This window comes from Myotis daubentonii, chromosome 4 (assembly GCF_963259705.1).
Source record: "Myotis daubentonii chromosome 4, mMyoDau2.1, whole genome shotgun sequence".
NCBI classification, from domain to species: domain Eukaryota; kingdom Metazoa; phylum Chordata; class Mammalia; order Chiroptera; family Vespertilionidae; genus Myotis; species Myotis daubentonii.
Window position 1 is genome coordinate 26,443,192 of NC_081843.1, and position 72,089 is coordinate 26,515,280.

Here is a 72,089-nt window from a genome sequence, read left to right on the forward strand (position 1 = left end):
GAAAGACTTTGGTAGTTCATTTTCTAACAAAATTTAGATGTTACCACCTGTGAGATCCAGTGAAAATACCTCTCTGAGCCTGCTTTCTCATCCATAGAAAGGAGGTAATTGTAGTACCTGTTTGGCTTGTAGTATAAATGAAAGAAGATGATGTCTATAAATCACTTATGTTGACAAATAGTAGGTACTCTGTGGATCAAAGTTATCTATACTAATAAAAGGGTAATATACTAATTAGACTGGATAGACCAGACATCCTTTGGGACAGAGCCACAGTGGCTGCGAGGACCAAGGAGGGCTGGCTGCTGGCTGCTGGCAGTGGCAGCAGCAGCAGGGTGTGGAGGCGGCACCCTCCCCTGATCGGCCCGGTCGCCTCCCACAGAGGGAGGCCATACTGTGGCCATCAGTAGGACATCCCCTGAGTGTTCCTAGACTGTAAGAGGGGGCAGGCTGGGCTAAGGGACACCCCCCACCCCAGAGCATGAATTTTTGTGCACCGGGCCTCTAGTTTATTATAATTGCTATGGTTGCATTACAATTGATTACAGGGTGCATATTTCTTAAAGTTCAGTCTTTTTTACTCCCATAGGACTTATACCCTAGGAATAACCACCTTATTGTGGACTCTCCTTTCTTGAAGGGACTGCCATTCTAGCTTGACCCAAAATTCAGATAAACAGCAGCCTGCCTCTTCAAAGGTCCTTGTGAGCCACAATGGGTGTGAACTGGAGGGCTGGCACTCAGACTGGCAGCATTAGTTTTGATGTTGCAGCCTGACCATTCGGTAGCCAGAGGTGGGTGGTTGTTTGGCCCTTTCATCTTTACATTTGGATAGTGATTTTCGAGAGAATCAAACTGGGGCCCCATGGAGAAAATCACCCACAGGTTTGTGTGGTTTGCACCTGGAAGTGTCCCTGATTTTCAAATATGTTTTTTTTTAATTTTTTTATAACTGATCTTTTAGAGAAAGAGGAGGGGAGAAGGAGAGAGAGATAGCAATGTCTATGACAGAGGAACACCAATCTGCTGCCTCTTGCAGGCTCCCCACTGGAGATCGAGCCCACAACCTGGGCATGTGCCCTGACTGGCAATCAAACTAATGACCTCTCAGTGCACACGACAATGCCCAACTGAGTCACACTGGCCGGCTGGAAGTGTCCCTATTTTCCAGTTAGTCACCAGCACCAAGTAAAAGTCAGGCCTCATTTATTACCTAGATTTCTGACTCCTCTGGAACAACTGAGCACATACTGGCATTTCCGCAGGGCTCGGCCAGCTGGAGCTAAAAGGTAGATGCCCCTTCCGAAGGGATGTGCCTCCTTGGTTCTCCCAGTCTCTACCCTGTTCCTGACTTACTCATGTTACCCGTCTGGTGTCTTGATGCACTTGAGTTTATAATCCCCAAGGTAAGCCTCTGCGACCACAGGAATGCGTTGCTCACAGTAGAAGAGACATTGATAGGCTTTCTTGGTGTCCCTAGAATAATCCTACTCTATGAGGCCAAGTTCAGGGATTAAGGTATTTTGACTGGATGTACACAGGAACAGGAAACCAGCGAGGACTGGAAACTCTGGCTCAAAACCCTCTTCTAGGGAGCCTGAAGGGAGGAGATGAAGCTTCTAGAACAGAGAAGGTGCACTACATCATCTCTCCAAGTTTAATACGATGTCATGATTGAATCAAACTCCTAAGGGACAGTGTCAGAGAATCTGCATTACGCTCTCTCTTCCTTAACTAGGTCACAGGAGGGACAACCCCACAGCCGCACATTCTGCTCCAATCTCACATCAGGCCTCTGAGCCCCTCTCCTCCTTCTAGTCCAGACGTTGATCAGCTCACGTTTGAAATTCTCTAATAGAAGCACAAATGAGGTTTATGAACCATTAACCTTAGGTCAGTTTTCCAAAGTCTCAGAAAGCATTTTAAAACACTTAATTACTTTGCTTCAGTGGAAACAGATTGTAGATCAGTGCAATTAGGCAGATGCTTGAGGTGAAACATTTTGCTAAGATGGACAATATGCTCCCACCCCAGAACTTTCGGGGGAAGGGGACACTTACCTAGATTTCTGATACAGGCCCCCCACCCCGACCTTGGCAATGTCATGACCATTTATGTCTAAGCAGGATCTTTTTGCATTTTCCAAGCCCTTTCTCCTTACGGTTTTGAAATATAACCTTGATTTTTCACTGTACTTGGGGGAAGGACAGTTCTGAGTAAATGAATTTGTAGGTTAAAGGAAGAGCCTCTTAAATTCATTTGGTTCTGTGATGAACAAAATAGATCCAGAGACATAGAGCCAGGGAATAGGCTGACAGATTTCAGATGGAAGGAGGGGGTGGGAGGGTGGGGGCCAGAGATTAACCAGGAGATTTACATGCACATATGCAAAGCCCATGGACACAGCCAATAGTGTAGTGAGGGCTTGGGAGGGGCAGGGGTGGGGTGGAGGGGGTCAATGGGGGAAAAAGAAACAAACAAAAAAACCCACAAAGGGACATCTATAATACTTTAAACAATAAAGATAAATTTCAAAATTAATTAAATTGGTTCTACTGGAAATTTCTTTTAGAAAAAGAAATTATTTTGCATTAGAAGAGTTAGGAAAGAGCTGATTAATAAGACAACCACCACACTGAGCCCAGGGACCAGGTGGGCTGAGACCTTGGACCCCTCTTGTAATTTCTCTGGGCTCTTGGAGCAGAAGGCAAAGGCCAGGGGCCAGTGTCGGGGGTGAGTGGCTTCCTTCTTTGTCCCCCCTCTGCCACCTCCATGCTGTAGAGGCTTGGGGAGTCAGTTCCCTTATAGGAGCCTTACCCATCATCTATAAAAAGATTGGATTGTCCTGGGTCTCAGCTTTCCTTTCTAGCCCTGACAGTCTATGATTCCTTATAAAGCGTATTCTGTCAACACAAAAGGCATAAGAAACCAGGCTACTACTCTCCGTTCAAGATGGCTCATCGAGCACATCCCGGCAGAAGACATAAAAGCGGGAGAATAAATCTACGGCCGTGCTGGAAGCTGGGGAGTGTTGCCATCGGCAGGCCAGAAATGTTGAGAAATGTGTGGAAGAGATAAAATGTATGGCATCAGATTAATGGTGAGTCCTTAACAGCCTTCAGGAAACTATAACCCCAAGTAGATAAAAGAGGAGACAATTGTAAAACCCAGTCTTTCCAACAGAACTCTGGAGAAAAATCAAAATCCGAGACAGCCGTCTGGGAGAAGCAGTGGTCTACGGGTAATAAATTACGGAACAACAGAGAGATTACACAAATTCCTCAGTCAAAACACAGGCTGGCTGCAGCACTCACACCAGGTTTTCTGTGAAGTCAGTGCTCTGTCTGAAGCTAGGAAGGGAGTTTAGGAGAGAAATGGGTCACTGCCCTGAGTAACCTGAGCTGAACAACTGAGCTGGAGCGCCCGCAACCAGAGATCAAGCTTCCCCCCCCCCCCCCCCCCCGTGGACACACCTCCTCCCTCCAAGCAGCCACTTTCTCTGCCTGGCTCACAGTGACTGTCACATGTCCGGAGGAAAGCCATGTTAGCTGCCAAAATTGTCCATCTGGCCCAGCACTGCACAGTAGAACAGTCCGTGGTCATACAAACGCTCTAAAAAACCTGTGCTGCCCAGTCCCATAGCCTGTGGCCACACATGGCTACTGAGCACTTGAAATGTGACTAGTGCAACTGAGGACCTGAATTCCAATTTCTTTTTAATCCATTTAAATAGAAGTTTAAATAGCCACAGGTGACTAGTGGCTACCACATATGGCTATTTAACCAGCTGCCATGTTGGCCCTGGCCAGGTGGGTCAGTTGGTTGTTCCATACACCAAAAAGTGTGGGTTCAATTCTCAGTCAGGGTACATACCTAGGTGGCAGGTTTGATCATGGGATGCATACAGGAAGCAACCAGTCGATATTTCTCTCTCACATCAATGTTTCTCTCTCTCTGAAAATCAATAAAAATATATCCTCAGGTAAGGATTAAAAAAAAAATAGCTGCCATGTTGGACAGCACATAGTCCTTTATCGATATAAACAGCCAAATACGTGAGAGAACTAAGTGGCATAAAAGAGAAACATAAAGCTGAGCATCCTGAGATCCTGAATCTCAACCAAAGTTAATACAGGCAACAGACGATGACTTCAAAGAGTGCTAATTAGTACCCTCAGATCTGGGAAGATGTACCATCCATACAGAAACTGGGGATTACTCATAAGAATACTGTAATAATATAAAATAAGGCTTGAAAATTAAAATATGACTAGGAATACTAAAAACTAAACAGAAGGGCTGAATGGCAGAATTAAAAATTAGATAAAAGGATTGACTTAGTAATCTGGAACATCTAGCCAAAGTACTCTCCCAACCCACAGAGCAATGACATAAAAATTACAACAGAAAAGTTAACATGTGAAAGCTGGATCCAAAAGACCAAATATTCAGCAAAGAAAGACAAGCACCATATGATTTCACTCATATGTGGAATTTAATGAATAAACTGAACTACCAAGCACAATAGGGACAGATTCATAGATGGAGAGCAGGCAGACAGCTTTAGTGGTGGTGGTGGTGGTGGTGGTGGTGGGGTGTGGGGGGGGGGTGAGAGGGGATGGGGGGTGTTGAGTATTGGGGAGGTGGAGGAATTGAGCAAAAAGAGAACTCACCATGGACATGGACAGCAGTGTGGTGATTGTGGGGGAGGGGAGGTAGAAGAGGGCATAGAGGGGATAAATGGTGATGGAAAAATAAAATAATCTAATCTAATAAAAGAGAAACATGCAAATTGACTGTAACTTCGCTATGCCCCAAGCCACACCCACTAGCCAATCAGAGCAACTATATGCAAATTAACCCAACCAAGATGGCGGTCGGCAGCCATGGAGCTGGAGCAAGCAGGAGGCTTGGTTGCCCCAGCGATGGAGGAAGCCAAGCTTCCCGTCCGCCCTGACCAGCTGTGGCCTCCGCTAAAGGCAACAAAGTTTCAATTATAGAAGAAAAATAAATCCCAGATACCTGCTTCTAGCCAGCCTCCACTGGGAGCTTGCCGGCTGGGGGCCGTGGCCAGCCTGCAAACAGCCATCAGCCCCTCACCCAAACTGGCCAGGCACCCCAGCAGGACCCCCCCACACACTGAAGGGGGTGTGGCCAGTCTGAAAACGGCCCTCAGCCCCTCACTCAGGCTGGTCAGGCACCTTAGTGGGACCCCCACCCTGATCCGGGACACCCTTCAGGGCAAACCAGCCGGCCCCCACCCATGCACCAGGCCTCTAGCCTATATAATAAAAGGGTAATATGCAAATTGACCCTAACAGCAGAGCGACTAGGAATCACTGGTCACTATGACACACACTGACCACCAGGGGGCAGACGCTCAATGCAGGAGCTGCCCCCTGGTGGTCAGTGTGCTCCCACAGGGGGAGCTCTGCTCAGCCACAAGCCAGGCTGACGGCTGCCAGTACAGCAGTGGTGGTGGGAGCTTCTCCTGCCTCCTCAGCAGCACTAAGGATGTCCGACTGCAGCTAGGCCTGTTCCCCACTGGCAAGTGGACATCCCCCGAGGTCTCCCAGGCTGCCAGGGGGATGTCTGACTGCCAGCTTAGGCCCGATCCCCTGGGGAGTGGGCCTAAGCCAGCAGGTGGTCACCCCCCGAGGGCTCCCAGATTGCGAGAGGGCACAGGCTGGGTTGAGGGACCTTCCCGAGTGCACAAATTTTTGTGCACCACGCCTCTAGTATAAAATAAAAAAGAAAGAGGGAGCAGTCATGTTGGAAGGAAGGAAGGAACTAAAGAAATCATTGTGGGAAAAATCTAAATAATTGTTGCTAATTCAGAGGTAAAATATCAATATGATTGTAAAATAGTCATTAATAAATTGAAGAGACATGCCATAGAATTAAATATATAAACCATCCCCCCATGCATGTCTACAACAAAATATTAATCTTACACCCAATCTCTACAACATAAGGCCATGGAAGTAGAGTGGAGGGGAGAAATGAAGGTATGCGACAAGGATTGTCCTTTCAGAGAGAAGATTTTAGACTACTGATTACTTTTTGACATTGCTAAGGAAATAGGATTTGAAATATATGTGTGTGTGGGAAAAATGCATATAAATTAAAATACAAGTATAAAAAAAAGAAAGCAGACTTCTATTTCACTGGAGAAATAAAAGCAAGAAATAATGTTTGCTCAATTAGCTAGAGTCTGGAAAGGGGAACATTTAGGGAAAGATGAAATGTAAACACCATAAATTAAGATGACAGAAATAAAATCAAACATACAGTGATTACAATAAATATTAATAATTTAATTTCTCCTATTAAAAGACAAACACTATTAGAATTTTTCAGGGGAATTTAACCATATGTTGCTGAGGAAATCTGAAGACAAAGAATGAAAAAGGTTAGAAGTAAAGGTTAAGGAAAACTATAAATATTGAGTTAAGTTGGCAATTATTTTTCCTAAGGGAAGATTTTCTTTATTTAAAGAGTATATGTCCCACTGTTTTTTATTTTGCTCTGTTAATATGCTTGTATTTTATGAAATGTTAACCTTAGGTCAGTTGCTGAATTATTTTGAAAATTTTAACTCTTGTAAAAAAAAATCTCAGACTGGCCTCAGGGATATTTGAGTTCGAATAAGAAATCAAGCTTCTGTCAAGAATTAAAAAAATATAATAAAACCTGCTAATTCCAGATTATGTTCCAGGGCCACAATTACATGTTACCTAATTTCTCTTTGTATCTTTTTTGTTTTGTTTTGTATTACAAAATGTCAAACTTGGTAGCTGGAAAAAATTCAAATGATTCAAGGTATGTAAAACACATAATTCCTAACACACACACACACACACACACACACACACACACACACACCAGTTAGCTCTTCAGTTACTGCAGTGGTGTGGAGAGCCAGTTCTTCTTTGAACACCTTAGATGCTCATTTCCATTTCTCAAAGCCTTCTTGATGCATCTGCTCGAATCCATCTACTTGTCCTAATGGCCCGGGTTCAGCCTGTCTCTTACAAAGATCCATGTTTAAAACATTAATACAGTAAAATACCCTAAAAGGCCAAAGCTAAAATGCCCACTTCATCTAATGGCCTCCTGGATGAGGAAACCTAGATCCAGGGAGCTAGATCCAGTGTGTGTCGGAGCTGGGACTAGAAACTCAGTGCATAACTCTTCTGGTTTGTTTCATGTGATTGAAAACCCAGCCCAAACTGTCTTTGATTCCCATAAGTGAGAAGCTGAGGCTCAGAACTGGACCAGGTGAAACCTGACCCCACTGTGGAATTGTATGACACCGGAATGACGTTTCCTGGTCAGATGGCTTTCTTCCATGCTGGCTTCATTCTCAGGCTCTACGTGGTGGCAACATGACTGCTAACATCACCAAGTTTGAATCCAAATTCCTGTCTAGCTGTAAAGAGCCTGGACCCCTAATTTTTTTACCATCAAAGGATCTTTGTGTCTCACTGGATCAACCAGGATCATGTGACCATCCCTGAACCAATCAGTATAACCACAGCAATGCTTGTTCTGATGAATCTGGTCTGAGCCATGTGACCATCCCTAGAACGGGAAATGCATTCAACTCCACCCAAAGCACATGAGCTACAAGTCAGAGAGGAGCGTTCCCTGGAGGAAATGCTGGGCACTCTAGAAAAAAGATGCATGAGGGCTGCGTGGCCAAGCCAAGTCTCCTTCCTCCTGGCCCAGTAAGTTCACACTGCACAATCATCCAAACTCGTTCATGCCTCCACTCAAGGAAGCAACTCTTACTAGTCATCCTGTTCCAAGGGCAGGAACAACCAGGCAGGAGAATTTGGGCTCATTTTTTTTTTTTCTGGAGTGCTGGCTGAGGGGCGATAGTGAAGGATGACAATAGCAGCGCCCTTGTTCATTGTTCTGTCATCATCTGTTGCAAATTCCAAACCAGCAAAAGCATTAGCTGCCTGGAGTGACAAATCCTGTGATAAATTGAAGGCTTCCTGGTTGCTAAGCACTGACCTTGTTCCAATTATTGATTGTGAAAAATCAATGGAGAATATGGAACCTGAGCTAATAATCTTCTCAACTCCATATGCTTTCAAAACTGGCTAGCCAGAGTATCGAATTCAGACAGTCGCCAGTCCTACAGGTGCTGCTTATGGTATCCTTTCTGTCGTGGGTGTGCACTTCAGGAAGATGTAGAGGAGGGGTTGTGGCAGGCATCCCAGCTGCTCTTGGACTTGGGATAGTATTGGAGGGCCTCTAACTTGTGACTGCTCAAAACCAACAGTCTCCTTGGGAGAAAAGGGAGAAAACATGCTTTCCCATCACCTTCCTTAGACATGTTATTTCTCCCTGATTACAACCCTGCATTTTGCGTGGGAAAAGCAGAGCATCTTGCCTACAGGACATGTATAACCCAGGACGGAACAATCAATATTTCTATTCCTCCTGGTTACAGCGGTGGGGCCCACGGTTGAACTAATCAGAAACCTATCTTAGATTTTTTTGTAGAGAAAGCTGATAGAAAAAGTTATCATTTTTTCCTTCGATTTGAGGTTGTGACTATCTGAGCCCATAGCTGTTGGTGATGGTAGGGAGCAGGGTTTAGAACAGCTGTGTGCAGGGAGGGAGAGGGGGCATGAGAAGAAGAAAAAATGGCCTGTAACACTTCTAATGAGACATTTGCATACACATTTTCAGTTTTTCATCCATAAGCGTCCATAGCTGGAGTCTCCCACTGATTGTGACAACAGGTTTCCACTAAGTCCTTGTGGAGTAGAATGGCCAAACCAGACTTTCTCCTTCTTTAACCAGAGAAGCTGCCAGCTGCTCTCCGTTCTGGTGGGGACAGAAGGTCATTTTAGAACAGATGTGTGTGCTCTCTTTTTAACATGCAGATATATGCAAGCAGACCGAGATTTGAGAACTAATGATGAGGCCTTTGGTCTGACTTAGAGAAGCTACCTGTGCACTCCTGTTTGGTTGCGAAGAGAAGGCCACTTTGCATATGGAGGCCAGGAGTTGTCGGGGAGGAGAGACACTAACCTCCCCACAATATTTGTCCTGATTATTTTACTCAGGGAGCTGTACTGGAGGAGACTGGAATGGACCTGGCCAAGAGTCAGTGAAACAGAAGCCCAATAGGGCCATTAATGAAAGTAACCATGAGCTTAGAGAGATACCGGACCAATGGTCTCTTTCCCTCACCGACTCAGAAAAGACTAGCAGAGATCCCGGCCAGGGCTAGGCAGGGCCTGTCCTCTCCTCCATTCACCTCAAAGCCAAAAAGGAGAACCAAGATGGCGGCATAGGTTAATGCCGGAGTTTGCTGCTTTGAACAACTACTTCAAAAGTGAAACCAAAAAACGGAAGGGACATCACCCAGAACCACAGGAACGCTGGCTGAGTGGAAGTCCTACAACTAGGAGGAAAGAGAAACGCACACGGACACTCAGAGGAGGCGCAGTGCTGAAGTCAAATTCTGAGGTGCGGAGTGCGCGGAGCGGGCTGGCGGCGGAGGGCGCGGTTGGCGTTTTCAATCGGGAGGGAGTCGCAGACTCTGAGCTCCAGATCCGGGCGAGTCTTTAGGGACCCAGACTCAAACGGGAGAAGCGGGACTGTCTGGCTTCGGTCAGAGCGAGTGCAGCTTTCTCTCTGAGCTTTGCAGCGGGTACTGGGACTCAGAGAGGCAGAGCCCCTGGGGACAGGACTGAGAGCCGCCATAACTGCTCTCTCCGGCCCACCCTGTTGATCCTGTGCGACCCGCCCCACCCAAGCCCTGCACAGAGGCATTTGCCAGATAGCCTCAGGCAAAGGCTAGATTAGCACCTCCCTAGAGGACAGAAGTTCTCTCACTGCTGACACAGCTGATTCTCATAGCCACTTGGCCTGGAGGTCAAACCCTCCCTGGAATTAGCTACAACAATCAAGATTTAACTATAAGACTGCGAACAAAGACCACTAGGGGGTGCACCAAGGAAGCATAACAAAATGCGGAGACAAAGAAACAGGACAAAATTGTCAATGGAAGATATAGAGTTCAGAACCACACTTTTAAGGTCTCTCAAGAACTGTTTAGAAGCTGCCGATAAACTTAATGAGATCTACACGAAAACTAATAAGACCCTCGATCTTATATTGGGGAACCAACTAGAAATTAAGCATACACGGACTGAAATAACGAATATTATACAGACGCCCGACAGCAGACCAGAGGAGCGCAAGAATCAAGTCAATGATTTGAAATGCGAGGAAGCAGAAAACATCCAACCGGAAAAGCAAAATGAAAAAAAGAATCCAAAAATGCGAGGATAGTGTAAGGAGCCTCTGGGACAGCTTCAAGCGTACCAACATCAGAATTATAGGGGTGCCAGAAGATGAGAGAGAGCAAGATATTGAAAACCTATTTGAAGAAATAATGACAGAAAACTTCCCCCACCTGGTGAAAGAAATGGACTTTCAGGTCCAAGAAGCACGGAGAACCCCAAACAAAAGGAATCCAAAGAGGACCACACCAAGACACATCATAATTAAAATGCCAAGAGCAAAAGACAAAGAGAGAATCTTAAAAACAGCAAGAGAAAGAAACTCAGTTACCTACAAGGGAATACCCATACGACTGTCAGCTGATTTCTCAACAGAAACTTTGCAGGCCAGAAGGGAGTGGCAAGAAATATTCAAAGTGATGAATACCAAGAACCTACAACCAAGATTACTTTATCCAGCAAAGCTATCATTCAGAATTGAAGGTCAGATAAAGAGCTTCACAGATAAGGAAAAGCTAAAGGAGTTCATTACCACCAAACCAGGATTATATGAAATGCTGAAAGGTATCCTTTAAGAAGAGGAAGAGGAAGAAAAAGGTAAAGATACAAATTATGAACAACAAATATGCATCTATCAACAAGTGAATCTAAGAATTAAGTGAATAAATAATCTGATGAACAGAATGAACTGTTGATTATAATAGAATCAGGGACATAGAAAGGGAATGGACTGACTATTCTTGGGGGGGAAAGGGGTGTGGGAGATGTGGGAAGAGACTGGACAAAAATCGTGCACCTATGGATGAGGACAGTGGGTGGGGAGTGAGGGCGGAGGGTGGGGCGGGAACTGGGAGGAGGGGAGTTATGGGGGGGAAGAAAAGAGGAACAAATGTAATAATCTGAACAATAAAGATTTAATTAAAAAAAAAAAAGAAAGAAAAGACTAGCAAACGTGTGTCTGGGGATCCGAGATAAATACATCTTAGGGAGGCTTCTGATCTGTGCTAGGACATTTAGCTTGTGTCAGAAAGCTGCTGGGTGTTAGGTGTTGCTAAGGGTCAAAGCATCTCAGTTTTCCGTCTGTGAGAAGGTTTTAGAGATGTGGGTAGGGCCATCTCCCTGCATCCTGTTCTCTGCCTTTCTCATTTCTGGTGCTGATAGACCTTATTGCAGACAATGCTAGCTGTTCAAGGTGCATTCCATTAATATGACTTAAGAGTGTTTGGTGCACTTTTGTAATCCATAGAACATGCAGTAGGATAAGTTGGTGCTAGGGATTTGGCGCTCATGGCTACTGAACTGATTGTTGTGTCTAGAAGTTTTCAGGATTAAGTCGTAATAAAATATCTCATGGATTCATGTTGATACTTAGGCTTCTCTTATTTAACCTCTTCCCGTACATCAATATGTCCTCTCTTCCATTCCAAGAATCCTGGTGTTGAAGGGCACAGGAGTGATAAAATTAGAATAATTTCTCATCTGTTTCATCCAATTTTAAACACAAAACAGCCTCAGAATAATAATACTAACACCACCTCCACTGTGATTCTTGAAAACGTTAAAACATTTTGATATATGCTCTCATCCTCCTCCTTTTTTTTTTCAAGCTGAATACATACAACCTACATACAGCAAAGGTTACCCGTTTCAGGTACACAGGTCTATAAGTTTTGACAAACGTTTAGATAATTCTTTATTTGTTGTTAATCCTCACCTGAGGATATTTTTCCACTTTTTTTTTTCTTTTTAGAGTGGAAGGGAGGAAGGGGAGAGAGAGAGAGAGAGAGAGAGAGAGAGAGAGAGAGAGAGAGAGAGGAGAGAAGAGAAGAGAGACACATGGATCAGTTGCCTCCCGCATGCACCTGGGGCCAGGAATCGAACCTGTAACCCAGGTATGTGCCCTTAACTGGGAATTGAACCCACAACCCTTTGCTCTGATGCTCTAATCACTGAGCAACACTGGCCAGGGCAGACCCTCCCCCCCATTCTTAATAATTGTGCTGAATCTGCATTGCCAGAGCACATGTGACAATTTCATAATCTACTCCTCCCTATGTTTTTTCATTTTGCCTTAACTCTATGTATCTTGGTAGCTATTAATTTAATGCTCACCAGCAGTCATTATGTCACCAGCCCTTTAGTTATGCTGGTTGTCTAAAACTCATTCCATAGGAGGGTACTCAGAAAGGGCTGAAGAAACAAAAATTCATAGGGTTGTCTGTGTCCATTGTACTTAAGAATCAATTTTGCTACATATAAGATCCTTGGTACTTTTTTCCTTGAACATCTCAAATATATTAATTTTCTTCTGACATCAAGCCTGGTTTTCAGTGCCTTAATAATAATCTAATTTTCCCTTAAAAGTCACATACTCTACTCTGCTGGATGCAGAAGGGTTTTTTTAATGTCCCAGATCTTACTGGAATATGTCTTGATGTTGAGCATTTTGGTTCAGTGTTTTCATGTATGCATTGTGCTCTTGCAAAATGTAATTTTCAATTGTTATTTTTTAATTTCAGGAATGTTTTTTTCAAATATAGTTTTTAGTATTTCTCCTGTTCCATTGCTTTGGTTTTAATCTTCAGAGATTCCTACTATCCATGTGTTCAGTCTTCTTTGCCTATTTTTAGTGCTGGCCATCCTCTTGATCTCTTTTTCTGTCATTCCTTGTTTTGAAATTTATTTTTATTTATTTTTTAAATTGTGGTAAAATATCCATAACATAAATTTTAACATTTTAAGCATTTTTTAGTATACAGTTTAGTGTACTAGTTAAGTACATTCACGTTATTGTACAACCATCACCACCATCAATCTCTAGAACTATTTTTCATCTTGCAAAACAAACTCTACGCATTAAAGAGTAACTTCCCACTTGCTCCTCCCCCTGGAAGCCGCCATTCTACTTTTTATCTCTATGATTTTGACTACTCTAAGTACTTCATATGAGTAGAATCACAATATTTGTCATTTTTTCACTGCCTTATGTCACTTAACATAATGTTTTCAAGTTTCATTTATGTTACACCATGTGTCAGAATTTCCTTCTTTTTTTATGGCTAATATTCAGTTGTATGATTCTACCACATTTTGTTTATCCAATCATTCATCATTGGACCTTTGAATCATTTCCACTTTGGGCTAATGTGAACATGGGTATACAAATATCATGTTCTTCATTTCTTACCGACTTTCCCTGACTTCCTACCTTCTGTTTCTTTTGTTTCCCTATGAGTTACCGTGTGTAATCCTCAAAACAACTGTGAGGGTTACTATTACCCCATTTTACAGGGGTGAAAACCGAGGCCACGCGACTGATGGTTCCCGCCTCATTCCTCGCCTCCGCATGTGTTTTCCTACTGTTAAGCGGAGATCATAACCGGCACCTACTTCCTCCTGTAGTGAGACTAATGGGCATGTGTTCTGTCATCAGCGTGGTCTTACAACCCAGTGGGCCAGGCGGGGCCCTTCTGTTTCTTTAAGGCATTGTTTCTGTTGTGCTTTCCAGCTGCCCACAGCGGGCTTTCCTCTTTTCCTGGAGTCCTCAGTTTCTGCCCCCTACACCTCCTTCCTAGTCCTCCCTCACAGACATCCGGTCCATGCAGGTCTCCATCTCTTCGTGGTCTGTCCCCACCCTGTTGCATTTTGGAGTTAGTGGGGGTTTCTTGCTCCCGAGGTTTGTTTTTAAATGTTGTCCATGAGTTTCCACTTTTTCTATCTAGTTGCTCTGTTTTTGTGGGGATTGAAGGAGATTGAAAAACTGTTGCCACTGCTACCATCTTTTAAGGGTCTTCCCTACTTCTTTCTCTCCTTACTTTCTGTTTTATTTCCTGTGTGCTTAGACATTTATTACTGCGTGCTGCTCATTTGTCTTGGAAATTTATTTGTGGCAGTTCCCTAAGGATTGGGGAAGCTGTGTTCCTCCAGAGAGCATCTTCATTTGCTTCTGCCGGACCCCTGGGGCGCAGTCTATGAATGTGTCCGTGGCCTAGAGGTCTTTGGACACTGTGGGTGGTTCAATTTAGGCTGAGGCCCTGTGATTATGGCTGCGTAGAGAAGGTGTTTTTCTCCCTGCGCTGCTCAGCACGGAAGAAATTTTCTTGCAGACTCGGTGTTGGGGCCTGTCTAGGTGCAGTGGTTTTCCTCTGGTTCATCCTTACACTGATTCTGTAGCGTTTGCGGTGCCGTATTTTGTAGAGTCTTACTTTTCAGTTTCCACTTTGGGAAGGTCCTAGGCCCGACATTTAGTCCCTTGTGCCCCATGAGGTTATAAAACCTAAAGCCTAAATTCATTAGGTTTGGGAAATGCTTTCAGCACAAAACAATGGTTCAACACTATGCTTCCCATCCTGGCTTTCTACCTTCCCTTAGATTTTGGCCAGGTAATTCGTCACCTTCAGCCTTTGTTGTTGTTTTCAGTGAGATGCTTGGACTTCCATTCGATCAGAAACAACAGTTTAAAATGATCTTCTCCTATGTGGGATTTTGTAGAAATATTGTCCCTCAGTGCAGTCATAGAAATCTCTCTCTTTTTCTTTCAGCCAGCTATTAGGATCTATGCTAGGTGAAGTCGGGGTGTCCAGACCAAGTATGGGCACCCAAGAAACTCCAACAAGGCTCCAGAAGGCCAGATCCGCCCTAACCGGTTTTGCTCAGTGGATAGAGCATCAGCCTGCAGACTGAAGGGTCCCAGGTTCGATTCCAGTCAAGGGCATGTACCTTGGTTGCGGGCACATCCCCAGTAGGGGTGTGCAGGAGGCAGCTGATCGATGTTTCTCTCTCATCGATGTTTCTAACTCTGTATCCCTCTCCCTTCCTCTCTGTAAAAAAATCGATAAAATATGTTTTTTAAAAAAAGAAGGCCAGATCCAATCCTAGAACCCAGATCACATCTGCACACAAGGAAAGGCATGTTGGATCTGACCTTCCCTCCCTTTTTCTCCTGCAGTTTGGGCCCTGGCTACAGAAGACCCACCTTTACTTCTGAGCTGGCGCAGGCGTGTTTTTCTTAGTTATCATCAAGGACAGGACATGTGTTCTCGAGTCAGACGGCCTGGCTCCATAATGACAGTGTCATGACCTTGAACATGAAATTTAATCTCTCAAATCCACTTTCCTCATTTTCAAAGGGAATGAAAAAGTATATGCCTCAATTGGGATGTTCTGAGAACTGCATCTGATCAAGTGTTTAACACGATGCCAGGCACAATTAAAAGCCCTCAGCAAAAATTATCTGTACTTTTAATATCCCCAAAGTGCATTTTTTTCTTTATTTTCACTTTCCACTTTGGGAAGGTCCTTTCCTCCTCTATCCCCTCACACTTCATCCAGAGTGAGATCTCTTTGCTCATCACCGTTACTCTTTGCCGTAACAGAAATGCTGAAGCAGAGTTTTAGGGGCTGAAATGGGAAAAGAAGGGTGAGAAATTTCTGAGTGAATGGAGAAGGTCTGGTGGAGCAAACGAAGCTGCACTGCAGAGCCCAGGTCCTGCTGGATCCATAGAAATGACGGTGCTCAAGAGGGAGGAAAAGGATATGACCAAAGCGAGGGGCGGAGGAGCAAGACGGAAGTGGAAGAGTCCTATGCCTGGGGAGACGGGGTCAGTAACGGTGGAATGTTTGGGTGATGGAGTCTCACGTTTACTGCGCTATTGATTGCAAGAACTCTGCAAACAGTAGGGTTGAGTGGACGACAGGGAACTGCCCTTTGTGTTTCATCTGGGTTTGCAGAGTGGCAGAGTTTGCTTCTGGCTGCTCTCTGTTCTTTTTAACTTGACACCTGAGCTCTTACCATCAAGAGACCCAGAGCCCTTTTGGTAGCCCTGCTTCGACTGTCCCGGGTGACCACAAGCTTTTCTAAACTCCTTCTCCTACATCCCATCAAAACTCGTCTCTCTGGTAATCAAATGTTGGTGAGTTTTCTCTGCCTTGCTCATGTGACAAACAGATCCATCCTAAATCGTGGTGTGCGGGTGGGTTCATTTCTTCTCCATTCTGGGGATGTTCTAATGAGGGTTTTCTGGAAAGCTGGTTGCCTCAGGCCAAGGATGGCATGTTGATTCTGTCATGCATGACAGCTCCAGTCCCGTGCTGGGGAGAGTGTGGAGAAACAGGATCACCCATACTGGCTGCTGGGGCTGTAAAAGGAGGCAGCCACTCTGGAAGACAGTTTGGCAGTTTCCTGAAAAACTGATCAAGTGACCCAGCAATTGCACTCCTGGGTATTGACCCCAGGGAAATGAAACTTATGTTGACACCTAAGTACACAAATGTTTATAGCACTTTTATTCATAATAACCCCAAATTGCAAACAAGCCACAAGTCCTCCGACAGACAGGTGGTTAAACTGTGGTGCATCTGTACCAGGGAATACTACTCAGCAATAAAAAGAAACGCAAAATTGATTGATGCCACAACCCGTGAACTCCAGAAAATTATGCTGAGTGAAAAACACGAATCTCAAAAGGTTACATACATACTGTGTGATGCATTTACATAACATTCTTTAAATGGCAGGCTTATAAAACTGGAGAACAGATGAGTGGTAGCAGGGTCAGGGAGGGGCGGGGGCAGGAGGGAAGTGGGCGCACTATGAAAGGGCAACTTGACGGATTCTTTCAGTGACAGAAATGCCCAGTATCTTGACTGTAATAATGTTAATTTCCTTGTTATACTCTCCTATAGTTTCGCAAAGCATTCCCACTGGGGGAAATTGGGTAAAGGGCACATGTGATTTCTGCATTATTTCTTACAACTGTCTGTGAATCTACAGTTATCTAAAAATAAACTTTCATTTTTTAAAAAATGCTAATGTACATCAAGTACTCAGAACAGTGACTAGTGCAAGGCCAGAGCCACGTAGTAAGCATTTGCTGTTATTAGTAGCGATTGTATATTAATTTGCCAGCTGTGTTGGATCCCAATCCCAGAGATGATCGGAAGTGAAATAGTCTCCACCCGTGTGGGATGGAGAGAAGAAAGTAGTGAGTCCAGTCAGCATCCGTGGAGGTACTTAGAAGAAGCCTCTCTAACATCCTGGCTTCAGGAGAGCTCCTTCCTTCTGTGCAGCTCCTTCTTGGCCTCCAGAGGGCCTAGCATGACAGGACAGACCAATGGTGTCCTTCCCAGAAGGTCACACATCTCCAACACTGCAGGACTTCCAGCCTTTGGGAGACATCTGCCCAGTTCTTTGTAGAAGCATTTAAGCGGAGCCCAAGGCCCCTTTGCTTCCATCAGCATGTAGATGGTGCAAATAACGTAGACCTGTGTGTGGCGGAGAAAGACGTCTAATTCAGGTCTGCTCCCAGGATCCAACACAGTTCTCTCCTCCTTAGGAATGTCACATTCTGGGAGCCTCCCTCAATGTCCTCCCTCTCTAGAATGCTATTATGACCCATGTTCCCAGAATCCCTTTGGCCCTCTCTCTGAAGGCGTTCAAGCCTCAGTCATGCTTGTATGTGGGCTGTGGTTCTGAAGGAGGGCTGATACCGTTCTCTCGAGAGTGGGGCACTTGGACACAGAGCCAGATTTTTGGTTGTTTGCCTGGCACACAGTACACAGTGCTTTCCTCCTCCCTTTCCTTGGCATTAATGCATAACATGCTTTCTCTCCTCTGGCTTTTATCTTGTAACCACACTGCACTGTGATTAAGAAGCCACGAAGCCTCAGTACACAGGGGCTGAACATAGTGTTGACATTGAGTGACACTCCTAACCTATGAGATCGGACACCTATTTCATGATACGCTTCATTGTCACCACACTGCAGGGCAATTAGGCACAAGTTACAAGCTCTTCACATAAACGAAAGCAATTCCTCTCTTCAAGATGCCAGAGCATGTACGTCTAGAGTTAAGAGAAGGCCAGCTGGGAAGAAACTGACTCAGCCAAGGCTCCGTTCTTGCTGAAGGAAGGCATTCCCCTTCTTGGTCCCACTTGGGTGTGACAAGTCATACCAGGACCAGAACCAAAGGGCACCCACCTGTCAGCTGCTCTAACCCCCTGTGCTTATACTTTCCTTAAGGACCAGGGGACAGTGGTAGTTGAGACCCTTGCTCAGCTTAGCCTGGTGTATCTCCACACGTAGCAGGATTGTATTCTGGTGATAGAGAGTTGCCTGTGCGTAGGTTTCTAACCAGTGTTTCCCACATTCAGCTCCAGGAACTAGCTCTTCTGAAGTGGTTGGAAAAGAGAGTGTAAACAGGTGTGGATTCACCACCGTGAGACCCTGAAAGGAGTTTGTCTCTGGGACTGGAGAGATCTGGGTTCCGTTCTTAGCTCTGTCACTTACTACCTCTGTGAACTCGGACATGTTACTTACTTACCTCTCAGAACTTCAAGTCATTATCTCTAAAATGTGGGCATAAGTAGTTACTTGGCTAAGTTTGTTTGAAGTTTGAGATCATATTTATTCAGTTTCTGGTACATATCAGACACTCAGTAGCTAGGAACTACAATTATTCATCATAACTCAGAGCGATGACAGAACGCCAAAACTGTATGACCATTGCTGACATGTTTAACCATATTGTCCACTGGGGTTACTCTTCCTTTGAAATTCAAATGGAATTGACTTTATCTCCATCCTACCTGGTGGGAGAGCCAGTGTCCCTCCTGTCTCTCTGGGACCCTCAGAGGCCTGGGGCATATTAGTGCCTACACTTCTCTGGGGACTGTCTTTGTGTTTCTCCTTTCATGGAATTACATCCGTTTCTTGCAAGCAGTGTCCACAAAGGGCGCAACCCCAGTTCTCCTGAGACAAAGTTATATTCACCAGATTATTGGTGAAGCTTTAAGGCAATAGAGGTTGATGTGGCGACCCCCCAAATCCACGCTGGAATACTACACATCCTGCTCCTAAAACAGACCCTCTGACCACTCATTTGGAATTTGTTGCTGATACTGTTTCTCTGCAGGCTCCATCTTGCTGTCCTGTTACTCAGTCCCCTTCTCCATTCCTCCCCCTCACTCCTACACCCGCCAAATCCCTGCTAACCAAACAGCACCTCCATCAAAGGAGCTTTCTCCTGCCATACAAAAGTAGCCCATGGGGCATTTTCCTAATCAGTCATGGGTCTCACCCTAAGAGGGTCTCTGGAGCCAGCTGTTGAAATAACACTTTTTTATTCCACAACATGGGGCAACTTGGAAGTGCAAACGTCTTAAGACTCTGGGTCAGGGCTGTCATGTAAGGTTTTGCAGGTTGTGCACTGCACAAAGGTGTGTAGCCAAGAAGGCCGAAATGTAGCTCGTTCTCCACTCTCCGAGCTTGTGCCCTTTGATGATGAGTGTGAGGCAGGATAGGGAAAAGTTAGGGAAAGCTCCCGACAAGTGGAATGAGGAAGTAGGAGTGGACAGTGGGCATCACAGACCAATACACCACTAATCCCCTCACCAAAACCCCCACCTCCCGGCATGAGCAAAGGGGAACAGTTGATGGTAGGAAACCCCTGGGTGGTTAGAGAGATCCACAACAAGAACTGGCTAAAACCAAACCAATCCAAAATGAAGAAAAAGACCAAAAAATGACCCCCAAAGCTTATTATACCATCATTATAATGAAAATTGACACCAAAAGTAAAAGGGGGACCCTGGGGGACCAACACCATGGCACTTATTAGTAACAAGATCCCCTCCCAACCAGAAGGCGGAGACAGAATTTGATGAAAAAGTTCAGAAACAACCCACCCTTGGAGACACATAAAGTCCCAAGAACTGGCTGACCCAGCACACAACACACTCCTGAGTTTGCTCCCGTCCATTCGGACCGGACTGGCAATTTCCTTTTTTCCAGCAGCCCCTTGAGACCCGCAACCAGGGGAGCAGCGAGTCGAGGCAATCTGTAGTCCGGGCTGTAGTCCAGGATCCTGTCTCCAGGAACCCCGAGCTGGCCTCTTTCTTTCTCTGCCTAAATAAAACCTACTTGCTCTCACTCGAACTCATTCTTGAATTCTTTCCTATGCAAGTCAAGAGCCTGGAGGTCCCCGGCCGCCCAGCTCAGAACCAGTGTAGTGACAGGTGTTTTCCTCGGTCAACCACTAATGCGGGAATAGCCTTCTCTCCTTCTCTCCTGGGACTGGGACTAGGAGTGGTGGTGGTGGTGCTTTCTTCTAATTTACCTTTCCAGGGGACATCATTTCCCCTTTCTCATAAAGACGTGTGTGTGAGCAGCGGCAGAGACCTGGACTGAAGTAACACAGTGTCGGCAGCTCAGTGGGAACCACAGCAAGGCTGCGTCGCTTTGAGGAAAGATGTCTGCGGTTCTCCCGCAGCTGTCACTGGGAGGTATCATTTGCATATTAAACAAATATTTAAAATTAGCCATGCAGCAAACAATCAGAAGCTGGCATCACAGATGTCACTCCTTCAAAGCAACAGCGGGGACTTCAGTGTGCCTCCAGGTGTTCACATCTGGATCGGGTGGTGTGACTCGAGCAGGGATCACTTTCTATGATAGGTGAACTTTTCAGGTAAGAAAGGGAAAATAAAATTTTTTAAAAAAGTAAAATAAAATAAAATACCACCTTCTATAAACCCCAATTTTAGAGAGCTATTTTGAGGGTCAGCTGTAATAATGCATTTCAACTAGTGCCTGGCCAAGCTAAGTGCTCCGTAACATTAGCTACAATTGCCATTATTCCTGGGGCGACAGCTGAAATATCTATAAATGGGGTGATCAGAATGGACAGCACCTATAGACAATCAGCATAGCCATTATCCGACCTGGTGTTTCTTACTCTATCAAACTCTGTAATTCACGTAATAGCCCAGTGTTTTCAGAGTAAGCTAAGAGCTTGACATGTTTTATTTTGTCTAATAAATAAACATGTAGTCAAAACCTCATGTTGTAGGGAATAGCATTAGCCCATGTTACAGATGAGGAAACTGAGGTAAAGAAAAGTTGAGTTGGCCCAAGTCACACCACAGCCATTGGAACTCAAGGCAGAGCTCATGTCCTTGGCCCCATGCTCTACTGTTTCTCTCCCTCAGGCACCATAGAAGGACGTATCCAACTTCTTTGATTTAACAAGTAATCCTTTTGGGTGATGTAGTCACTGTGGCCAGCTGAGTACATTTTTTTAAACAACTTTATGTTTTTCTCTAGTTTCGAGTTATTCAAGTATTTTTATAATTGGAAAAGGAATGACAAAATAAAATGTTAGTTAAATTTAAAGGAGAAAATAAATAGATGCCCCCCCCATCCAATCAATGGTATTATCAATTTGTATATTGATTAAAATGCTTTCTTAGGCACATATTTCTACATACCCATTAGCTCGCTTTGTAGTCACGGTGCATTGGAAGGGGGAGGGGTGTTATATTCATATTTGAATGGGCTTAAACATCCCCAAGGGGAGTAGACGCAGATTGGATGCCGGAGCCCCAGTCCTCAGGGCCTGAATCCTTCCTGCTGCCCGTGTTGAGGAGTATCTTCATCTGTAGGCAGAACAGGCAGCAATCCGCTCTTGAGATTTGAAACTGCTGTTTATTCTTTCTCCAACTATAGCAATATTTGTTGGTTTGTTTGTTTGTTTGTTAAGCTTAGTGAATGTAAGAAAGATGTGGGGATACTTTTTGAAAATGTGGGTTCTTACGCTAAGAAATCTTGACTTATTCGAGCTGGAGCAGTCCCAGGAGTCTTCTCACCAAGCACCTTGGGAGGTCCAACTGAGAGTCATTCTTCTCCTTTGCTGTGGATGGGAGGGGCATGGGTGAGGCAGGCGGAGGAAAGGGCTTGGCACTTTCTCATTTATCCTCACAACCACCGTCATTAGCCCCATTTTACAGATGATTAGACAGAAACTCAGAGAGTTCAAGCCAATGGCAGAGCCAGAGCTCTGACACAGCCCCGCCAGACCCAAGGCCTGCCCTCTTGACCCACATGTTAACAGCCATTCCCAGATCCAGGTCTACCAGCTGGTCCCATCATAGGAACTAATGCCTTTTTTTAAAATTCATGTTCCCAGCCCTAGCCAGTTTGGCTCAGTGGATAGAGCTTCAGCCTGCAGGGCACAGGGTCCTGGATTTGATTCCGGTCAAGGGCACATACCTTGATTGCAGGCTCCTCCCTGGCCTGGGCCCTGGTTGGGGCGTGCGTAGGAGGCAACCAATTGAAGTGTTTCTCTTACATTGATATTTCTCTCTGTCTTTCCCTCTCTCTTCCACTCTCTCTAAAAATCAGTGGTAAAATATCCTCGGGTGAGGCTTTGAAAAAAAAATCCATGTTCCCAGACCCACCCTAGAATCACTGAATCAGAACCTGAGCGAAGGGTCCAGATTCTGACTTTTTTCACAAGTGCCCCAGGTGGTTTCTGATGTGCGCAAGCAGGGCTGTTATTCAGCTGGTGGGCCCTGGCATGGTATTTAAGTCGGTTAACATGTCAGAATACCTCCATGCTGGCGATAAATACCTGCTGTCCAAAATCTTGGGTGCCCCCCCCCCCATGGCCTACACATCCCAGGACTCCTCACCATCCAGCTAGCAGAGGGCTCATCGGGGCCTTCTGGGTCTTCTCAGAACTGAAGCCACTGCGTGTTCTGATCCGTCGGTGCTCCCACACCCCTGTCATCAGATTTGTAATATCCCCTGAATATGAGTCCATCTCCCTCTTCAGCTCATAGACCCTGAAAGACAGGAAAGATGACTGACTCACCCATCCTAGCTTGCAAATGGGCCCTTGACTCAGTCAAAGGCTTATTGAACTTAGTTGTTCCTTTTTTTGTCATAATTATATGATTTTTATTCATTTACATGTGCTGTAAGAGGGGGCTGTACAGAAGTGGGGGGAAGACCCAGAGCTGATTTCTGGAGAAGACTGGGATGGAATTAGGGCTCTGAACTTTGAGGCACTTGGGAAAACGAGAGAGCAGTGATGTTGCCGAAAGAGAAAATGAGGTGCTGGGCAGACAACGGGTCCTCAAAGAGACATTTGTTCAATGTTAGGTGAGTGAACATAACAAGAGAATTGGAATTGGACTCATTTTTCACATCATCTAAAGAGAAGAAAGGAGCCGCGGGTAGAAGTATGTCAGTTGCGATTCCATTGGGGCCGCGGCATGTGGAAAAGACATTAAGTTCTCAGGAAGGAACCCATTAAGCCAAATAAACGTCACAGTAGCCAAACATTATTGGCTCCCTGACTTCCACAGATAACTTTAGCGATGGTTATTTCCTTAGCTGAGAAATCACGGCCAGGTATTTTCGATGGAAATGAGTTTCGCAACCTCTAACATGTTTGAGAAAAAGAAATATTTTGACACTCCGTTCCAATAATAGATAATGCAGAATAATCTCCGGGTGAATCAGCAATGTGGAACAATTGGCTTCATCACAGAAAAGCTGGCCTCCGCCTACCCCCACCTTTCCTTTCTGGAACGTCTATATCATCTCCCATGCTGCTCTCGGTGCTTCAGAAAAGTAATAAGAAATGTAGGGTAATACACTGTAAATGTGTGTGTCGCAGAGCCGCAATTCCACACCGCCGGCTCGCCCACCAGCTTCCTTGGCACCCGGTCAGGTTCGCTGACCAGGGTGTTGCAGCGAACTCTACAGATGTCTAACTAATTAACCCCTGATTATGGCAGGATGAGGTTTATAATAGAGGCCAGTGCACCAAGGCTGCTTTTGGGATGCATAGAGAAAAAATAAAAAGTAAAACTGTAACCAAGCCAGCTCAGAGCATGAGAAAGAAATCAGAGCAGAATGCAAACAGCCGACCAGACGGCTCCCCCCCCCGCCATCCTCAGCGATGGGATTTCCAAGTTGAAGTGAGCTTTAAAAGGAAACGCTCCAATCCGGCCATTCACTGCAAACCCCTAACCACCTGGAGCTCCCTGGTACAAAAACTAATGCAGTGCCCACTTTTGACTGTAGAAGTGACTCCCAAGGCAGCCTCTAGCTCCCAAGGAAAGGCAGGTAGCAGAGGGCACTGATGCCCGAGGTCTCTGCTTCCTGTGTCCATTACCACGCCTCCGTGGAGAAGCGATGCCCATAAACCACTTTGGCAGGGAAGGTTGTCCATTCCTTGTTGCAAAAATGAGCCCAGCGTTTTCATGTTCTTTTCACACAGTGGGTTGTGAAGGATCAAGTCATAGGGTTTGCTGATGTTGTAGAAATATCTTGAGGTTTCTCAACCAGGAGTCATCCCTAAGTGTCCAGAACTGATGGCGGGTAGCTATTAACTAAAGATTCTATATAAATATAAATATAAATATAAATATAAATATAAATATAAATATAAATATAAATATAAATATAAATATAAATATAAATATAAATATAAATATAAATATAAACATAAAATAAACATAAACATAAATATAGGTATAGATCTGCTTTCATTCCCTCCCAAATACCATGATTTTCTATCTTAAAATAAGCAACGAATTTTGGGTTTGGAAGGTCTGACTTCCAATTGCAGTTCATCTCTTCTGAGTGATGCTAGGCAAACCCCTTACTTTATCTGAGCCTCAGTTGTCTCTGCTGTGAAGTGGGACTGGCCATTTCTGACCAAGGATGCTTTAGAGTGCTTAGATCAGAAGAAAGGCGAATGGTCTTCCCCCCAGTCTATCTTACACATTGTCACCTGCCCCTGAAATAATTCTGAAAATGCCCAGAGCCCACAGCACTCCTAAGGACAAGGCAGTGTGTAAGCTGCCAGCACAGGGGCAGGCGGGCCGTGAGGCTGGGAGAGGCAGATGTCATGCAGTTCGCTCCATGATCTCCTCTTTCTCTTGCTGCCATTTGGTCTAACAAAATACCTTCCCTTCAGGTCATCTCTGATTATAAAACAAAAGCTCCCGTGCGTATCAATAGATGCACAGAATTCCTGAGAGAAGAGAAATATGTACTCAGTGCTGTGTCTGAGCACAGTTGGCCCAGATGCTCTGACAATTTATCCTCCTCCTCATCCTCATCCTCATCCTCATCACCATTATCATTATCATCATCACTGTGGCCACTATTCCTTAACGTTCTGATTGAGAAGCCATGCCTCCATCTTGCTGTTGGCTAAAGGCTGGGGGAGAACTTTCAGAACAAAGAAAAGTGAAGTCCCGATCTTGAAAAAAGTTACATTTTTCAAAACTGAACACAGAATGAACATGACCTTGTTTTAGATTTGCACAGTGAATCTTATCAGTGGAATCAGCAGACCAACACAGCACCGTGCTGATTAAACTGTAGACGCTAACATAGTGACTTCCACACCTGGCTACACCTCAGAAACACCTGGGAGCTTAACAAACAGACAAGTGAAAACCGCAGTGTCCGGGCACCGGCCCCACCCTGAGCTCCTGATTTAAGTGGTCTGGGAAGGGCCCAGGCTTCTGTGATATTACAGCCCCCAAGGTGATCTTCACATGCGGTTAGGATTGAGGAGGACTGACCTGCACTTGTTTCTTTTGTAACTTATTTTTTAAAATATATTTTATTGATTTTTTACAGAGAGGAAGGGAGAGAGATAGAGAGTTAGAAACATCGATGGGAGAGAAACATCGATCAGTCACCTCCTGCACATCTCCCACTGGGGATGTGCCCGCAACCCAGGTACATGCCCCTGACCGGAATCGAACCTGGGACCCCTCAGTCCGCAGGCCGACGCTCTATCCACTGAGCCAAACCGGTTTCGGCTCTTTTGTAACTTTTTGAAGGTGCCCATGCAAAATAAAGATCCGTTTACAACGATAGACATTTATGCAGATCCCTTATCCTGTCTGACTCTGCTATCCAATTAAAGCTAACTAGGGTACCCTGGTCCCCAAGAAATACAGGGTGTGGTCTTAGATTCAGTCAAATCAGAATAGTAAAGATGATTTCACTCAAGAAGTCACAACGGCAAATTCACTGGGCTGTGGGAGCCTGCCTTTGGCTATGGCTGGCTTCTCTGACATACGGAGAAGACGGAGGGGGCTTGTTCCAGAGAAAGGGGTGAAATTGGTACGAACACGCAATCACTCTGAATCACTGCGTGCTGCCTGTAAATTATGGACCCAACTTAGCCATTGCTGGCTGTGCTTAGCCCACAGTAAGGTGACCTGAGACTCCTCAGAAATGGAAGTCACCTAACCATTTATCTGTAACCACTAACATAGCACCTTTGCTAGTTTATAACCTGCCTGAGCGCAGTTTCAATAGATGAACCTTGGGTGAGACTTTCAATTTTATCTTAGAAATAGCCGTGTTCCATCTGCCCATGTTCATCAGGGTCTGGGAAAAGCACCCTCTTCTTCCCCATTCACCCCCACTAGCCTCTCATATACCTGGTCACCTCTATGAGCTCTCCCCTGTTTGCTTCACCAAAGCTAAGGACTCAGTGTCACCCCTTGCTTCCCTCTCCGGGGCAGATCCTTATATCACTGTAAGGCAAGGTTTATCTTTGGGGCTTGTAGATTTAATTATTGGTCTTAATTATTCCCTCCCTTGGAATAGTATTAGACACCCACCCTCTCGCCATGGGCTCATGGTGGGCAGTGTTCCCCCACCTTTTGCCTTTGGGCTTGGTCATGTGAGTCGCCTTAGACAATGGGATGCTGGCAGACAAGACACAGCAGAGACTTGAAATGTGTTTGTGTGATTGGACTTGCAGTCTTGTGCGTGTTGTCACTGCTGTGACGGAAACCTGCCCTGGCTCACCGGTTGGTGCAAAGAGGGTGAGAGACATGTGGAGCCGACCTGCACCCGGCTTGCAGCTTGGAGCAGAGCATGACCAACTGGACCCCAGCTGGTGCACAAATCAGTGAAGAAGAAATAGCGTTTGCTGTTGTATAGGACTGAGTTCTGGCATGGTTTGTGGCGGAGCATCATGGTAGCAATGACTAGTACTAGACCTCCCCTAACTGCATAGCCTTTAACTATTTGACCTTTTCTACTTAGATACATAAAAGCCGTCCTGTGGTGCCCTCTCATTATTTATCGTTGCCATTCTGAGCTCATGCCTTCAACCTGCTCACTCACCTGCTAACGTGTTTTATATGTTTACCACCTATGTTCCGTGACTGTTGATGGACTTACCTTGCTCCTTGGAAAGTGTGCTCTTGGCTGTCTCTCCTGCTCCTTCGAGCTTGACTTGCATTTGGTCTTTGTTTTCATTGGTGAAGCCGTTCTGTGGATGCTGGGGCTCTACAGCCACCCTTGGAGCCGCAGAGGCAGGTCCCCTCCAGGGCTCAACTATTCATGTGAGTGAATGCAGCTACATCTCCACTTTCCCCAGGTTTCACCCAAGCACACAGCGGAGAAGCAATGCATCCAGTGGTTAGAGCACAGACTCAGGAGCCAAGGTGTGCGGCCTCGGGCAAGCATTTCCATGTCTTCATCTGTTAAGAGGGGAGGGCAATGCCTACCCTCTAAAGGGGCCGCAAAGATTAATTCATGGAAAGCACTTCATGCAGAGCCTGGCACTCAGAAAGCAGTGTATGTGTTTTTTCTATTATTATTATTGTTAGTGTGATCCTTCACCTTCCTCAAATTACTGCCTTCTACGTCCAACACTCGCAACATTCTACCCCGTGACTGGTGTAAAAGACACGAATAGCCAGCCAATTTGACTATGTTAGATGCAAGTGGTGGCTTCATGCTCTAGTGCCAGCTAGAGGTGTGCAACCCCATATACTACAGGGATTGCAACCAAGGTAGTGCATGATTCTGTGCTAGCCAGTACTCCAACTCCACTGAATAAATGCGGTGCAACCTTCGAGAATGTTAATTTTGCTTGATAATAAATTATTAGAAACACTGCTTTTATGTAGGGAAGTCAATTTAAAAAATATTATTAGCTTGAGGAGAATTTCTCTTAGGGAAGAAATTACCTGTGTTTAAGCAGAGGGCTTATTAGCCTTGTGGTAGAAAATTAAGCCCCAGAGGTAAGGAGCCAAAACAAATATAAAAGTTAAGAATATTTTGGGTTTCAAGTGACAGAAAACAACTCAAATTGGCCTTAAAAACAAGGGGACTTAAAAAACAAACAACAAAATAACAAACAAACAGACAGACAAAAAAACCCAACAAGACTTATTAGTTCTTGTATCTAAAAATCAGGTACAAGAGATAAGGCTTCCTCTAGTAGTTCAAATAATTTTACCAAGGACCCAGGTTTGGTGTAGTGTCTATCCTCTTTGCTTTCTGTGGTGTTCGGCTTCATCCTCAGGTTCTGGGAGTTTCCCCCCCACCCCCACCTCTGAGCGCTTTCCTGGTGATAATAAATGGCTGAAGTAGTTCCTAGCTTATATATTGTCTAAAGAAAACGTGCCCATCTCTTCTGGGAGCCTCTCTTTCATTGGTCAAAACTGGATCACGTGTTTAACTCTGAACCAATCACTGTGTCCAGGAAGCTGGGACATGCTAACAGGTTAAGTTCACCAGAGCCAATTATTGCAGCTGGGGGACCTGATTCATTATACTTAGACAATAAAACTGAAAATGGAGGAGGGCTACATTACAAGAGCAAGATGCTATTGATGGGAGAAGGCAGATGTGTTAGGGTGGTAACCCATGGATGTGCAATAACACCAATACAAGAGGTGAGTAAATAGCTTTATAGAAGATAAAGGAATTCTTTTTTGCATCTGATAGAGAAGGGGAGGATATTACTGGTTTGAGGCAAGAAAGTATATCTATTTCAAAGAATGTTTACTGTTCAACGTATTTATATTGTTGGGACATAAACCCCTAGTGGTGGGCTGGTAACTGTTTAACAGCTCGCTCTCTGGGGAAAATACATCCTGTATTATGAACTTGACTAATGCAATGCAAAGATGGTGCAGCACACAACTATAAATGATAACAAAATATACACTATGCTTCACAATGTAGCCAGCTGGCTCTTGCAGAGTGCTTGATTTTTGCAAAGTTTTTGCATCTATAGCTGAGCTAAAGTTGCAATTCAACCATGATTTGAGAAAATAGGATACAAATAAACACTTGATTCCAAGCGTAGTTCCAAAATGAGTGTTGGTTGATGTTTTCATTTATGTTGATGAATAAGATGGAAGGTGAAACACAAAAGACAGACATGTCAAAACTTCACTCATTTGTCAATGATGAGAGTGACTACTTTGCTGGATCAGGTAATGGTTTTAAAATACCGAAAAATAATTTCTTCAACTTTTATGCTAGTTACAGATACACTTAAGTTTAATTGATATTAGAATATTATTCATTAATTTTTAAACCCAGACAATCAACAAAACAATAAACCAAGCCTTGATTTGCAGTATTTTCAGTTAACGTGGTATAAATACATCCCCCATGGCCAGTTTCCTTCTACCTGCGTGAAATCACTAAACATAGAACTCGGGAGGGATACAGTTACCTCCCCCATTCCATGCTATTTCTACCTCACAGATATAGTAGACAACTTCAACAGCATAAATAATAAAATGTACTAAAATGATTAGTAAGGAATGAGTTTTTAATATGTATTACTTTTAATAATGTAGTTTATTTAATTATAAGTTCATATAATTTAATTTTAATAATGACCATGTTTAACAAACAGATTGCAAAATCCCTGAAAATGTAATAGCTGGCCCTTGTGAGCCTGGATGAGCCAGGTCCAGCAGATCTCTGCCCCTCCTCCATGCTCTTCTCCCCCAAATAATCATTCTTTGAGTGCACTGTTTAGGCTAATTCCTTGTGAGAATGAGTTTTACTGGAAATCAAGTATGGGCCACTTTACAATACTGTGAAATGCATCAAAAAGTAGAGGTGATTCTCATGGAATGGTGAGAGGATCCAGAAGCAACCTGAGTGGAATTCAGAGCCCTGAGGTGAACCTGGGGATATAAGCACCCATTCCTACCTACCCAACCAGGAATTTTTCAAAATCTTGAGGAAGGTTCGAGCAGGGGCTAGAGTGTGTGCTGTTCTGGGAAATGTAACAGATCTTCTGGGATCAGCTCATATCTGGGGTGTATATACACACATATACACATGCATACACATGCATACCTATATAAATATGCATATATTTATACAAAAATTATTAAAGTGGAATTCAAAATTACATAATTTTTGGATAAATGCAAAGATTTCACGGAAATTCCCCTATGAGAACCACCTAGACTGGAAGCTGCAATCCCTTACGGGCATGTGTCATCCTTCTCTGCTGTGTGGGGCACCCCATGCATTTCTCTTCCCTGAAAGCCAGTCCTTTTCATCTGGTCTTGACATCTTCATCAGATGACTCCCACATCTGGCTTGTCACCTGCATCTTCCTGGAGGCATCTGAAAACTACAGGCTCCAGGATCCCAGTGCTACAGGTCCGGATTGGTAGGCTGAGGCTCAGGACTGAGAATCTGAATTCCAAAGAACCTACCGGGGTGACTCGGCCACATGTGGCAGAGAAACTGAGGATGGGCTGGGTCTAGTTAGAGGCAGCCTAATTTTGTGACTTGGCAGGTCACATCTCCTCCTGGGACAGTCTGTCTTCCAAGCTCTGACATTCTGGGCAGAGCTACGAGCTGCTGCTGGGCCAGGAGGCCTCTCCCGCCCCTCCTTGTAGGAAGCAAGGTCCGTCCCACCTTAACATTCGCCCAGCCCTGCCAGCATGGCCGGCCTCCGTGTGACAAGGAGAAACAATCAAGATCCCATTTTGCAATGAGATGTCCTGATTGCAATAAACTTGGAAATTTTGTCTCCAACAAGGCAAGGGCCGGCTCCTGCCCTCTTTGCTGGGACCAGAGGAGCTCTGTGAGTCAGACTTCCTTCCAAGTGGAGAAAACTTGGTGTGAACTTTTAAATCAGTTTAAAAACATTATTATGAATCTGCCTCATGGGAGACACAATGCTCCGACTGACTGCGGGAAGAGTAAGGCAGCCCCAAGTATCTAATTTAACACCGGAAACTTCCCAAAGATCATTATGCCATGGAAAGAAGACATATTGAGGGTTGTAAGAAAAGGTTTAATAGAAAAATGTAAATGGAAAGGCCATAAAATTCAAATGAGGAGCATTCCCCAGGTTATAACAAGCTCTGTGCTCAGACTTTGTTAATAGCTCTTTTTTTAAAAAAAAAATAATTTTATTGTAGCTTCTATTTTTTCTGTCGGTGTAATTAGAACTTAATTAATTCCCCCCTAAAGGGGAAAGAGAGGACAAAATGGTATTTGATCTGAGACATGAACAGCAGGCAAAGCAATTAGGATCCGCAGTTACTCTCTGTTACCTTTTTCCTACTTAGATTTTCCAGGAGGCAGGTGGCCTTGGACAGAGACTCCCAGTGTCCCCCCTGGACCAGAGAATCAGAGGTGCCCAGACATGCATAGGGGCAAAGGATTTCATTTAGACAGAAATCATGCAATTAAAAGACAAAACAGCTGTAAAGCCTGCCACCTCAGTTCTCTGGTAACAAGAAGGATTCTGGATATAAAATGGAGTTCAAAGTACCGAGAGCATAGTTCATGGAGTACCAGAAAGATCGTGGTCTCAGCAATAACTTACATGGGCATCGAATCCCAGCCCCAGCCCTGAAGCTGTGTGACTTTGCAGACCTCTCTGGGCTGAACTGTCTTATAATCTGTGAAATGAGAATGGCAGTAGTCCCTAATCGATAGGCTGGTCATGAGGAGTAATGAGGTCATGTAACATAAAGCACCAGATGTAGGAAGTTGTTAATGTGATTGTGTGTGTGCACATGTGTGCATGTATGTGTGCATGTGTGCGTGTGTGCACGCACGTACCCTTGGTTTCACAATATAGATTAGTGGAATTAGTCTTGAGCAGTTCCGAGTGTTAGAATTAATTGCCTTGAGCTTGCACAGCAATGACTTATTACACCAAGCCCGTTAATTCGACCTCTGGTGGCCTCATAGGCTCAGGAGAAGCCACCACAGTACAGGTGTGCTAGCTAATTAGAGGAGAAATAACATGGTCAAGAACCTCAGACAGTTCACACTCCAGGGCTCAGGGAACTGCATGTTAGAAGCCAGGGGCTGGTAGGACCTGCCCAATGGCACAAAGAGCTCTAGGGAAGGGGTGGGGGTGACAAGAGGACAGGCAGAAAGACATGTGTCTTCCAAAAGCAAGCAGGACAGGCCCCAGTGACTCCAGCCTCATGCCAGGGCCTCCAAGGTGATGGTGGGAAACAAGGCCACGGGAGGGGCTCTTCCTCCAACCCCCAGCATGCTCTGAGGGGTGAGCACCTGGAGCCAAAGTGAAGTCTGTTACCTGCTTCCTGGCCTTGGCATGTTGGTTTTCTCTACCTAAGTGTTTACCTCACCTCTTTCATTGAGTGAACCCCTTCTCTGTCTTTCAGAACCCCAGCTCTCTGGGCAACTAATTCTGATGCCAGTCCTAGCCCCCCAACATATTAAAATCAAGACAACCATTATAAGCTCTCATCTCCCCTGCAGCACTTTTAAAATATATTAATTGATTTAGGTCCGTAAGCTCCAGTGAGTAGGAATTGGTTTCTTGTAGTCATTATTTGTTTGTTTGTTTCTGGTCACTTCCATATCCCCTATTTTGAACAGTTTTGTTGAGTGAGCAAACAAATGAGTGGATGGGAAGAGAGAAAAGGAAGTGCTGAATCTGAAATGAGAAAAGAGTTTAAAAAGCTGAGATTATTTATTGCCTTTTCCTCTTCTACCTGCCCCTACCTACCTCCTTTGAGACCCTGTTCACCTTATCCCTTAGATCCCTCTAGGGGGCTTCCCCAGACTCTCTACCTGCCTGCTGGAGCAAGGCCTTTCTCCCAAAATAACAGTGGGTCATCTTGGAATTCCCTGAGGAAGAAGCTGAGGCTGGAATTTCACTCTTCACTCTCTCCTTGTGAAATAGCCCAGATTGGCAAGGTCTGTATTGGCATGTATCTTCATGACCCCTCGCTTGGCTTAACTCTGCCTGAGGTCAATCATCACATCAAACGAGGGGACTCAGAAAAAAGAAGGAGAAAACTTAGAGTTCCTAGATTGACTTCTTGGTTTTTTACAGTTCGTGAGCCCAACCCCATGCTCCTGGGGAAGTCCACCTTCCTCACTGTTGAGACTCTATGGTAACCAGGTGGATTGCTGCTGAATTGAAGGAAGAACTGAGATCTGGAAGCCTCAAGGTCAGCCTTGATCACTAATTTGGAAGAAGTACATTAAAGAGGTCAAACAAACAGCACAAAGCCAGCTGTGTCCTGTGAACTCTCCAAAATGTGTATTGAATATCAACCAGCAATTCTGGTTCTGTACAGAATGGAATTACAAACATCGGACTTAATCTCTCACCCGAGACAGCCAAAATCTCACCACAACCAATATAAGACACAACAGTTTTCAAGACATTTGACATCAGGCAACAAAAGTAGCGATCCCGGAGAAATGAGAAACAAGTGACGCAAGCCCTACCATTGCCCTTAGTTTACTGCCTCTCCAGGTAGCACAGGTAGGAAGAGCCTAGGCAGAGCCCACAGACTCTCAGAGATGAAGAGACTCCTAACCATTTAAACTCCTGAGAGTTCATGAACAGCAAAGAGTCCCAGGACAGAGTACCAAAGAGGAGACTGTTTTGCAGAGAGAAAACTCAGTATTAGCAGAGGGCCTCCCTCATTTATTAGCAAGGTACTCATCTGTGCCTGTGTGTGAGGATACTGCTTGAGGCCAGGGAAAGACCACCTGGAAGGGTTAGCAATAGCAGTCATTAGCGCTTAGACTAGTACTTTCCCCATCATCTGGCTTGGAAAAACTCATAAATCACTTAACATTTGGTACAGTACTTACAGAGTCTTACCTCAGTGGTTAGCAAAATTAGCACTAGATAAAATATCATCTTGGTCATAACCTAACAAATCTTAAATGCAAGACCCAAGAGGTTCAAACTATTTCTAGAACAATTGTCCCAGAATATACATAACTCAAGAATATTTATAGAATATGAAAATATTAATTACACAGCAAGGTAAAATTCACAATGTCTGACATCCAAAAAAAAAAAATCTAGGTATGCAGAGAACCAGGAAAATATAATATATATAAAAAGAGAAAAATTGAACTCAACCAGAACAGGCACAGGTGTTAGAATTAGCAAACAAGGACATTAATGCAGTTATTATAACTGAATCCCATATGTTCAAAAGTTGAGTGGAAATATAAAAGATATTAAAAAAACCAAGTTAGCCCTAACTGGTTTGGCTCGGTGAATAGAGCGTCAGCCTGTAGACTGAAAGGTCCCAGGTTCGATTCCGGCCAAGGGCATGTACCTTAGTTGCAGACACATCCCCCAGTAGGAATTGTGCAAGAGGCAGCTGATCGATGTTTCTCTCCCATCAATGTTTCTAACTCTCTATCCCTCTCCCTTCCTCTCTGTAAAAAATCAATAAAATATATTTTTAAAAATCCAGGTTAAATGTCTAAAGATAAAAACTCCAATGCACCAGGCAGAATTAATGGCAGATTAGCATTACAGAATAAAAGATAAATAAATATCAAGATAGAGCAATAGGAAGAATCTCAAATGAAACACAAGAGGAGACCAAAATGTAAGCAGCATCAATAAACTGTAGACAGCAGCCTAACATACATATAATTGGAGTCCCTGAAGAGAGAGTTGGAAAAACATTTTCAAAAAATAATGCCTGAAATGATTCCAAGTTAGATGATAAACCACATATCCAAGACGGTCAATAAAACTCTAGCACAAGAAACATGAAGAAAACTACACCAAGCGCCATCATAATCAAAGAGCTCAAAACAGTTGTAAAGAGAAAAATCTTAAAATCATACAGAAAAATAAGTTGAGGAATGTCTTTAAAGTCCTGAAAGTAAAGGAAAGTGACCAAACTAGAATTTTATACCTAGTAAAAAATATTCTTCATAAATGAAGATTAAATAAAGACATCTTAAGGCATACAAAAGGTAAAAATGTAATTACCGAAAGACACACTACTATAAGACATGTTAAAGGAAAGCAAAGGAAAATGATACAAGATGGAAATGTGAAATAGACAAAGGACACGAAATATGGGTAAATACATAAGACTATTTCTTATTACTTAAATATCTTTAAAGAAAGGATAATTGAAGAAAGGATAATTGACTGTTTACATTAAAGATAATAACAATGTAGTGTGAGACATATGATATGCATAAAAGTGTAATGTATGACAATAGTCCTAATGTTGAAAGGGGAAAAGTGGAAGTATACTATATAAAGTACACTATTGTAAAGTTTTCAAACAATAAGGCTGCAATAGCACTAAAAGGTAGACTGTGATAAGAAAAAAAAATTATACTCTACACTCTAAAGCCGCCACTAAAATAAGAAAAGAGTTATATCTAAAAATTCTTTAAAGGAAATAAAATAAAATAAAATAATTTGTTTCTCCAATGATGGGGTACAGACCTCCAAAAATCCATTCCTCTATAAAATCAACAAGAACTCTGGCAAAACTTTTCAAAATTAATTCTTTTCAAAACTCTAGAAATTAACAAAGGGCTTGCAAGAATATTTCTTTAGTCAAGAAAGTGGTTAAACCTCAGTAAGAGCAGTGAGCTTTGAGGTGACTTTACTTGTGCTCTTCTCCCAGCTCAGTGGTCACCTTCAAACACAGCCCTGCAATTACAGTAGCCGTGAACCCAGAACCTAGTAGCCATGGAAGGGGAAGAACCCCATCCCTGGAGAAGCGTCACTATACGCTCTGCCTGGCAGTTCCCTAGAAACTCCCCTCCTCAGGGCTCGTGTTTATTGGACCATGTTGTCCAGGTGGGGAGATGGGGAGATGTTCAAGGAGTAAAGAGTTTCAGTTATGCAGGATGAATAAGTTCTGGAGCTCTAATGAGCGGTTCTCGACCTGTGGGTCGCGACCCCTTTGGCAGTCAAACGACCCTTTCACAGGGGTCGCCTAAGACCATCCTGCATATCAGATATGTACATTATGATTCATAACAGTAGCAACATTACAGTTATGAAATAGCAACTAAAATAATTTTATGGTTGGGTCACAACATGAGGAACTGTATTTAAAGGGCCGGAAGATTGAGAACCACTGCTCTAATGTATCATAATGTGACTATCCTATCTAATAAAGAGGGAATATGCTAATTTACCCTCAAGCCATCGCAAAGATGGCGGTGCCAACAGCCAATAAGGAGGGAATATGCTAATTGACTGCCACACCCTCAAAAATGGTGGCGCCCACAGGGGAGGGCAGTTGTGGGAGACCAGGTCAGCAGGGGAGGGCAGTTGTGGGTGACCGAGCCAGAAGGGGAGGGCAGCTGGGGGCAAGCAGGCCTGTAGGAGAGGGCAGTTGGGGGGGACCAGGACAGCAGGGGAGGGCAGTTGTGGGTGACCAGGCCAGCAGGGGAGGGCAGTTGGGGGCAAGCAGGCCTGTAGGAGAGGGCAGTTGGGGGGGACCAGGTCTGCAGGGGAGGGCAGTTGGAGGCAATCAGGCCGGCAGGGGAGCAGTTAGGCGTCAATCAGGCTGGCAGGGTAGTGGTTAGGGGGTGATCAGGCTGGCAGGCAGAAGCGGTTAGGGGCAATCAGGTAGGTGAGCAGTCGGGAGCCAGCAGTCCCAAATTGTGAGAGGGATATCTGACTACTGGTTTAGGCCCGATCCCGCGGTTCGGACATCCCCTGAGGGGTCCCAGATTGGAGAGGGTGCAGGCTGAGCCAAGGGATACCCTCTCCCAGTACACAAATTTCGTGCACCAGGCCTCTAGTAATTAATAATATTGTATTCTATACTTGCAATTTGCCAAGAAAGTAGATCTTAAGCGTTTTCACCACCAAAAAAAAAAAAAGGAAAAGAAAATGGTAAAAATGTTAAGTCAGGTAATGGATATGTGGATGTGTTAATTAGCTTAATTGTGGTAATTATTTTATAATTTAAACATATGAAAACATCACATCACACATCGTAAACATTTACAATTTTTATTTAGTAATTTTATCTCAATAAAGGTGAAAAAAGAAGAAAAGCCATTATGATCCATCCTCCTATTGGCATGGGCCTATCGATTGACCCCATAGATAATTAATCTTGCTTCTATTTTTATAAGCTATCCAGGAAGGACATTCATATTGCCTCCCTTAGTTGAACACTCCAAAGAATGAGATAGCATATGTGGTGAAACAGCCACAATCAATAAAAGCTATAGGAACCGTCAAAAAGGAAGTTAGACCACCTCCCACTGGACTCATGGCTTAAAACTGGCAGAGACCAGCTCAATCCGTCTTCTGTATCCTTACTGATTTTCCCGTTGGTGTAAGGACCAACATTCTCACCACTAAGGAACACCGGCCAGGGCCTTCTTGCCTTTTTTAAAAAATTAAAAAAAAATATATATATATATATGTATAATAATATGTATATGTATATATATTATTGATTTCAGAGAGGAAGGGAGAGGGAGAGAGAGATAGAAGCATCAATGATGACAGAGAATCATTGATCAGCTGCATCCTGCATACCCCCCACTGGGGATCAAGCCAGCAACCTGGGCATGTGCCCTTGACCTGAATCAAACCCGGGACCCCTCAGTCCACAGGCCAATGCTCTATCTCCTGACCAAACCAGTTAGGGCCTTTCTTGCCTTTTAATAAGGAGGTTTAAAACATTAAAATTTAATATGATTATTAGTATAGTTAGGTTCATGTCTATCATCTCGTTGTTGTTTTTAAAGCTCCCCCGAGGATATTTTCCCCATTGATTTTCAAACAGAGTGGAAGGGAGGGAAGAGGGGTGGAGAGAGAGGGAGAAACAACGGGGCAAGAGAGACATACTGATTGGTTGTGTCCTGCACATGCCCTGACCAGGGACAGGAATGAACCTGCAACCAAGGCACATGCCCTTGACCAGGAATCAAACCCACAACCCTTTAGTACACTGGCTGATGCTCTAACTATTGAGTAAACCAGCCAGGGCTCACTGTTTCTTATTAGATCCATTTGTTTCTTTATTTTCTTTATGTTGTTGTTTTTTTTGTTGTTGGTCTCTTTTATGATTTCATTAAAAGTAACAGCTTTATTGAGATATAATTTATTTACCACAAAACTCAGCTTTTTAAAGTGTATGACTCAGTGGATTTGAGTAAATTCAGACTTATTCAACTATCACTACTATCTAATTCCAGAACATTTTGATCATCCCTAAAAGAAACTCTATACCCATTGTCATTCCACACTTGTTAGAATCCCCTAGCCCAGTGATGGCGAACCTTTTGAGCTCGGCGTGTCAGCATTTTGAAAAACCCTAACTTAACTCTGGTGCCGTGTCACATATAGAATTTTTTTGATATTTGCAACCATAGTAAAACAAAGACTTATATTTATGATATTTATTTTATATATTTAAATGCCATTTAACAAAGAAAAATCAACCAAAAAAATGAGTTCGCGTGTCACCTCTGACATGCATGTCATAGGTTCGCCATCACTGCCCTAGCCAGTAGTCGGCAAACTGCGGCTCACGAGCCACATGTGGCTCTTTGGCCCCTTGAATGTGGCTCTTCCACAAAATACCACATGCGGGCACGCATGTACAGTGTGATTGAAACTTTGTGGCCCATGCGCAGAAGTCGGTATTTTCTGGAAGAGCCACACTCAAGGGGCCAAAGAGCCGCATGTGGCTCGTGAGGCACAGTTTGCCAACCATTGCCCTAGCCTCATTATCCACTCACTGTAATACATGAGCATGCTATAATTAATAATCGTCCACACCATGATCAGATACGGAAAGCCCATATAGGAGCTCTGCCGAGAAATCTCCACCCTTTTCTCCAGAAAGATCCTGAATATTCCTCCCCTTATTAAGTGCCCTACCCTCCGATGAAATGAACCTCAATAAAGGAGGCTGCTCTGGCTGTGGAGTAGCTACTCTCTGTGTCCCTACTTCACTAATAAACTCACTTTCACTTTCAACTCCATGCTGGCTCATGTTTGAATTCTTCCCTTGCAAATCCAAGAGCCCTCAGTGGGTCACTGTGGACCCTCGGGTCCCCAGGCCCTGGAAAGCCTGTATCACCAACAGCAGCAAAATGCACATTCTTTTCAATGTGTTTTGATGTTCATTCTGAACATTCAACCACATAGACTATATCCTGGACCAAAATAGAAGGTCTCAGTACAGTCAAAAGGATTCAAGTCATTCAAAATGTGTTTTCAGACTATAACGGAATTAAATTAGAAATTAATAACCTCTCCGGAAAACAGCAATATTTGGATGCCTAACAGCATATTTCTAAGTAACCCGTGGGTCAAGAATCAATCAAAAGGGAAAGTGGAAAGTATTTTGAAAATTAAAACACAGCACATGAAAAGGTGTTGAGTGTTGTGAGAGCAGTATTTAGAAATACATTTGTAATATTAAATACCTTTGTGGGAAAATTACGAAGGTCTTGATTCAATGACCTCAGTTTCCACCTTAAAATAGAAAATGAAAAGCACGTTAGATTCAAAGTAAGCAGAGGGAAGCATATAAATATCAAGAGGAGAAATAAATAGGAAACAGAGAGCAGAGGAAACCAATCAAAGTAAAAGTTGATGCTTTAAGAACATCAATACAATCGATAAACATCTAGCCAGACTGATCAAGAAAGAGAAGAGGCCATAAATACCAATGTCAGAACCGAGAATGCTGATCTCATTACAGATTCTATAGATGGTTAAAGGATAAAAAGGTGACTAATATTATGAACAGCTTTATGTACATAAATTCAACAACTTGGGTGACATGAACAGATTCCCTGAAGGGCACAAACTATGAAAGTGTGATCAAGATGAAATAGGTAACCTGAGTAGGGCTATCTCTACCAAAGAACATGAAATTGTAGCTTAACCTCGTCCCACACAAAACAAAACAAAATAAAAAACTCTTGGCTCAGGTGGCTTCACTGGTGAATTCCTCCACACATTTTAGAAAGAAAATAATACCAGTTCTACAGAAACTTCCCCCCCCAAAAAAAAAAAATGACAAGGAAGGAATACTTCCTAATTCGTTGTGTGAGTCCAGCATCACTCTGACACCCAAAGTCATCAAAGACATTACAAGAAAAGCAAACTACAGAGTGAGGTTCTGGTCACTCCCAAGACAGAGACTGTATGTGAGAATATAGAGGGACTGTCCGGATGAAAAGACCACGCAGTCAGCCAAATCTCCGTTCACAGTTCCTTCTCTGACACTTTAGCAGCTGTGTGATCTTGCACGAGTTACTTCACCTCTCTGGCCCTCAGTTTCTCTTCTTACAAAATCAAGGTAGTAACAGCACCTAATGCGGACGATTGGGTTAGGATGAAGATCAAATTAGACAATACCATCCCGGAGTCCTTAAACTCTGCCTGGGGCTTAATAGGCAGTTCAGTAACTATTAACTGTAACAAGATGATATTCTTATTAAGATAAAGAAGACTTATGCCTTTTGTGCTGAGCATAAATGTTTGCAGCAGTAGTTATTTTTTGATCAATGAAGCCATTTCAAAATTATTGGTTTTCTTTGCATTTAAAAGGAGAATTAAAATGCTCTATAACTACATAACTTATTTAACTACACACACAGGACGCAGTGGCCGATTTCTCTCATTTTTTTTTTTCCTGTCATGGGAAGAAGTAAAGTAATATAAAGTAAAAATTCCTTTTGCCTGTCTCAGTCCCTGCTGACTGAGGGCCCGACTTCCATAGCTGTCACTCGGCTACTCAGTTCAAGCGGAGGCAGAGTCCAAAAGAGCCTCAAGTGCTAGAATCTGCGGGTTTACCCACGCCCCGTGGCTAACAGCACTACTCGAGAAAAGCTGTTTGCAAGAGAGCTTTCCCTGGCTCTGCTCAGAGCCCGGCCTCCCCGGGGCCTGGGAAATAAAAATGGAGACGTAGCCCTGAGTCCTTGTCCTGTGTATCTGTGCCCCACATCCCAGTCACCAGAACACCAAAGCTCAAAGGAGTCAAATCTCACATGCGTTCCTTTCCCCTCCTGGCTAGCGGAGATGAACACACAGTGGCGCCAGAGTTTATATGTGATTTCCGTGAACTTTATGTCGGGTTGGCACTTTCCCGTGATTTGGATGGGAATCACCAACAAATTCGGATCATCGGGGAAACTGTGTTCTAGAAAGGGGCTTAGATCAGAGCTCACAGGCCTCCCATCCCAAATCTAAACCTGGACAAGGGCATGCCTCTCACCTACGAAAAGGTGGCAGAACGTTGAGAACGGGCGAGTCCACGCTTGCAGACCCCATAAGGGCCGGCTTCAGTCATCAGTGACCGAGTCTCTTCCCCGCTCCTGTCCTCGACGGGATGTTCTGCTTATGATTGTTCCTGCGTGGGCCGGCAGCCTGACAGGATAAGAAGACTCGCTGTGTCTGAGGGCAGACGGGACCAGAGGAAAGACAGCCAGGTTCTCGTTTTCGAAGCTTTGGAAGCACAAAGACCCTGCCTGCTTATCAGTGTGGCTCAATAATTGTCCCATATTCTGACAAATGGGATGACTTGCTCCCGGTCCCATGGAGAAGGGGAAGTAAATGGAGAGAGAGAGAGAGAGAGAGAGAGAGAGAGAGAGAGAGAGAGAGAGAGAGAGAGAGAGAGAGAGAGGAGGAGACATTAAAATTATTAGGGCTTTGTTTTCTCTTCTTTCGGGCTAAAACAGGGTTTCGTAACTGCAGCATTATTGACATTTCAACCATCCTTTGCTCTGAGCACTGCAGGATGCTTATCTATCTGTCCCTGGCCTCTCCCCACGAGATACCAGGACCAGCCCTCTTTCTAAGTTGTTATGACCAAAATGCCCGCAAACATTGCTGAATGTCCCCTAGATCTGATTTCCCCAAGGCCCTGGGGCTCCTTCAGAGGCCCTTCCTCTCTCAAGCAGCTCCAAGGGGAACTGAGGGGAAAGTCAGCCTGCCTCTGGCCTGAGTCAGAAATGAGCCCGCCCTCCCTCTGAAGGTCTCCCCTCAGGGCCCAAGGTCAAACCTGTGTGGTCGCAGAGCCCAGCTCTTTGCGATCAGAAATAATAAAATGAGTCCCGCTCTTCTCTCCTTCCCCCATCCAAGTCAGCAGCACGCTCTGGCCCCATCTCTGGTAATATCAGGTTTATAAGAACAGTTTCTCACTTTTATTCATTTGAGAATTGAATTAGCTTTCACATTTGCCTCCACAGCTTCAAAGAACATCTCCCAGCCATCATTTACCACACTATTAAATCGAGGAGCATCTTGTCGGTACATCTGATAATTTGATTCTGAGTGATGTTTGTGTTGTTGCTAAGCATTTTAGCCAGCCACAATAACGTTCCGAATGTGTGCCTGGGCCTTTTAACTACCAACTCAAAAGAGATTTCGACAACTGGATGTAGCACTGGTAATGAAGACACTAGATTACTTTAAAAGTTATTATGTTTCAACAGGGGGAACTGGATTCAATTTAAAGATACTCCCAGCTCTGGCCAAAGTAACGTCTTTAGTTTCTCATATGAAACTAGGTAAAGATCTGATGTCGGCACAGCGGGCTATTTTCAAGTCCCAGCATATTAAGTAGGTTGAGGGTTGTACGTGTAAAGTCCCTATTTAGTTTGACCTCGTAGGAAAGACCTGCCAAGAGTTATAGGAAAGGTGTTGAGAATATAGGTTCAAATCCCAGCTTGTTTCTTGAACAATGTACATATTCATTGGTTTCCTCTCCTATAAAATCAGGAAAGTAATAATAATAGTAATAACAATAATAGTTTTTAGATAATAGAGTTGTAGAGGGGATTAATTTAGAACAGAATATCTTAACCTTAGCACTGTTGACATTTGGGGCTGGACCATTCTTTGTTGTGAGGGCCTGTCCTGTGTCATGTAAGATGTTTATCGGAAACCCTGGCCTCAACCCATTAGATGCCAGCAGCAAACCCTTTCCAGAGTGACAGTCAAATCATGTCCAAACCGTGTCAAATCACCCCAATTCAGAACCACTTGTGTAGACAGTGTTTTCAAAGCTCTTAGATGGTGCCTGACTCATAGTAAGGGCTCAGTAATTGGTAAGTGCTATCGAGATTTGGAATCTAATGAACAAAATAAACTGATGAACAAAATAGAAACAGAGGCATGGGTACATGGAACAGACTGACACCTGTCAGAGGGGAGGAGTGGGCGGGAGGGGGGGCGGGGCTGGATGAAAGTGAAGGGATCAGCCAAAGAGTATATAGGCATAGCCCATAGACACAGCCAGCAGTGTGGTGATGGCCAGAAGGAAGAGGTAGAGGAGGGGGCTGGGTGGGCAAAGGTGGGGGGAATGGGGACATCTGTAATAATGTGAACAACAAAAATAAAGCTTTTTAAAAAAAAGTGTCTGAGCAGCATCCACTACTCCCATTAATAGTGGATTGAGCATTTTGTGCTCAATCTCTGCTGTATTCATAGACTCGGATTTTCTATGAATGCAACACCAAGAGAGCCTCTAAGGATATGTGACTTCTGGTGGCTTTTGTGATCTGTCAGCCTGAGTTCTCTATTCCGCAAACTCATGATTCAAGAATCACATCACAGTTTTGCTTAGAGCCGGATATGACATGTCCGTGGACAAGTGAGTCTGGCCAACACAATGTGTCGTATATCCACCCACCCTCTTGTTTAATAAACACTGAGTGTCTGTTATATACCAGGTCCTGTGTTGAGCATTGGGAATATAATGAATGAGGGCTGGTCTCTGTCTTCTGGAAATTACAGTGTAGCAGGGAACACGAAGAGGTAAAATGTGATTATACCACAGAACTGCAACAAAAAAGAAAAAAAATGGTCCTGAACTATAAGCTGAAAGATCAGGGAAAGATTTCTTTATAGGGCCTATTTTGAAAATGTAGTACTTGGTTCTTCTCTCCCAAAACTGATTGCTAGGATTTATCTCATATTGAAGCTCTTCACTTTCCCGGTGAGAACACTAAAGGACAGAGCGGAGTAACTCTTGTTCATGGAAACCCTGTGAGTCTGTACCAGAGCCGAGTTCTGATTTCTTTATAGCACAGGTCTTCCCGTAGTAGGCAGGTCAATACAGTCACGTGAACGTGGCCCACACACGTTTCATTCCCTAGAGAAAACTCAAGTGTTTTCTCAGTGTCTAGTAGAGCATCCCGGGGTGTGTGTGTGTGTGTGTGTGTGTGTGTGTGTGTGTGTGTGTGTGTGTTGAGAGATGGGGAAGAGCTGTGTGATAGTTGTCTGTGTGTTGCTGGATATTTCAGAGAGAGTGTAGGTTTCTCTACAGGAGCGTCGCTGGCGTGAAGTGGGGACGAGCTCCCACCCTGCCAGATGGGCTGAGTGCCTCTGCAGCGGAGGCGCTGAAGGGTGTGAGTGAGTCTCTGTGTTAGAAATGTGTCCACAGCAGGAGGGGGGACTTTGCTCCACACTGAACCCAGAAATCACCACTACCCGACAGATAGGGCTTTAATGAGTGTTCGGTGTTTGAAGGAAATGAATGCATAAATGATGAGATGAATAAATGAACGAGGGAAACCTGAGGCAATAGTGTCCTCCCCATGTTTACTCCCGGGAGAGAAGGGTATAGTTCACCTATGGTTTAGTCCAGCGGTCGGCAAACTGTGGGTTGTGAGCCATATGCGGCTCTTTGGCCCCTTGAGTGTGGCTCTTCCTAAGCCTAAGGAGTACCCTAATTAAGTTAATAACAATGTACCTACCTATATAGTTTAAGTTTAAAAGATTTGGCTCTCAAAAGAAATTTCGATCGTTGTACTGTTGATATTTGGCTCTGTTGAGTAATGAGTTTGCCGACCACTGGTTTAGTCTGTCCGGCCTGGCACTTTTTCTGGAGACTACCCCTCTGCCTGGAGCATCTGTCTGGTTTCCTTTTGAGGGATCATATTCTCAAATGACCCTTTATATCAGCGGTTCTCAACCTTGGCTGCACATTAGAATCACCTGGGAATCTTTTTAAAATCCTGATTTCTGGGCCTCATCCTCCGGAAATTCTGTTTCTTTGTTACTAATATTGTGGCCTTACCCCATAACAAAGCAACAGAATTTCCGGAGGATGAGGCCCAGAAATCAGGATTTTAAAAAGATTCCCAGGTGATTCTAATGTGCAGCCAAGGTTGAGAACCACTGCTTTATATTCAGCCACTGTTAACTGAATGTCCAGGTGTAGATATCTGACCCAGAATGGGCCAATCACAGTATAGCAGTCTGCACTGGAGACAGCTGATTGGCCCAAGAATGGTCACCTGACCCAAGCTAAGCTAGTGGGTCCATTTATTAGGACATTTGGCCTGGCACTGAGAAGACTGATATCTTAAGGGGAAAAAACTCAGGAGTTATCAGGGGCCCTGTTTTTGTTGTTTGCTGTGTAGCCAAAACCCATTTCTAGTGAGAGAGAAGAATATGGAAGCAAGCAGACGAATGCAGAAAGAAATGGAAAAAGAATCACGGTATTTCTGAATCCTTGGTTTTACAATTCCTGAGGTCCAGCTGCATTTCTGCCTTTTCCTTGGCTTGACGGTTTCATGAGAGTCCTCAGCATCCTTAAAATTCCATGTTTCCTTAAGCTATCTCGAGTTGTGTGTCTGTCACTTGCAACCTGGCGTGTCCTGGCTAAACACGCAGGCCAGGTATCAAGGTAAGTTCATTTCCTTTGCATGATTTCTCATTTCTGTGAGTGGTGTCAGGCAGGCAGACACCACCAAGCTGTAAATCATAAACACAAGGCCTTTGATCTGTAATAAAGCATCATTCTTCTTCAAATGCATTCAATACACCTCTGTAAGAGTAATAGATCAGCAGTTACTTCATAACAAAGATGCCGATATTACAGAAGCTCAAGATGGAGAATTTGCTAGGGAGAGAAGAGTGGTCTATTGACCTGCTACAGATGTTCTGGCTCTGCCATTATTCAAATATCCCTATCGCCTGGAGTCCTGATTTTTTTCCTCCACCCTATCAACATTAATCTCCCAAGCACATGGCAGTGTTTTGCAAGTCAGCCTTCCCCACCTGTACTATTTTGAATCCGTGTTACATTGTGGAAATGGCTGTTCGTGGTGGAATAGTCTGTGGCTGTGAATAGCGGCAGTTGGTGATGAATCCACATAGTTTGATGCCACCATTCAGAGAGGAGGGGAAATCAGCCTTTACCCCCTGCCATCCAGCCTCTGAGGCATTTGTCCACTTGTTACGTGTCACTGGATTCTCACAACAAAACAGGGGAGTATTGGTCTTTCCATTTTGTAGATGAGGAAACTGGCGTTCAGTTAAGGAAATTGTGCAGCAGACTGGCTGTGGGACAGGGGTTTGAAGTTGGATCCGTGTGGCTCCACGCTCCGTGTTCTTTTCTGGTTGAGATTCTTCAGGGACACAGACAGACTGCCTGGGAGAGATGCGTGACTGCCCGGCATTGAAGGGAGTCCTGGTTTGTTCAATCCAGGCTCTTCTTGCTGCAATATGAGCACCTGCAGGCAAAGAGGGGTCCGGGCATGGTCTGCAGGGCCTGTCACGAATTGCAGGAGGCTCTCCTCAATTCTTCCCCACATAGGGACTCTGTGCCAGGAGCCAGAGATTTTATAAAATAATGGAACAAAATGTTCCAATACCCCTCGTCTCGTAATTTCGGTTGCTGACTTCTTTTCCTCATTCCCGCTAAAATGGCCATTCTCCTTCCCTCTCAGGTGGGGAACACCTTTGAAACATTTGCTAACTTCTTTCTTTATTCACATTTCTGTTTTGCACCCCAGAGCAGAAGTGAAATCTGAAAAAAAAAAAAAAGGCACATCTGTATGGTGCTGCTACTTCGCTTTAATCCCTTCTCTGCATGGCTTACCCTGACCCCTAGGATAAGGTCGAAAATGCTGAGCAGGGCTTGCAAGGACCTCCACCATTACCCACGGCTTCCCCTGCCTCATCGGTCACTGCTCAGCTTCACCCTTGCTTCACCCGAATACAGTTGTACTTTCCTAGTTCTCTTCCCTCTCCCTCTTCCTCCCACCTTGAGCCTGGAGGTCCTTAAGGAAAGGTGTTTTCCTGGGAGAAGTGTTTTCCAGCTCTGAGTCCAGGTGAGGTGCCTGCTGTATGCTCCCGGGCTCTCTGTGCATCACTGTGTAACGCCACATTAGTAACTGTCTTCCTCACCTGTCTTCCTGACTGAACTCCAGGGCGATGAACACATGGCTGCCATATTCCCAAAGGCAGCCTGCCTGTATCACCTACCATCACCTAGCTAGTCCTCCTGTAGAGAGTCGGTGGGATTTGTTGTTTCCTCTCCATTTCTCATCATCTCCCATTTTTAAAACAGAATTCAACTGGTTCCTGGGTCTCCTCATTCCAATCCCTTCTTGCTGGATGACCCACTCAACTTCTTAGACTACCACTTTGCACTTGAAGCATCCTTGCTCTGAAGTGTTCATTGGCCTCCCATTGCCTACCCCAAGAACAACAAAATAATATTTATAGCTCTTCAAATATGATTCCCACTTGGGTTTTCAGCTGCAATAGCCAGATTTCTCTTTGCAGTGTCAGTCTAGCAAGAGGTTCTGGTTTTATCTCTTCCTTTTCCCTTCCTTGTATTTCCTCCATCTCTCCCTCCCTGCCTTCCTCCTCCCTTCCTTCTCTCTCTCACTCCATCACTATCTCCATTCCTCCCTTGCATTCATCCAGCAAAGATTTCAACAATGGATACCTATTCTGTGATTATCAACCCCAGCTGTACAGAAGATCTAACTATTTTTTGGATGCCGAGAACTCAATCCCGGACCCCACCTCCTCAGAGAGTCCTATTTACTCACTATGGGGTCCTATCATGCATCATAATTTTTTAAATCTCCTTAAGTGATTCTGAAGGGCAGCTGGAATTGAGAAACACACATCTACATTCGCCAGGCATTGGGCGGGCCTCTTTCCTCCTGGAGTACAGAACGCTGTAGAGCGGGTGCTCTCGGTGTCTAGTGTCTAATGCTTAGACCAGTGCTGCTGCTAAATCTCTGCTATGCGCAGGGCAGTCCCTTCCCCCCCACACACATCAAAGGATTATCTGGCCCAAAATGTCAATAGATCCAAGGCTAAGAAACCTTGGTGTTAAAGGAAGATTCATTGATGGAATAATCAGACAAACAAAGTTTTATTTGCTCACTGAAATAAGGGCAATGAAGATAAATATGGGCGACACTGGCTGTGCATCGCAGGGCGATCTGAAGCAGCCTGGCTAGAGTGGTCTTCCTTGGATAGAGATCTGAAGGAAAGGTATAAATTCATCACTACGGAGGGGTTGGAGGTGTGAACAGCATGTCAGGTGGCCTCCCCAGCGTATCTGAAGCTTTGGAGAATTTACAACTCAGAGGACATAGGTGGGCTGGAGTACAAAGAGAGAAGACTGGAGAAACATTTTAATCTAGATCAGTAGTTCTCAACCTTCCTAATGCCGCGACCCTTTAATACAGTTCCTCATGTTGTGGTGACCCCCAATTTCATTGTTACAAATTGAACATAATTAAAGCATAGTGATTAATCACAAAAACAATATGTAATTATATATGTGTTTTCTGATGGTATTAGGCGACCCCTGTGAAAGGGTCATTTGACCCTCAAAGGGGTCGTGACCCACAGGTTGAGAACCGCTGATCTAGATCATCAGAGCAATGGGAAACTTAGAGAGGCTAGGAGGGTGCCATTATGACCAGATTTGCATTTGGAAAAAAAAATGCTCTACCTGGCCAGGGGAAACTGTCTTGGAACGGAAGCAAAATGTGTGCTTCAGGAATCTGGCCGGGTGTGATGGGAGAGCTGGGGAGAAATAGACGCAAGAGCCATTGCAAAGGTAGTCTCATGCCTTTGAAATCCTGGGGTTCTCTGGACCCTGGAACAAGCTTTTACTTGTGATGTCCAATTACCATACGTTTTGTTTCTCTTCCACATAGAAAGGTAAGATCCTTGACAGCTGAGGTCTGTCTTACTCATCTTTGTTCCCCAGACATTTTTCTTGATAGTCCAGGACTGGTGACAAGGAACAGAAACCTACTCAGACTAACTTAGAACAGATTTTCTTTGAAGGGAGGCTGGGCGATAGCAAATGTTCCCTGGTTTTGCCTGCCCAGCACCCATGTTCTGGGAAGAGCATCCTCAAGTCCCTTTGCTTTCTTCCCCTTGGTCCTCATGGTTTGGATAAGCTGGTCCCACTCCATCATGAGTCCTAAGGACGGAGCGACCAGTGAGCATGTGCCACCCAGGGTCTTGGTTCCTTGGTGCTTATGTGACCTAAACCATCCAATGAGCATTAGCCCCTAAATTTTTCTAAATTTACTGGGGATGTGAGGGTACTGTCTCCATTGCAATTGCTAAGCCAGAATTTCTGGGAGCTTTTTGGCGAGCCCACCTGAGAATGAAGCCAGCCCAGAGGAAAGCAGACAGGACGTGGGGAAAGGGGACACTAATGATGTGGCCTGAGCACCTGCCGCCATTGTGCCTGGATGTGGCAGCTCTGGGGGCCAGTACAGTCCTCTGGTGCTCTAGCAAGTTAGAGATGTGCTTCCCGCACTTGTATCTAAAGGAGCTGTGACTGGCTCTGGAAACCCAGGAGACCAGGTACCTACCTTCACCGTAGGGCAGTGATGGAGAACCTATGCCACGCGTGTCAGAGGTGACACGCGTGTCAGAGGTGACACGCGAACTCATTTTTTTTGGTTGATTTTTCTTTGTTAAATGGCATTTAAATATATAAAATAAATATCAAAAATATAAGTCTTTGTTTTACTATGGTTGCAAAGATCAAAACATTTCTATATGTGACACGGCACCAGAGTTAAGGTAGGGTTTTTCAAAATGCCGACACGCCGAGCTCAAAAGGTTCGCCATCACTGCCATAGGGACATGGCTGAATGGAACACACCTGCCTCTCTTCTGTCTTTCTGAGGGCTTATCTGCATCAGTCTAACCCAGCCGTGGGCAAACTACGGCCCGCGGGCCGGATCCGGTCTGTTTGAAATGAATAAAACTAAAAAAATAAAAGACTGTACCCTTTTATGTAATGATGTTTACTTTGAATTTATATTAGTTCACGCAAACACTCCATCCATGCTTTTGTTCTGGCCCTCCGGTCCAGTTTAAGAACCCATTGTGGCCCTCGAGTCAAAAAGTTTGCCCACCCCTGGTCTAACCTTTCTCCCTCTCTGCGTATCAGTTGTGTCTTTCTGAGTCAGGTCATCTTCAGAATTGTGTGGCTCTTCACACAAGTGCCCAACGGCAACTACACGGAGCTCTTGAACTGCCTTCTGCATCCCGGAGTGATGGCCCTAGTTATCCAAGTGCAGACTTAGATTTCACGTCCATCCGTGGCCCATCGTAACTGTGCAGAAACTTCCCTAATAACCCATCGCCTGGAAACCATGAGGGAGCGAGGTCTTTTGAGCATTGCTCACCTGTGACTTGGGGCCTGGGCCACTTCCTCACCTAATAAGCCCTTACTTTCTTTGCTGCAAGCTCCTGTTCTCATCTTATTGGGCTTTGATGCAAGCTGTCAAGGGGCGGAACAAAAAACTCATTATCCACTCAGCAGGCTCTGCGGAAGCCTGAGAGATGGGGTGGGTGCAGCATGCAAAGTGATTAACACGCCAGCTCTGTGGACGGCTCCAATTCACCATTAATGAGCACCGATGGAAAGCATATGCCCCGGCTTCAACTCCAGAACCTACTGGTCGAAATATCAGGAAATAGTCCAGCCAAAGGGAGGGCTGTATTCTGACGCTTCTGTTATTTTCTGTGGTTGAAATGATGAGTCCATGGTAAACTCCAGTTACCCCTTCCTTTCGTCTTATCTGAGATCCAACCTGGGAAGCTCCTTCCCCACCTGGCTCCGGAGATGTGCATAACAAGCAAGGCAGCCAGGCAGGACTCCTGAACCCGGCGCTCTGACCAGAGTTGCATGTGCATCATCACGCGTGCAGGCCCCCATTCAGCAGGGGGCAGAGACCTTGTGACATCTCTGCTTAAAGCATTGCCACGGTCTGATGATCTCATCTGTTCCTGTGAAAAGGGGGGAAAAATCATGCTGCAGGGACAGAGCCCCTTAGAGAATATTTCCCCAAGAACCCCCCAGAATAACCCCCTGGAGCCCAAAGGCTCCGGCGCAGGGCCCCTGTGTCCCCACTGGAATCTGGGAAGGCTGGAGCTCCACGATGCTGCCCCAACGTCAGTTGGCATCTCTACTTTTATTTTGTCGATTAGGGTTCCAGTGCCTTTATAAAAAATCTATAGCCACACAAAGCGGACTAGGGGGCCCAGGAGCTGGGGAGCAGGTGAATGGGAGGGACAGTTCTGCAGGCACAAGTTGCTCTGGGAGTGATGAAAGTGTTTTAAACTAGAGAGAAGCTATGGTTGCTCAACCCTGTGGGTGTACTAAATGCCACTGAATTACACCCTTTAAATGGTTAACGGTTAATTTTATGTTATACAGATTTTACCTCGATAGGAAAAAAAAAGGCTTGAAAACTGCTAATTCAATAATCTTGTTTAGAACTCCTTGGCCTGCCTCGATTACTTAACCTCTCTTAGGCTCAGTTTCCTCCTCTGGAAAAGGGATGTCTAGCTGCACCAGTACCGTGGGCCTGATTTAAATGAGAAACTAGCTTGAAGGCCTGGGCACGCAGTTGGAAAACATCAGCGCCTTTCCTCTCCTTCCCTTTCAGTCCTACGGCTTCACTGTTCTGCCTGACCTGCTAGCTCCCCGGGAACACTGTTGGGATATCAGCAGGGACGAGAGGCGATGCCAGTGTTTTATTCTCTCTTCACACTGAGCTGGAGAGCTTCACTTGTCCTCCTTTTTTTTTTTTTCCTTCTTCCAGAATCTCTCTGGAGATCCAGCAGGTAGAGGCCAAATTTTTCTCTCCCAAATGGCGTCAGAGACTGCCAGAGAGCCCTGACGGAGGTGCAGCACGGAGATGAAATTGCCAGACTCTCAAGTCCATGGTACCTGCTCAGAGGCTCCCCCGAAAGGGAATGAGCACTGGCAGGGAGGGCTCGCCGAACCGGGCTGATGAATTGGGGCCCACACAGTCGCAATAAAGATTGTGATGCTGTTAGGAGACCAGATTAGATTTTTCTGGACTGCAATAGGCTGCAATCATCTTGTTATGTCAGCTTGTTTATTGTTTTGGGTCCTGACTTATTTTCTCCGTGCCAGGTGCATACAGAATAACTCGGCTGTGAACACTAGAATAGTTCGGGTGGCAGACATTCTTTAGGAGGCCAGCGTGCCCTACGGGGATGGTTACCCTGTATTGTTGAGGAATGTGTTATCATGGTAGAAATTTCACACCCTGTAAATTGCCAATGAAATTGTCATTTTTCCTGCTGAGTTTACCTGACATACTATTTATCTTGCCGCTGCCATTAGAGATTGAATTACTGTCAGATTTACTACAAAAAAAAACAAAAACAGAATTGATTTTTAATTAGGGTTTCTAGAACTGAAGGTTAAAGGTGGTTTAAACTTGCAGTGGTTCTCAACCTTCTGGCCCTTTAAATACAGTTCCTCATGTTGTGACCCAACCATAAAATTATTCTCGTTGCTACTTCATAACTGTAATGTTGCTACTGTTATGAATCGTCATGTAAATAATCTGATATGCAGGATGGTCTTAGGCGACCCCTGTGAAAGTGTCGTTCAACCGCCAAAGGGGTCGCAACCCACAGGTTGAGAACCACTGCTTTAAAGGGCTGGAGCTGTGGTTTTTCTCCTGAAGTATCCCTGAGATGGCTTCCTTAGTGTGGTTAGAGGCCAGAGGCCTTGACACCCAGAAAATACTTCTTACTTTCTTTTTGAACTGGAGTGTGGACAGAGTCCTCCCTGTCCCTGTCTCTGTCACTTTGGCAAGCCGGGGGTGTCAGTGTCAAAGTAGAACAGATTGCTTTGTTTTGTGTAACAAGGGTTGCTGAAATTGCAATCTTACCTTTGCAGCCGATCCGGGGAATTCTCCGACAACCTCATGCAGGCATTTCATATACAGGCAATTATAGGGAGATAGATTAGAGTGTCCAGAAGAATCATAACTTCCCTTTGCCTGATTTATAAGCCGTATCCTTAGTTTTTCATAATACCATTTATAATATCAACACCATCTAGACAGCTGTCTATGGGAGTTGGTTTCTCCAAAGCATCTGCCGGTTCCCCGCTGGCACCGTGACAGGATCCTGGCGGCAAACTCCTTGGGAGAGCTGGTCACAAGAGAGGACACGAGCTCAGGTTCTGGGTCGGGCCTGGGTGTGAGTCCCAGCCCCGCTACTCATAAGCCGTGTCACAGTGGACAAGCAGCTTAACCTCTCTGAACTTCAGTTTTCTCTTCTATAGACACAGGGACACATAGTTCCTACACCGTGGGATTGTTCTCTGCAGTAAATGATCTGCATCTTGTATACAGGTTAGCATTGTACATGGCACATAGTTAGCATCCGATGTATATTAGCTAAAGGGCAGATACAGTGATGGAAATGAGACCTAAAACTGTATTCATAATTCATTCTCCCAAATATCCATGAGTTCGTATGATGTCACTAGACACCCACCCCACACTCTACTTCAAATATAGTCCCGATTTTCTTTGCCATTGTAGGAAAAAGTATGTCCACGGCCCTTTCTTCTCTTTTGCTTTTCATGTTGTCCAGCTCATTCCCTATGGCCAGGCCGAGTGTCCGCTGGGCCATTATCAACCTGTCCTCTCACCCTGGTGCTCCGTCATGTGACCCCTCCCCCGCGTCCCCAGACGATAAAGATGAGAATGAGAAACCAAATAAGGAAGACTCCTGCCCTGCCCTGGGCCGTGCACCTTGGACGCGCCGAGGCCACTGGGCGGCAGGAATCCTGGGGAATCTCCACGCTGCCCTTTGGGTTGCTTCCCATAGGAAGCCACGACTCTCCTACCTGAGACATTCTTTGTGCTTTAAACAAAAGGGATTATTGGAAGGAAGGGCACGAGTGTCTCAAAGTGGTATTTTGGTACTAAAGGATGTCTTAAAATAGCATCTGCGTGCTTCCCATTGGGGCAGGAAAGACTGAGGAGAGAACATTAAGTCTGGGAAAGACAACATGATTGCTGGGCATTACGGTCCCCCGATGGGTAAGAGGGCTCTCTCTGTGAGACGCGTCATGCACTCGACTGATGGGTTGAGGGCAGAGGAGCGGCCCGTGATTAAAGGAAGGCAGGACACGTCCTCTCAGAGGATAGTGCCAGTGTGACCCCATGAGCTGGAACTCATTTAGGCAGTAGGAAGAGAAGGGGGTGATGAGTTTGTGTCATTCCTCCTGGGCCCGACCTGAGACCTACAGACAATAGACAGGGAAGAACAGGGAGGCTGTAAGTGGCCAGGTGATGGCTGTTCTCTGGTGCACTAGCTTCTGCTTCTGTATGTCCTCTTTTCTGATGTATAGGTTGAGTACATCCACCACCTCATGTTCCCTAGCAAAGAACCCACGACTCACAAGTCTTAATGGTCAATACAGATGCAACACAGCTTCCCTAGGGGACATGGAAGAGAGTGATATATGGAACACCCCATTGTGAGCAACTTAAAAATCCATGGATGACATGTCTATTCTACAAATTTCATCTCTGAGGATTCTTTCTCTCTCCTTCTACATCAGGGATCCCAACACAGCTTCCCTAGGGGACATGGAAGAGAGTGATATATGGAACACCCCATTGTGAGCAACTTAAAAATCCATGGATGACATGTCTATTCTACAAATTTCATCTCTGAGGATTCTTTCTCTCTCCTTCTACATCAGGGATCCACAAACTTTTTCTTTTCTTTTTGTATGTCTTTTTAAATTGATTTTAGAGAGAGAGAAAGGGAGAGGGAGAGGAAGAGAGAGAGAAATATCAATGTGGGAAACATCAATCGGTTGCTTTCATATGGGTCCCACTGGGCATCGAACCTGCAACCTGGGTATGTGCCCTGGCCGGGAATTGAACAAGCAACCTTTCAGTACATGGGATGATGCTCAACCAACTGAGCCACATTGGCCAAGGCCAGCAAACTTTTCGCAAATGGCCATATATAGTTAATATTTTAGGATTTGCAAGTCAAAAGGCAAAATTGTAAACATTACATAGGTAGAAAAAATGCAAAAATCAGTTGTAGCACAAGGGCCGTGAAAAACAGAGCCGGGGTTGGCCTGTGGACTGTAGTTTGCCGACCTCCATCCTACCTGATTCTCACATTTCTGGCTCACCATCTTTCCCTCATAGGTCCGAGGCCCATCAGATGCTCAGCTCTGCGCCAGCTATATCCTGAAGCCAAGCCCAGTTCCCCAAAACAAACAGACTCCCCAACAAACAGTTAACGGGCTCCAAACAGGAACAGACATGTTGGAAAATAATCAGGATTGTGGATACTTTTTTTGCCCTGTCATATGAAGAAAGATTGGGGACATTGGTGGAAAGGGACCAACATCTCAGGGTTTCTGCCCATGAGTCGGTAAATTAGGTCATGTTTCAAAGTGAGGGTAATGCCTCTTGGTCTGCTCGGAGGGAACTGGTCCAGTGATTTGTGGAGGAGAATGAGACTCGCTATTGCTATATCCATGTTTATGTCCAGCTCGAATACAAGGTACATACATCCATGGGGCAAGATAAGACTCCTTAATATTGGACTTATTTTTCTTTAGAAACCTTTAAAGACAAATCACCCGGCTACCAAACTACAGAGAAGCCTGGATTTCTCCAGACGTAGCCGTTAGTAAAACCCAGTGTTCATGGATCTATTCATTTGTTTTAGAAGCATGTATTAGACACCTACCATCTTCAGAGATTTTTAAAAAAAATGCAGCCAATGAACTTGTGGAGCTCAGGTTTACGTGGGGAAGAAAATTACAGAAAGGGACAAATACTATTCCATTTAGCCCAGAATAATTGCATGCTTGCAATGTATGGGCGTCTATGGGAGGACAGTTCCCCAGACTGGGAGGGATAGAACAAAGGGACACTTAACACTTGGTCTAGGTGGTCAAAAGGCAGAGATGGGAGAGGCAGCCAGGACAAGGACAAGCATATAAAAGCACAAGAGCCCTAGCTGGTTTGGCTCAGTGCATGGAGTGTTGGCTTACAGACCAAAGAGTCCGGGGTTCAATTCCAGTCAAGGGCACCTACCTCAGTTGCAGGCTCCTCCCCGGCCCGGGCACTGGTCAGGTTGCCTGTAGGAGGCAATCAATCGATGTGTTTTGCACACATCGATATTTCTCTCTGTCTTTCCCTCTCTCTTCTACTCTCTCTAAAATAAATGAAAATATATCCTTGGGTGAGGATTAATATGAATGAATGAATGAATGAATGAATGAATGAATGAATGCACAAGGGCACCCAGTATGTAAGAGAAGCAAAGTGTAGAAGGAGTGTCTGGTGTGTGTGTGTGTGTGTGTGTGTGTGTGTGTGTGTGTGTGTTGAGAGGGGGACAGTACTGGAACAGAGTGTCCGAAGATTAGGCTGACCAGTTAGGCAGGAGAAAGAACGTGAAAGGCCCCCTCTGCTTTACTTAGTGTTTGTCCTTTATGCTTAAAGCAATGAGGAGCCAACCAGCAGAGGGCCCAGATTGGTGTTATTAGAGATGAAAAAGGCACAAGTCTTATGGATCCCACCCAAATGAAGGTCAAATTCCTGAGTATGGATTTCAAGGCCCTCTGCAACTTGGTCTTTCTCTGCCCTTCCCATCTCTCTTCTTTGCCTCCCATCTGTCATGCACCCCCCAAAACCAGCCATTCTAGACCACTTACTTCTTTCCTCAACATGTCATTGATTTTGTATGAGTTATCTAATGCAACAGAACAAATAATCCAAAGCTTAACATCTTAAAATACAAGCATGTATTACCTCAGTGAGTGTCCACGGGTCAAGAATCCAGGAGTGGCTCACTGGGTGGGTTGGGCTCAGCTGAGGCTTCAGTCATCTGAAGCCTTGACTGGGGCTGGGCTTCTATCTAATTCCAAGGCGGCTCACTCCATAGCAATTGACCAAGTGCCTCAGCTCCTCACTGGCTGTAGACAGGCCGTGTCAGTCCTCACCGTGGAGATTTCTTCATGGGGCTGCTTATGTGTTCTTATGACCTGACAGTTGACTTCCCTGAGAGCAAGTAATTCAACGGAGAGAACAAAGATGCTTTCTATGACCTAATCTCGAATGTGCCAATGGCCCCGTCCGCCACCTTCCACTTATCAGAAGCACATCACTATGTTCTCCCCATACTCCAGAGGATAAGAACAAGGCTCCAATTCTTTAAAGGGAGAAGAATATCAAAGACTCTGTAGATGACATGTTTTAACATATATTTTAATGTTGATGTCCTTTTCTTTAAGCCAGTGGTTCTCAAATGGGAATAATTGTGACCCCTACTACTACAGAGCATTTGTCAATGTCTGCAGACATTTTTGGCTGTCGTAAGTGGAGGGCAGTGTACCACTGGCTGGCATCCATTGGCTGGAGGCCATGGATGTTTTTAAACCTACCACAGTGCACAGAGGGCAGCTCCCATCCCAAACAAAGAATTGTCTATCCCAAAGCACCAAACTCTAGTGCTGAGGCTAAGATATCATGGTCTAAGCCAGTGGTCGGCAAACTGCGGCTCGCGAGCCACATGCGGCTCTTTGGCCCCTTGAGTGTGGCTCTTCCACAAAATACCACGTGCGGGCGCGCACATACAGTGCGATTGAAACTTTGTGGCCCATGCGCAGAAGTTGGTATTTTGTGGAAGAGCCACACTCAAGGGGCCAAAGAGCTGCATGTGGCTCGCGAGCCGCAGTTTGCTGACCACTGGTCTAAGCTGTTAGTAACTGTGTGACTTTGAGCAAATTAATAACTCTCTCTAAGCCTCAGTTTTCTTAGCAGGGAAATGGAGACACAATATAATTCATCTGGTAAGAAAATGAGATAGAGCATGTAAAATTCTTATACAAAGGAGTATCTGCTCTGTGCTAGATATAGGGAAATAGGAGGTGCACTTGCCAGACATGGTCCTGGACCTCATGGCATTTTCATAACATCAGTCTGAGTTTGAGTATAATTTATTATGCATAGGTTATTGTTTCATTTGTCTGTAAAAATTTTGGAAACAAATAGTTTTCTTTTTATGTCCAGTCCACCTCACTGCCTAGCAGCCTGCTTTGCACTAACAAGATACCCAATCAATACTTGTGCAATTGAATCCCACCCGCTTGCTTCTTGCAACTGCAACTCTTTGTATGTTGTTAGGGTGCTGGAGACTGTAAAATGCCCAATCTATTTAATAACAGCTTTCAATTTTGTTAGAAGCGTTTGGGGGGAAAAACTCTATTAACTGCATTCTTCAATTGTGAGATACATCCTGATTTGAGAAATGTTAAAATTTGAAAAACAAAACATATCTGCATTGCAAAATTGAGGAAACAGAGTAACATCATTTGTTTGCATCCTAGCCTACTAATTTTGAGTAAAAGACTTGTGTGCCAGTCCCTCTATGATTCTTCCTATGGACATGTTTTCAGTGTCCATGTGTTAGTTTTCTATTGCTGCCATAACAAATTACCTCTAGCCACATGACTTGAACAACACACATCTATTATCTTACAGTTCTACGGGATAGAAGTTTGAGAGAAATCTCACTAGGCTACAATCTAGGGGTTCCTTCTGGAGACTTTGGGAGAGTGTGTTTTCTGGCCTTTTCCAGCTTCTCGAGGCTGCCAGCATTCCATGGCTCATGGTCCCTTCCTCCGTCTTCAAAGCCAGCAATGGCAGCTCACGTTCTTCTAACATCGCATCCCTTTGTCCTCCTTCCATAATCACATCTCCCTCTGCCTCTTCTCCTCTGACTCCTCTTCCTCTTTTAAGGACCCTTGTGATTATATCGGGCCCATCTGGGGAATCCAGGCAGATCTCTATAACTTAAGGTCAGCTGGTTAGCAACGTAACTCCACTTGCAACCTTGATCCCCCCGTTGCCATGTTACCTGACATATCAACAGGTCCTGGGGATTAAAACATGGGCATCTTTGGAGGAACGACTTTTCCACCTATCATGGTATCAGTGAAACCAAAGGAACCACAAAATCCCTCTAGACTTGGAAATGTAGTCCAAGCCACATCTCCCAAGGTAGTGACGGTTGAATATGAGTTACATTATTCAGTTGGATGGGTGAATTCTAGCCACTGCTTTCAAATGGTAGGATCAAAAAAAAAGAGTGCATTTCTGAGCTCCTTGCCACTGGGTGAAGTGAGACTCAATCCTTTTCTACATAAGCAAACAGAACCCATAAACCTCAATTGGCTACTTCATTGTTCCAACATAACATTGCTCAGTGTCGTGAAACATGGCTCTTCGAAAATCTATTATGTGACAAGCTGGGTGGTTTATGACACAAATATTGTATTTTGCACACTTCATTTGCAGTTAAATTATTGAGCATCTGACAACACAGGCCATGTTCTGTTTCTTAGTGCAAATCCATTGGAAGGTTTTTTTGTTTTTTTTTCTTGGTTGCTGTTGTTAAATTAGAGCTTTCACATTTTCAGACGTGAAGAGTGAATTTATTTTACAATGATTAAAAATCATTATGTAATTAGATTTGAATGAATAGGGAGTTTTTGGAAAAGCTAAGCCTAATGTTCATGTTCTGAAGGAACAATCCAGCACTCATGTTTTGATGATATTTACTGTTGAATCACTTGGCTATTTTATAAGAGAGGAAATTAAGGCCAAAGGGGAATGACCAATGAGAATTGAGACCAGGGAAGAGGTAACCTCCAGGAAGATTTTCATTTTGGTTCACATCCTGAGATGGGTCAACTTTCTTGTTTTTTATAACCTTCTGCCCTCTCCTCTCACTGATTAGGCCATTTGTTGCCAAGAACTAGGGTCATCAAAGTCTTTTATAGCTCAGCAGTTAATTAGAATGAGAGACATTATGCTGGTGCATTAGGGAGTGGTGGGGACTTTGGAAAATTGGAAAGCATATGCCCTGTCTAAACGCATAGCTATTGTAATAACTCAGCTCCCACTGAATTTTCTAAAAGAATATGGGAGACCAGTCTTGCCAAATTTTCCAACTAACCAAAATTCTGGACTTTTATGTAAAATCTTTAGATTTCAAAATATAGACTGTTAATACAAAAATGTTTTTAATTTTTAAAAATCTTTCAATTACAGTTGACATTCAATATTATATTAGTTTGAGGTGCCCAGCACAGTGGTTAGACTTATCTACTCTTATGTGATCCCCCTGATAAGTCGAGTACCCACCCGGCACCATACATGGTTATTACAGTATTACTGACTATATTCCATATGCTGTACTTTACATCTCTGTGACTATTCTTATAACTGCCAGCTTGTACTTCTTAAGAGCATTCACTTTTTACACCCAACCCCCCTCCCATCTGGCAACCATCAGTTTGTTCTCTGTATCTATGTGTTTGTTTCTGTTTTGTTTGTTCCTTTATTTTGTTTTATGATTTCACTTATATGTGAAACAACAAAAATAATTTTTTAATGACTCAGGTCAAACAAAACATGCACAAGTTTCAATATATAGCCCAACGGCTATTTCGTTTTTGATTTCTGGGTTCCAGTGTGCCACACACACTATATGCAATGACTCGTCCAATGCTATAGACTTTGCAGGAAGCAATGAAGATCAGCACAGTGAGGTGTGGTTCACAGCGTAGATGCTTAAACATCCTAGAAACAGAATTATCTGTTTCAACCTTAGCTTGTGCATCGGCTAACAGTTAATGACCTTGGGCAAGTCACTTAACATCTCCATTTTGGTTTCTTTTTCATATAAGCTGGGAATAATATCTATCTCATAAGGTTATCGTGAAGATTTAGAATTAATTCCTGTTTAATTCCAGTAGAAACTGGATGTAGGAAGTGTTTGTGTTGGTTTGTTGTTGTTGTTTCTGGTGAGGAAAGGAAAGCAACTGCTTGTGCAGAGTTTAGGTGACCTTGCCCAAGGTCACATACTGTGACTCTGTACATTGCCTCTTATGTGTTGCTACTGGTGAAAATGTCAATGACTGTCTCTAATTGGTTTAAAAGTGGAAAAAATTAAGTCCCTGATTTGGGTGCTAAGATTCCTAAAGCCTTTTTCATTAACACTAGATAAACACACCACGTGAATGCCAATGCATGCCCTCAGCTTCTGATTCAAGCTGACTGCCTTGTTCTTTCATTGCTAGAGTTTGGAATGAGATTTAAAAAGAAATCATATGACTTGTAATCTTTCAATGACTTTCTTTTACTCTTGGGATATCTCTTGATTATTTAGTATGGCTTTTGGGACCCTCCATCCTCTGCTTACCCTGGAACTCACCACTCCCTGCCTTACATTCTTTGTTCCAGCCCTACTGAAGGCTTCTCTGTACCCAGAATGTATTATATCCTCTTTGTCTCTGGAAATTGTACTTATTATTCCTCTGCCTGAGACACTTTTTTAAATATTTTTTTTCTTTTAATCTATTGATTGAGTGTTTATTGGACCTCAGGAGCATTGAGCTGAGTTAATCATATTTCCTAGACCATGGTGCATCATTATACTTGGCCAATGAGTAGTCCTTGTATTATTTCATTATTCATTTATTTCTTCCTGTATACACTTAGTCCCCAATATCATTTCCCCCTCTCATGTGTTTGATATATGTTTGTAAACATCATAAAACATGCAGAGTTATTTTGAGTGCGAATGTGTTTTTAATTAACATAAATAGCATTGTTTTCCACAGCTCAGCCTAAGGCATTCTCCACTCTACACTATTTTCAAATCTATCCATATTGCTTCCTACCTATTTATTGTGTCTTCCTCCTGCTGTATGACTTATTATAATGTGCATTTATCTCATTTTACTTATTCAATCCCTAATAATGGACGCCTGGGTTGCCTCCAGCTTCTTGCTTGATATTACAAACTAACTTGATGTGATGAACTCATCCTCTTATGAACCTGTATGAGAGCTCCCCTGGGCATGCACCTAGGAGAGAGGTTAATAGGACCGACAAATGCCCAAGTTCACCCCCAAGTCCCGCCAGATAGCTTTTCTGTATGGTATTGCCAGTTTATGCTTCCACAGGACACCATTGGCCATCTGTCTAATGTTTTGCCATTCTGATGGATTGATAGCATCTTATTATTTTAACTTGCATTTCTCTAGTTATTAAAGAGTTTGTGCATCTCCTCCTATATCATAGAACTATGGTATTGTTTCTCCATATCTCAATTATGTATTTGTGAGAAGTTTTTTTAATCATTCCACTGCATTTCCTGCCTTTTCTTGATAATTTACGGAGTTCTCTGTATATTATAGCTATCTAACCCTTTTGATTCCAGGTGCTGTAAATGCCCCACAGGATCTATTGTTTTCATCTCCTTCCTCTTGGGCTAACTAACAGCGACTTATTCTCCATGCCAGCTAGACATCTCTTCCTCCATGGGGCATCCCGCAGGCTCCCTGGATTCTGTCACCCATCTGTGTACATTCCTACAGTCCCCTGGATTTCTGACACTTAGCAATGTGTCATCATCATCTGTTTGAGTCCCAGCTTCCCCACAGTGCTTATGAGCTCCCTGAGGTCACTTCTTGTTCACAGTGACATCTTCAGCTCCTATGTCAGGATTTAGAATGAAGGACCAGGACAAATACCTGTTGAATCAATGAGAAGTATTTAACTCATTTATGAAATACTCCCTATGCACCGAACCCTGATATGTGAGTATTATAGGCAATGATCCCTTAAACTACCCCAATAACCCCCTGCAGTGGAGGATGAGTGAGTCCTATTTTACAGATGAGGGAACCGATGATGTACATGTGTTGCAGGGAAGATGGGTAACCACAAGCATTTGCAATTTTCATACTTTTTATGTATACCAGTATACATATGTACATACTAGTGGCCTGGTGCACAAAATTCATGCACATTAAAAGGGAATTAATTAGATGAAATATTTTAATATTGCTATTTTCCCTTTCTCTATAATAGAAGTGTCATAGATGAAAGAAAATTAGTAAAATGTATATGAAAAGCTTCCTCCTGTCAGAATCTGGGGCACGCTGCAGGACCCAGAGTCAAGTCCCCGCCCACCCACGTGCACCTTGAAATTGCACAAGACCCAGCCCTGGCCAGCCCCACCCCCATTGGGCGAGATCCAGACCTAGCCAGCCCCACCCTGCCACCCCTGTCAAGCCCCACCAGGCAGGGGACGCAGCCTCAGGTCCCCTGGCCCAGCACTGGGCAGGGGGCGCGGCCTCAGGTCCCCTGCCCCGGCCTGGTGCCACGCAGCCTCAGGTCCCTGCTGATGGCTCATTACAGGAACCCCGCCTCCGCTGTGGGCACAGCCATCTTGTGTTACAGGAACCCTGCCTCCGCTGTGGGCACAGCCATCTTGTGATGGTGTTATGGAGTGAGGGTCAATTTGCATATTACCTCTTTATTATATAGGATATACATTTATATACACATATATACATATATATGTGTCCTATATAATAAAAGGCTAGTTATGCAAATAGACCGAACAGCAGAACGACCAGTTGCTGTGACGTGCACTGACCACCAGGGGGTAGACGCTCAATGCAGGAGCTGCCCCCTGGTGGTCAGTGCACTCCCACAGGGGGAGCACCGCTCAGCTGAAAGCTGGTCTCATGGCTGGCAAGCACAGCAGCAGTGACGGGACCCTCTCCCACCTCCATGGCAGCACTAAGGACCCCTCGGGGGATGTCCAACTATTGGCTTAGGCCTGTGGAGAGCAAGCCTAAGCCAGCAGGTGGACATCCCCCGAGGGGTCCCGGACTGCAAGAGGGTGCAGGCAGGGCTGAGGAACCCAACGCCTCCACCCCCCAGTGCACAAATGTTGTGCACTGGGCCTCTAGTGTGTGTGTGTGTATATATATATATTCTCAATTGCCAAATTAGGGTTCTAAAAGTTCTTGCCAAACGCCTAATCATTTATTTCCCCTCAGCTAGTTCTTGTTTTGCTTACCATGGCTACAAGAATCCAAGGTTCTGCCCCTTCCCTTCTCTCCAGCCTCATATCTACCATCACCACCACCTCTTTCTATGTCCCAGGAACACCTGATCCCCGTGTGATTCTTCACACGCTGTTCCTTCTCTTCAGAACAGCACTTCTCAACCTTCAATGCAACTCTTAACCACCAGGGGATCTCGTTATGAAGTCTGGGCTCTTGCTCACTACATTGGAGAGCAGACTTGAGAATCTGCATGGCTAACAGGTCCCCAGGTGCTGATGCCGCTGGTCTGAGGACCACACTCGGAGTAGCAGGAATTTAGAACACTCTTTACTCAAATCTACCCTCATCTCCTATCTACTCATGCCTCAGAGCTCAGCTGAAATATTGCCACCTCCAGAACCCCATTACTAACCAGACTAGACCAGGAAATGTAACCTCGCTGCACTGTCCTTTTTGAGGCTATTAACACCATCGTATTCAAGAGCCACCAGATGAACCCTTTAATGTCTGTCTCCCTGACTCAAACACAAGCTCCACAAATGAGGAACATCCGCCCACTTCCCCATCATGGTTCTTGCATCTGGTCACAACTCACCCACCATAGGATCTCAATTAATGTGCATTAAATGAAAGAAGGACTGAATGGAGATGCATATCCTAACTTTTGATTCAGAGATTCCTCCTATGACTGTGGGTTTGTTCCCTCTTCGGGGCTACAGATCCCTTTGAGAATGTGAGAAAAGCTATCCCCAGAAAAGCCCTCCCCCAGAAAATCGAAGCCTAATAAATTAAATGAAATTTACCCAACCATTGCATTCCATTTCAGGAGGTGAAGAATCACTGCTCTATGTAAATATAATCACAGTGTGTGTCATCTAATGAGCCCACTAGAGCTTCCCTCTCTCCCCTCATTTCAGTCCAACATCGGAGGGCACTGTGGGAATGCCTCTTGTCCTTATAGCATCTCCATCTCTAATCTCACTCACTGCACAGGCAATGGTAAAGAGCAGGAAAATGTGGCCAGAACGAGGCAGGGATATGTGCATGCTGCTGGGGAAGGCAAAGACCTGCCAGGTCAACCAACAAATCAGTCAGCCTTGAATGAACTGAGACTTGCATCAACCAGAAATCACTTCTCCTAGAAATGGGCTGATCATGAGCCTGATTCCTACCTCTCCCACTGTCCCTGGAGACAGCGATCCTTGCTTAGTGGACTTCAGTGACACATCCTACATGCCAGAGTTTATTCCCTTTGAGACCATTGGCCAAAGGCATTAACTTCTCTGTGCCTCAGTTTTTACATCTGTGAAATGGGTCCCATCAGAGCAGCCTCTGAAAGTCCTGGGACATATTTTCAGTGCTGAAACAGTGTCTGCCATTTATATTGCTGCTGCTTATACATAGAGGCTTCCCAGTTCTGTCCCACTACCTCCCAAACCCCCATAAAAGAACCAGTTTAGAGGAACTTGCTTTGCCCTTCCAGGCCTATTGTCTAATCTTTCTGCTCACTTTTCTCCTCCCAGGATTCTGGGATGTAGCACATTAAAATCTGTCACTGGTGCCATTATTTATTTGGAGCCGGGGACATTTTATTCTTTCCCAACTTGTACAAACCTGAGCTTGGCGTCCATTCACAGCCAGACCTAGAAATTAGAACGCATTACCAGGTAGGGATTCATTTCCTGGCATTCTCCTAAAAGACTCTGGGCTCCAGAAATTCTGAGCAGTGACTTTCAGGAAGATGCCCTGCAGGTTGCAGTAAAAGCCTGTATGGGGAATGTTTAAGGTGGGTTTTTAGAGTTCTTTAATATTCTTTTAGAGGTTCAATTATTTACTGTGCTCGCTTCAAGTAGAGTAATTTGAATATCACTGCCGGTGAGGGACAGGTGGAAGAGAAGGCAGCAGTTTGAAAATCACACAAGTCAGCTTTGGCTTTGCTGAATACAGTTCCTCTCTGATGCAGAAATGAAGGAGGATTGCATTATACTCTGTGTTACAGTTTATTGATTTATTTTTAATTACACAGGTAGCCATGGTCAGTGTGGCTCAGTTGGTTGAGCATCATCCAGTGCACCAAAAGGTTGCTGGTTGGATTCCCGGTCAGGACATGTACTTAGGTTGCAGGTTCGATCCCAGGTCAGGGCGTGTACAGGAGGCGGCCAATCAATGTTTCTCTCTCACATCAGTCAGTCTCTCTCTCTCTCTCTCTTCTCTCTCCCTCTCCCTTTCTCTGTCTCTGAAAATCAATAAAATATATTTTAATAAATTACACAGGCAATGCATTGCTGTCTTTAGAGGTCATATTCAGAATACACATCTGTGATGAACAAGGGACCTAAGCCTTATTCTGGAGCAGGGACCTAGAGACCCCAGCAGCCAACACATGAACCCCGGGACCGCTGGATCACCGGGAAGGCTGGAGGGAAAAAGAGACCCTAGGAAATGGCCCAAGATGGGCAGCATAGTGGGGGACATTCTTTACCTACTGGTACAAAAATATTTCAGTATTTTAACGACTGCTGTAGCCCAAAGGTTGCCTACCGACTGAATATCAGCCATATTAGCCGTGTCATTTCAACAGTAACAATACAATGATGAAGTGATTAAGCTCTCCCTTTTTATTTTTTAACAGCATCACAAAAAGTGGACTCATACATTATGACTAATCATTCCTTACAATTGTTCAAGCTCACTAGGTACCAGCACAGTTCTAAGCAATCGATGTGATTAACTTCTAATCTCCCCAATAGTTTTCTCAGCTGACAGATGAGGAAACTGAGGCACAGTGAGGTTAATTCGCTTGCAAGCTAATAATTGCTGAAGGAGAGAATCGGGTCCAAGTAGCCTGGCTCCAAATGCCACTCTCAGTGTCATGCACTAAGCTAAATAAATCTGTCACTTTGCACTTTTGTTATAGATCTGACTCATTCCTTTATTTTATTTTGTTTTTTTAATCTTCACCCGAGGAAATTTTCATTGATTGGTGTGTTTTTGTTTTTGTTTTTTGAGACAGGGGAAGAGGAAGGGAGGGAGGGAGAGAGGGAGAGAGAGAGGTTGAGAGAAAGAGAGAGAGAGAGAGAGAGAGAGAGAGAGAGAGAGAGAGAGAAAAGAAGAGAAGAGAGAATCATCAATTTGTTGTCTCCTGCACATGCCCCGACCAGGGCCAGGAATCAAACTGCAACCTAGGTATGAGCCCTGACCAGGAAATCAGGCCCTCGACCTTTCCGTGAATGGATGACGTTCCTACCAACTGAGCAACACGGGCCAGGGCCTGATTCATTCCTTTAAATGACTGCATCTTCTTATCTTGTAGGGTTTGCCATATTTTATTAACCCCCTTCCTTTTGGTAACCATTCTAGTCTCTCCCTGTCTCTTATGCCTCTGTCTCTCTTTCACATGTTTCTTCTGCTTGAAGCGGGGACTACAAACAATGACACAGAGCATGTCTGTGTCCTTGTACAAGTTAGCCTCACTACAGCTTTTATTTCTGGGCTATGTGCTTCAACAGAAAGGGAGTTGCAGGCCCTAATGGTAGGAATATTTTGAATTTTAAGAAATACTGCTAGAACATTGCAAAAAAGTCTGTGTGATCTCAACTAGTTGCACATGCAGTTGCCATTTCTCCACACCCTTTCCCGCACCGGAGGTTATCAATCTTTTTAATGTTTTGCCCCAGATGGAAGAGGAATGGTGCCACGTGGATGCCTTAATTTACATTTTTCTGGTTATCACTGAGGTTGAACAATGTTCATACGTTTAATGTCCTCCTGCTCAGGGGTTGTCTCTTCCTGTTGGTGTATTTTGCCTCATTTTAAACTGGGCTGTTGATCTTCTTATCGGTTTATAGGAGACCTTTAGGAATACTAACTGTTGGGAATATTCACTCTGTGTCAGTTACATGTATTGCAAAGGCTCTATCCGGTCTAGCGTTGCCTTTGTTTTTATATGGTCTTTAGTTGAACAGGTTTTCTGTGTTGTTGTGGTGTGTGTTTTTAATTGTTTGTATTCAGTTTGCCCATCATTTATTTTACAGCTTCTGGACTTTCTGTCTGGCATGAAAAGGTATCCCCCACCAGAGTTTCTACATATAGCCTTATTTCCTTTCCTGTTTCTTTCATCCATTTACATATTCAATTTACTTAGAATTGATTTCAGTTTCTGATTTGATGTGTGAAGCTGTTTTCCTCCAGACAGAGAGTCAGATAGACACAGCTCCTCTGATTGAATTAACCACAGGCCTCCCCACGTGTTGAGATGCCGCAGTCAGTGCTGCGTCCAGCATCAGGGGCCCAGGTGGGTCCTCAGGGAGGCAGCGCCTGAGCAGGACTCCTAACCCCTCCTTCCTCGCGTGGGCCGCCTGGGGGCCGACACCCGGCCTGGAGGCGCCTTGGAAAAGTATCTTCTCTAACCATCTGCTCCTCTTGAGAAAGTAGATGGTGTCTAGAGTGTGCACTAAGAGAAAGGAGACCGCCGAGTCTAGACAAAAGGATTCCAGGATTCATACCCCTGCTCCCCATGAAGGCCGGCCCCAAGCCCGGTCACTAGGAAGAGCATCAGAGAAACCAAATCACGTTCTGGATTGTGACGCACCAGCCTGGCGGGAAGGGCGCCAGCAGCCTGAAAGGTCTGAATTATGCAGTCAGCTCCTGCCTGCCGTGTGAAATATGCACTGGCAGCTAAACCCCTGAGCACGGATGAGCTGGCAGTGGCTTCCTGCTTTACCTGGGAACCGATATAAGCAAACCCTGGGTGACTGTCAGTCAGTCCGGTCTCAGCGTGCAGATATCTGTATCAAAGTTTAGCCAAAGACTAGAGGTGCTTGGCATTTGCCAACCAAAATGGAAAGCTGGAAAGCTGGTCTGGCCACTTCTTATTTTTCTTTTATTCTTTCTATGCATCCCCCCCCCCCCCGCCCGCACATACACCTTTTCCTTCCTTCCCTTCACTTTGCTTTCCTTTTCCCCTTCCCTCCCTCCCTCCCTCCCTCCCTCCCTCCCTCCCTCCCTCCCTCCCTCTCTCCTCCCCTCTCCTTCTCTTCTCTCCCTCCCATCCTCCCTCTCTTCCTCCCTCTCCATCTCCCCTCATTTTGGGGAAGATGAGGTCCAGACCGTCCCACAAAGGGGTCATCTCCAGGGCAGGACCTCAGCAGCCCACTCTGTGTTTGATCAACATTTGAAGTGGCTGCAAATACTCTCACTTCTCATTTAAATTTGTATTGATCTCCCAAAGGGGAAACAGCAACCAACATAAATTCTATCAAAAGAGTCAATCAGACTTGGCCTGGAGGTCAAACCCTCCCTGGAATTAGCTACAACAATCAAGATTTAACTATAAGACTGCGAACAAAGACCACTAGGGGGTGCACCAAGGAAGCATAACAAAATGCGGAGACAAAGAAACAGGACAAAATTGTCAAAGGAAGATATAGAGTTCAGAACCACACTTTTAAGGTCTCTCAAGAACTTTTTAGAAGCCGCCGATAAACTTAATGAGATCTACACGAAAACTAATAAGACCCTCGATCTTATATTGGGGAACCAACTAGAAACTAAGCATACACGGACTGAAATAACAAATATTATACAGACGCCCAATAGCAGACCAGAGGAGCGCAAGAATCAAGTCAATGATTTGAAATGCGAGGAAGCAAAAAAACATCCAACCGGAAAAGCAAAATGAAAAAAGAATCCAAAAATGCGAGGATAGTGTAAGGAGCCTCTGGGACAGCTTCAAGCGTACCAACATCAGAATTATAGGGGTGCCAGAAGATGAGAGAGACCAAGATATTGAAAACCTATTTGAAGAAATAATGACAGAAAACTTCCCCCACCTGGTGAAAGAAATGGACTTACAGGTCCAAGAAGCGCGGAGAACCCCAAACAAAAGGAATCCAAAGAGGACCACACCAAGACACATCATAATTAAATTGCCAAGAGCAAAAGATAAAGAGAGAATCTTAAAAACAGCAAGAGAAAGAAACTCAGTTACCTACAAGGGAATACCCATATGACTGTCAGCTGATTTCTCAACAGAAACTTTGCAGGCCAGAAGGGAGTGGCAAGAAATATTCAAAGTGATGAATACCAAGAACCTACAACCAAGATTACTTTATCCAGCAAAGCTATCATTCAGAATTGAAGGTCAGATAAAGAGCTTCACAGATAAGGAAAAGCTAAAGGAGTTCATCACCACCAAACCAGGATTATATGAAATGCTGAAAGGTATCCTTTAAGAAGAGGAAGAGGAAGAAAAAGGTAAAGATACAAATTATGAACAACAAATATGCATCTATCAACAAGTGAATCTAAGAATCAAGTGAATAAATAATCTGATGAACAGAATGAACTGTTGATTATAATAGAATCAGGGACATAGAAAGGGAATGGACTGACTATTCTTGGGGGGGAAAGGGGTGGGGGAGATGTGGGAAGAGACTGGACAAAAATCGTGCACCTATGGATGAGGACAGTGGGTGGGGAGTGAGGGCGGAGGGTGGGGCGGGAACTGGGAGGAGGGGAGTTATGGGGGGAAAAAAAAAGAGGAAAAAAGAAGAAAAAAAAAGAGTCAATCAATGGGAGAGAGCCAGCGCAAGGGAGGAATCAGGAGCTGGCCCCACAGCTTTGGCTGATGCGGAGCAGCCACTGGAATGAAATACGTGTGCTTCCGGGCGCATAACACAGACAGCGCCAATCCTTGAGAAGCGAGCCAGGGCCTCCTTGAGCAGAATTGCTCTGTGCTGGCCAGACCTGGAGGTGGCAATAGGCAGACCTCGGAGGACTGAGGGTCCCTTCCAAACCACCACAATAAAGCAAACAGCGAAATCAAGTGGGTTGAAATCTTTTTTGCTGGTGGAGGGTCTTTCCTTCATGTGTGAAACAACCATGTAACACCCGTGAAGCGCAGTAAGGGGAAACAGTAAAACCAGGCATGCCTGAACTGGGCCCTGAAGGCTGCCTCCCTCCTGAGAACAGGCTGCGGAAATCCCCTGTGGGTAAGGACAGACCTGGTTGTGAGAGCAGAGAGTCTCCGGGTTTTTCCAAATCAAACGATTTCAAGCTGGATAATGCCTGGCGCTAGGAAGACAAGAAGCCGTGGGGAGCCTGGGCGATAGTGCCTGGTAGCAGATACCTGTGGCGTTTGTCTAACTTTTCCCGGTTTTGACTTAAGGAATCATCTTGTTATCAGTGGAAGTGGTTCTGGGGTGCCTTGGGGGAAAGAGTTTCTAAGGCCCCACGGGAGGACGGGGTTTGGTGGGAAGCTTTATTGATGGAGTAAGGTTAAGGGAGCTCCCCTCTCAGGTCCCTTCTCCATCCGCCCTGGAAGAAGTCCTGGCTTGTCTTCCGCGGGGCCAGGATTAGGGCCACTGTCCAGAGTTTCTGCTCCACATTGAAGTCCAGTCCAGTCCAGCATCTGGCCAGCTTAGCTTGTGGTCCCAGCTGCAGTCCATTGTGGGGGGTCTGAATGGCCCAGGCTTAAGGCCACGTGGCGGGCGAGTGCAGGTCACGGAGCAAGAGAGAGTGAGCAGAAACCAAAGGCAGGAGAGTGGGAGGAACAAGGAGCACAAGAGAGAGGGAACTCTTTGGGGATGTTGCCCTTCCAGGAGTTTGTGTGCTTGCTGTGGCCCCACCCTCCTAGCCAATCCGTTGTTCCGCAGGCTAGACTGACAGACAAGCACCTTCCTACGCCACCCGGTCACCCCGACTTCACTGCACATGCGCCCATGTCTCTCCCCCTTTGTTCCATCCCTTCCCCAGTGATCTGCAGGGAAGGGTCGGATTGGTGGTTCCCTGGGGAGAGTGAAGCTGTGGCTTCCTGGTGAAGCTGCCCAGATGATGGTGCTTATAATGTCTGGCCTCCCCTTTGCTCTTCTCCTGCTACTAATATTAACCAGCTCATTATGACGGTGACCATCTGAAGAGAGGTGGCATGCAATGCAGGCTTAGCCACTCAGCTTTCATCCCTCCG